This window comes from Dipodomys spectabilis, unplaced genomic scaffold (assembly GCF_019054845.1).
Source record: "Dipodomys spectabilis isolate Male_0828 unplaced genomic scaffold, ASM1905484v1 ptg000173l, whole genome shotgun sequence".
NCBI classification, from domain to species: domain Eukaryota; kingdom Metazoa; phylum Chordata; class Mammalia; order Rodentia; family Heteromyidae; genus Dipodomys; species Dipodomys spectabilis.
Window position 1 is genome coordinate 5,436,823 of NW_024870850.1, and position 72,089 is coordinate 5,508,911.

Sequence of the window (72,089 nt, forward strand, 5' to 3'; positions counted from 1 at the left end):
GCCATGCTGCTGAAAGGGGTTGGGGCATCGTGGGGAAAGAATGGATGTGAAAGTGGGGGGCATGCTACTGGAGGGGTGGAGCATTGAGAACCACATGGATAGCTGAAGAAGTGATTGCAAAGTGGGCAGCTTGGGGTAGGAGCATGAATGGCAGTTAGAATACAGTTAAGGGAAGAACCGTTAGGAAAAGACCGTTAGTTAGTTAGTTGGTTAGTTAGTTAGTTAGTTAGTTAGTTAGTGCAGTGGAAAGAGAGTAGTAGGAGTGAAGGGAGAGACAGCAGGATTGAAAAGCCTGCTGGAACAGAGCAGGGAAGGCCTGTGGAGGACAGGGCAAGCCTTGAGAGGTCCTGGGTTTTTTTTGTTTTTCTTTTGTAAGTTCTTCCCTAATGGTACAAACCCTGTTGTCACTGCATTTGATTCTGGTGCCCTGCATCTTGTATGAACATTTTTTTCTAATTTGAATAGGGGAAGGGAAATAGCAAAATGCTGAAATAAGGATACAGGATGACCCATTGTAACAATGAAATGTACAAGACAGCATGTTGAGAACAAACTTTACAACTTTGTGGGGTAGGGAGGAATTGGGGAGTGGCAAGGAAAGTGATGGTAAGGGAAATATAAAGGAAGGTGTAAAAGCTCAATAGGAAATGAAAACTCATTACCTTGCTCATGTAATTGTAACCCCTCTGTACACTATCTTTACAATGAAATACATATTAAAAATTAAAAAGCATGCCCTCAACAAAAGAATATTACACACAGAATATTTTGCAATTCCTTGTTATATTTTCAATTAAAATTTACAGAGTAGAAAACCGTAGTCAATTATATTGTCATGTTTTTATTGGAAATGTAAATGTGAGAAGAGGTTCGAAGTCAGCCTGAGCAGGAAAGTTAATGAGACTCTTCTTTCCAAGTAAAGACCAAAAAGATAGGAATGGAAGTTCCACTGGTAAAGCAGTATTGAGTGACAAAGGCAACGGGCAGTTTAAGCCCTGACTTGAAGCATGCATAAATAAATTTAATTAATATCAGAAGAAACACGTTATGAACAGTAGAAGACACAGGAAACATGTAAGTTTTGCCCATATGCCTTATGTATGTAAACATGTGAAAATAGTATAGAAGCTAGTACATCAATCTATTTGAAATAATAACTAATGCTTTCCTGATCAAATTAAGAGTTTGAAAAGTGACAGATAAAATGTTGATGAATCAACAGATTGTAAGAAGTGAAAACATTATAAGACATAATATTTGACATTTTAACATTCAAAATTTTATGTATCAAATTAATAAAGAGTGATTAATCAACAATACATTTAAAAGTATATCTAGGCATTGAAGAATAAACTATCATGCATTACACATTTTCATATTAAGAGAAAAGACAAAAAATCTTGTATATTGTAATCTGAAACATAAGCATATTTTTGTAACATATACAATCATTCTTAAAGTTATATGAGGGAAATATGGCAAGAGAGAGAAAGAGTAGAACAAGAGGACATAGAGAAAGACAAAGACAAAGAGACAGACATAGAGATTAGAGGACTTTACAAAATTGTGGTGTATAGAAAGGAAGTGAACATACTTAAAAATTTGGAAAAGTGATTGAAAGACAATAAGGAAGACACTAAGAAGAGGAAATGATAGAATTAAGCTTTGATTAAATTAGAAGAAAAAAATTTAAAAAGAATTCCAATTTTAATAGTGATCAACACTACTTGTGACTACAAATCCTACAAAAATACACAATAGGTACTAACACATTGAAATTAAAAAAATCTATAATATTTATTACAAGAAGGGGAAATTACTGTGGATTTAACAATCAGAGCTTCTAAATAATAATAAAAAATGTGTTTAATCTTAATAATGCTTGTTTCTCCTACCATGTTTTTTATCCCTGAAACCATGCAGAGAATTTCTATTTGGCATTGCCAAGATGATGTAGCACTTTGGAGCAAAAATGCAGCTTAGGAGCCCTGCCCCAGAGGTCAAGATGGAGAAGACCTCCACAGCCACCATGACCTTCCCTTTGGCACTGTGGTATACAGGCAGGAAGGTGATCCACACACTGCAGAACACCAGCATGCTGAAGGTCAGGAACTTGGCTTCATTAAAGGTGTCAGGCAGGTTCCTGGCCAGAAAAGCCACAGTGAAGCTGGCCAAGGCCAGGAATCCCAGGTATCCCAGGACACAGTAGAAGGCAGTGAGGGAGCCCTTGTTGCACAGGATTATGATATGACCATGTTCAGAGTGCACATCTGTGTCAACGAAGGGAGGAGAGGCTCCCAGCCAGAGTCCACAGAGTGTTGCCTGGATGAGGGTGCAGATGGGGATGATGAATTTAGGAGCCCCCGATACAAGCAGCCACCTTATTTTTCTCCCTGGAGAAGTGGCCTTGAAGGCCAGAACCACAGTCACTGTTTTGGCCAACACTGTGGAAACAGCCACAGTGAACACAACCCCAAATGTGATCTGCTGCAGGATGCATGTGACTGCGTTGGGTCGGCCAAGAAAGAGCAAAGAACAGAGGAAACAGAAGATGAGAGAGATGAGCAAGTTGTAGCTGAGAGCCCTGTTATTGGCCTTAACAATGGCACTGTCTTTGTATTTCAAAAACATCCCAAGAACAACAACAGTGAGCATAGAGAAGCAAAGAGCTATGCAGGCCAGAGCCATGCCTAAGGGATCGCCAAAAGCCAGGAAACTTGCAACTCTCAGGAGGCACTTAGTCCTATGTGTGTTGGCATACTGATGATCTTCACACCTTACACAATGCTCCATATCTGTTGAGAAGTGTACACTACGGTTAGTTCTTATTATGAATTTGGTTAGTCCTTGTTATGAATTTCTTTCCTTCACACAATTTAGGAAAATTTTCATTTACAGGTAATTCTAAAATTTCAGCATTTATTATCATAAAATTATTTGCCATAACTAGTATATGTCTAATAGAAGTTGAAAAGATCAAAAGCTATATACATATGACCATATAAGATTATGTAAAGTGAAATAAACCCCAAGACAGGGATACAAGTAGTTTATTCTTCCTTGCTATTGCTTTTAACATATTTATAATGCACTATGTAATTGTTTTTGTTTCTTTTATATTTATGTTCCTGCTCCATGGTATAATCCTTTCTTTTTGCATTATATTTGATTCTGGTGCTCTGCATCTTTTATATACACTTTTCTGATTTGGAGAGGGAAAAGGAAAAAACAAAACACTTAAATAGGGATACAGGTCGACCCATTGTAACAATGAGATGTACAAGACACTATGTTGAAAACGAACTTTACAACTGGTGGGGGTGTGGAGGGGTACAGTGCAGAATTTGGGGAGGTGGGAAGGAAGGAATGAGGAGTCAACAATTCTACATAGGAAATGTACTCATTATCTTACTCATGTAACTATAACCCCTCTGTACAGTATTTTTACAATGAAAAACATATAAAAATAAATGTATATGTTCTTTCTAAACTGTTTCCCATTTCCATGTTCTTCTTCATTTGTGTTTTTTTATTCAACATTTTTCTTCCTTCAGTGACTATCACATGTATTGATAATATGACAGTTGGGATATTGTAATATCAAAGCAACAAGGTTCTACACTTACACTCTTAGTAACAGAATTGTGCACAGTTCTGCAATCCTATTGATAATTGTAATCATATAGGTTACAGTTTTTGCATGTCTCTGTAAAACATTCACTTATCCCCATGGTCCCTTACCCTTGAATTGATCGCATTTTGATTGTGTCACCTGCTCACCTGTTAAACAGTAGGAATGGAGCGACCACTCTTAGACACTCTAAAGTCCTGCTTACTTCTTAAACTAACTCCACCTTTCTGGGCACTTGCCTCATGCCAAGACTAGTTCTGGGCACTGAGAAATAAAGATATGCAAGATCTCTTTTTTTGTGTAGGTAAAATTTAACCTTTAAGATGAACATTGTCCTTAATAAGACGTTTAATTTCAGATTAGAGTTTATACTTGTCCTAATGGTTAGTGATAAGAAGGATTTCTTGATATTACATTCACTGAAATGGACTAGAAAATACTACTGAATATGTAATACAAAGCCATGATTTATTGTATTCCAATTAGTAGTACCACCACTTGTCAAAATGAAATTATGATCAGAGAGAGGGAAAACAGGCATTGTAATCCCAATATACAACATTGGCTGGACTTGTTTGGATTGAGGAAACCTAAGGAGAGATGAACAGTTGCTTCATAATTCATGGACTTACTTGTCTCATTAGCAATCTCATTCTCTGGGCAAGGGGCACAATCAAAGCAACAGGCAGCCTTTCCCTCCTGAGGAGATTTCCTGAATCCAGGATCACAACTCTCACTGCAGACAGAGTGAGGAGTCTGAGGAAAATCAATGATGTGTCAGAAACTGTTCAGACTTACACCTAACATTTCACAAAGTCCATTGTTTTAATTAATGGATTAGTAAACATAATTTTACTATGCAGGTAAGTGCAGTTGATTAAATATATTCTGTTATAGAGACCATATTCCATGATTCACAAAGACATATGGGCTACAACCTTGATTTCTAGCCTGTTGAGTTATTGCAAAGAATGAGATCTTTAAAAGGTGGAAAGTAGTGGTGAGAAAGTAATTTCTAGTGTACAGCCCTATGGAATTTTCCTGAGTTCAGGTCATTATATCTTGTCTCCTATTCATTTGTGACATGTAGAAGAGAAGAAGGAAGACCTCCTTTTTATAGTGTTGTGGGAACCCCAGGCCCATGGTATCTCCCTCTTTGTTTGCCAGTGGCCGTGAGGTGGGAATATTCTCAGAGGTACCTTCAAGGATGATACCTTCATCAAAGATGGGTAAGTAGCAGATCAACTAACCCTTGAATGAACCAACTCAGAAGGGAGCAAAATAAAATTTTAAACCACATATATGACTTCTCAGGTACTTTATCACAAAGCTAGAAACCCACTGAGCAAAATTAAATTTATAGTTTATGACAATATTTGAAATCAACATTGAGAAACCCAATTTATTGTTTTGATTCTGGGGCTTGAACTCAAGATCTGGGCACTGGATTTTGGCTGTTCTTGCTTAAGGTTAGCAATCTACTACTTGAGTCACAGTTATACTCCAGATTTTTTGTGGTTAATTGGAGGTCACATTCCCACAGATTACCCTGGGTAGGCTGACATTTAACCATGATATTCACATCCCAGCTATCTTAGTAGCTATGATTATGGGAGAAAATTGCTGGAACTCAGGCAGGTATACATTTGAAGAGAGACTTTTGCTTATTTGTGTATTATTAAAATTATTAGGATTGGATCCAACCCACCTCTGTACTTTCAATGGCCCACTCTACCATATTTTCAGACAAAGACAGTTGATTGCCATGTGGAGCATAGGGAGAAAACTTTCCTACTTTCACAGCAAGTTCCAGCCCTTCTGGAAAATTCCAAATGTTCAGAATGTCATACTCTGGCTCCAATTTCCTTTTCTCATCCAAAATCACTTGATCTCCACTGGGATTTTGAAACTGGATGCTCTTCAGAAAAGGGTTCAACTAAAAGAGAGACATCATCTTATGGCAAAGTACATCCCAAAGTTAAGAGAGAAAACCTGAAATAAGAAAAGTTACCAATTGGGGAGTTCTGGTAAGATGGCAAAGGGGAAGCTGGAGACTAAACAAGCTTTGGCATAGAAAGCAGTTTTAGTATTCCAGTAAACAATCCTAAGACAGAGAATCACACCAAGTGTGCCATCACAGAACAGAGAGTTAGGCCAGAAAGGGAAAATCCAGGCATGGAGACAGATCTGAGCACTTGCCGCTGCTTTGGTGGTGGTGATGGCGTGGCCATAGCGACCATACCTGCAACACAGAGAGTCCGGGATGAAGGAGACAGATGTGGCGGATGAGCGGATTCTGTTCAACACCAGCAAGAACCGACAAGGAGCAGACATCTTCATCCTGCATTTCACAGACCAGAGATGACCCAGGAACCAAGACTCGCTTTGAGTAGAAGCCAGACCTCTTCACTCCTTCTCAGGGAACAGAGGAGGGAAGGCTACCCCTCCCCCACGACTACCAGAGATCTCCATCTTTGAAGGCCCAACTGAGCTGCTAGCTCCAACTAGGGCCTTGAAGAAAACTAGAGTCATTTAGCAGGTCACAAGAACCTAACCTGACCTGCCAGACTCAGCTCCACTCAGGGAAATGTCACCCAGGTCAGGCCACCAATCCCAGGAGTGGCTTTCTTCACTGGGTAAACAGAGCCAGTGGCTGCCTGTCCCTTTAGCAGCCTTGACAATCAATTGAAATTCTGTAAACAGAAACCCTGAGAATGGATCCAGGCTGGGCTCTGTGATTCTCTCACAATCTAGCCCCTCAGGGAAAAGCTACTGTTTGTTGAAAGGCCTCAACTCTACCCAGAACCTAGCCTCATCACAGCATCTCCAAATTTGAGGAAACAGCCATCTCCCTCTTTTGTGATACTCAAAGCAGATCTCCCTCCCATTGAACTAGCCTGGGAGAAGGATCATAAAATCCTGGGTAAAGAAGAGCATTTTTCTGCCTGCTCAAACAAACTGACTTAAGTAACCAACGAAGCCACAGGAAAATCAAACACCACAATCAGACCAGAGACTCCAACAAGAGGCTGTTTATGGACACAAGGGATATACAGGATCTTCCCACCCCTCCCAAAAAAATTAAAGACCTTATTTTTTGTAACTTTCATAAAAAATTTTTTTCCTAAAACTTTTTGTTAATTTTTAAATTTTACCTTTAAAAAAATGTTTTCTAGTAACTTTTATCTTTCTTCCTCTTATAATTTTTATTTTAGGGGTATATGTGTGTGTACATTTTTCTTTCTTTTTTTAAATTCTTTTATTTTTTAATTTTTTTGTTTTTTTTTTAGCGCTACTGAACTTCTGATCTTTTTTTATCTTTCTTTCTCATTCTTTGCACCTTTTCTTCTCTTTAGTTCTTCTTTGTGTGACTTAATTGCTGTTCTGCACATCCTCAGATATATCCGTAGTCAATTATTAGACCTTATCCCCCATTGTGTACATGCTTAATACAGAGACTTATTACTCAATTCAAAACTTCTTAGACTTAAATTCCTTAATAGCAGTACTACCTCTTTATACCTATATAATATTTTAAGCATTTTTATTTTTTAGTTTTCCATGTATCCTTTATATCCCTCTCCTTCACTCATTATATCCACGCTCTTCTCTGAATATTTCCTTTTCAATCTGCATTATTTTTAAGGATTGCACTTTTTAATTTTTAATTTTTGCTTTTCAATTTTTTCTTGTCTCTTTTTTCTCTTTCTTCTTTTTTTCTCCCTCTCTACTTTCATCTTATCCAACCTATTTCCCACTTTGAGATTAGGACTTAGTTAACTCTCCCTGAGCCTTCCCAAATCTCTCTATTCCTATTTTTACCCAAATCTCTCCCTAAACCTAATAATTTCTGGTTTGCCAAATTCTTCTTTGCAGTTCGTAGCCCATTAATATATAGTTGTTTGACGCTGAATAGATATATCTGTTGAACTATATTGCATCTGCAGACTTTTGACTGTGCAACTACAGACTTTGGTTGATGCTTGCCTTAAGTTAGTGTTCTAGCACAAAACTGGTGTTACTTTCATATCAAATGGGCAAAGTAAGCCGGAAAAACACAAGAAAAATGGCATGTCCGAGTATCTCAACTCTCACTCATGATAATCAGGGGACAGAATAGATAATGAATAATCCAGAGGAGAGTTCCCAAATAGCTCTACAAACACTGCTGGTAAACACGGTAAATGAAAAGATTGAAAACATACAAAGGGCTCTGTATGAGCATGATAGGGAGAGAGAGGAGGCAAACCAAAGTCAATACAGGAAAAGTTTGAAATCCTATGAAGGACTGTGCATGAGCGTGATAGGGAGACAGGAGGCAAACCAAAGTTTAACACAGGAATATAATGAACATGAGGAAGCTACTCAAAAACTGATACAGGAATTGTGTGAGTGGCTTGAGAACACTCAAAGAGAAAGGCAAGAATGGCGTGAGCAGGCTGAGAGCACTCAAAGAGAACTACAGGAATAGCATGAATGTGAGGAAGCTAAGCAAAGAGTAATACAGGAATTGATAGAGCAGGATGAGAATACACAAAGATCACAAAAGGCATTCATGGAATCCATTAACAAAGAGCTGAAGGAAGTCAGGAAGACCACAAAGGGAATGCTGAATGGAACCCAACAGAAGGAATGGGAGTCCAAGGAAACCATAACCAATCAACTAAGTGATTTGAGAATAAACACTGAACACCAAATTAAGGAAGTAAAGAAGTTCATAAAAGATCTAAAACAAAGCTTCAACAAAGAATTTGAAGCCATCAAAGCTGACCAATTAGAAGGAAAAGAAATAAAAACCAAAGTAGAAAGTCTTGACAGCAAGTTAGACTATGCAGAAGATCGAATCTTGAGGATTGAAGACAGCCTAGAGATTATAGAGAAAGTGCATACAACCATCCAAGACAAGTCCAAGAAATGTGATAGATCTATTCAACACTTGGAAGACACCATCAGAAGGCCTAATCTGGGGATAATGGGTATAGAGGAGCACCTAGAAACAGAAGTTAATGGTCTAGGAAATTTAACAGGATCCTAGCAAACAACTTCCCAAACATGCAAAAAGATAGGCCTATTCAGATACAAGAAACTTTTAGAACTCCAAATAGACCAGACCAGAATAGGACATCCCACCATCACATTATAATCCACACCGGATCAATTCAGACCAAGGAAAAGATCCTTAAAGCTGTCCAGGAGAAAAGATTAATCACCTATAAAGGGAAAGCATTTAGAATCATCTCAGATTTCTCAGCAGAGACAATAAAAGCAAGAAGAGCCTGGAATGATGGATGTCATGCCCTAAAGACAAACAACTATCAACCAAGAATACTGTACCCAGCTAAACTCTCCTTCATAACTGAAGGTCAAATAAAAACCTACCATAGCAAGGAAAAATTGAAACAACATATCTCCACCAAACTAGCCCTACAAAAGATTTTTAAAGATGGTCCTACACATAGAAAACCAACAAGGCCACAATAAAGGCCAAGAAACTGCACCCAAACTGAGTATCCAAGAACCTTAGGAAGAACCCAGTTTCGCAGTCCCCAAGAAGGTGGATAGCATTGCAGGAACTCCCAAATACCTCTCAGTCCTATCTCTCAACATTAACGGACTTAACTCTCCAATTAAGTGACATAGACTGTCTAGATGGATTAAAAAGCCAGATCCTTCTATCTGCTGCCTTCAGGAGTCACATCTTGCCCATAAAAACAAACACATTTTCAATGTGAAAGGCTGAAACAAAATCTCCCCAGCAAACGGCCCCCATAAACAGGCAGGAGTTGCAATCATAATATCAGATAAAATAGACTTCATCTTAAAATTTCTGAGAAGAGATAAAGAAGGTGGCTACACACTAATTAAGGGATCTCTCCTTCAGGAGGATATTACAATTCTAAATATCTATTCAACAAACAATGGAGCACCCAAATTTATCCAAGAAATACTACTTTCTCTCAAATACCACAAAGATCCAAAGACATTAATTTTGGGGATTTTAACACACCATATTCCCAACAAGATAGATCAACTCAGCAAAACTCAACAGAGAAACCGCATATCTAAACAACTGCATAGATCAACTAGATGTAACAGTCATCTACCAAATATTTCACCCAGCAGCATCAGAATGCACGTTTTTCTCAGCAGCACATAGAACATTTTCCAAAGTACACCACATTTTAGGTCACAAAGCAAACTTGTCCAAATTCAGAAACATTGAAGTTATACCTTGCATTCTCTCAAACCACAAGGGAATAAAATTAGAACTCAACACCCAAAGCCATCAAAGAAAGTCCGGAAACACATGGAGGCTGAACAAGACACTGCTGAATCACAAGTGGATCATGGAAGAGATTAAAAAGGAAATTCAAATGTTCTTGATATTCAACAAAAATGAGCACACAAATTACCAGCTCCTCTGGGACACAGCAAAGGCAATACTCAGAGGCAAGTTTATAAATATGAGTTCTTACATCAACAAATTGGAGAGATCTGAAACCAACAATTTACAGAGACATCTGAACCTCTTTGAAAAAGACAGCAAGATAAACCCAAATCCAGTAGATGGAAAGAAATAATTAAAATTAAGAGATGAATTAGAATCCAAAAAAAACTATAGAAAAAATCAACAAAACAGAGTTGGTGCGTTGAAAAAAATAACAAAATTGACAGACCTTTAGCAAATCTTATCAGAAAAAGAAGAGAACACACCCAAATACATAAACACAGAGATGAGAATGGAAACATTACCACAGAAACAACCAAAATTCAGATAATTGTAAGGGAATATTCTCAAAACTTTAAGCTAATAAGTTTGAGAACTTGCAGAAATGGAACTTTTCCTAGCAAATATTGACATGCCAAAACTAAACCAAGATGAGTTAAAACAGCTTAACAGGCCCATATCAAGCATTGAAATAGAAACAGCAATAAGAGACTTCCCATCTAAAAAAATCCCAGGACCAGATGGTTTTACAGTGGAATTCTACAAGGACTTCAAAGCAGAGCTCACACCAATACTCCTCCAAATCTTCAATGAAATTGAAAGAGAAAGTTCACTACTGAAAACATTCTATGAAGACATTATAACCCTTCCCAAAACCAGGCAGGGACTCATCAAAGAAAGAGAACTATAGACTCATTTCTTTGATGAATATTGATGCAAAATTTCTCAACAAAATTTTGGCCAATCGACTACAATAATCCATGAAAAAATCATACACCCTGATCAAACAGGATTCATTTCAGGGATGCAAAGCTGGTTCAATATACGGAATTCAATTAATATCATTCATCACATCAATAGGAGCAAAGATAAGAACCACTTGGTTATCTCAATAGATGCAGAAAAAGCATTTGACCAGATCCAACACCCCTTTATGATGAAGGTCTTGGAAAAATTATTAATCCATGGAACATTCCTCAATACAATAAAGGCTGTATATGACAAACCTAGAGTAAGCATTATACTTAATGGTGAAAAACTAAAGCCATTTCCTCTTAACTCAGGAATAAGACAAGGATGTCCACTTTCGTCACTTCTCTTCAATCTAGTATTTAATCTAGTATTCAATCTCCTTAGCTCAGGCCAAAATTTTCTTAATAGAGCCCCAGAAACACAACAAATCAAAGAAAGGTTGGACAAATGGGATTGCATGAAGTTGCAGAGCTTCTGCATGGCAAAGGACATAGTTAGCAAGATCAATAGAAAGCCCATGGATTGGGAGAAGTTCTTCACTAGCCATACAATGGACAAGGGTCTCATATCTAAAATATGCTTGTAACTCAAAAAATTAAATACTCCAAAAACAAATCCTCAAAGAAACAACTGTCCAATAAATAAGTGGGCTAAAGACTTAAAGAGAAACTTCTCTGAAGAGGAAAGAAGGATGGCCAATAGACACATGAAGAAGTGCTCAACCTCCCTAGACATATAAGAAATGCAAATCAAAACAATATTGAGATACCACCTCACTCCAATTAGAATGGCTAAAATCAAGAACTCTAAAACCAACAGATGCTGGAGGGGATATGGACAGAGAGGAATCTTACTGCATTGTTGGTGGGAGTGTAAACTTGTTCAACCACTTTGGAAAGTAGTTTGGAGGTTCGTCAAAAGACTCCACAAAGAGCTCCCCTATGACCCAGCAATCCCACTTTTTGGCTTTTAACCAAATGATCACAAACAAGATAACACTAAAGCTACCAGCACAACTATGTTTATTGCAACATTATTTACCATACCTAAGATATGGAACCAACCCAGATGGCCCTCAGTAGATGAATGGATCAAGAAAATGTGGTATATGTACACAATGGAATTCTATGCCTCCATCAGAAAGAACGACATTGCCCCATTTGTTAGGAAATGTAAAGCCTTGGAAAAAATTATATTAAGTGAAGTAAGCCAGGCCCAAAGAAACATAGGTCCCATGGTTTCCCTTATTTGCAATATCTAGTTATGTCTGAGTCAAGCAGAAAAGTTCAGATAAGGTGATGTTAGGAAAATGAACCCTAAGATATGTAGTCAAATGTTTTTTTTTCTTTCATTCGATTGTTTCTAACTCATCTATACGATTATTTCTTTGTTGCTTTCTATGTCCCTCCCCCAGAGTATAACCCCTGCTTTCATTGTATTTGATGTCAGTACAATTTGTAGAGGGGAAGGGGAAAAACAAGTCGTTTAAATAGGGATACAGGTGGACCCATTGCAACAATGAGATATACAAGTCGTTATGTTGAAAGGGAACTTCACAACTTTGGTGTGGAACAGAGGCGGGGGACGGGGGAGGGGGCGGTGGAAGCAGGGGGCAGGGGGAGCCGGGAAGATTGGGAGGGGGCAGCGGGAGGATGAGAAAGGATGGGAAGGGGAAACAAAGGAAGAGGCTACAATGCTTGTTAAGAAATGTACTCATTATCTTGCCCATGTAATTGTAACCCCTCTCTACAGTATTTTCCCAATAAAGAAAAAGAAAAGCTATCAATTGCCTTTTAATGTCTGATTCTGAATTCAAGAATAACACAGAAGAAAACATATGGAGGAAAAAAAATAATCCTTTTGAAATAACCTTGCTTGATCACTCAGAAAAGGAATAGAAGGACTTTTTCAAGAGAAACCATTTTGCTAAAGCTTGACCCAACAACTACTTTTATGAATATCTATAGTTTTAGGTGGCAAAATTTTTAATACCAAATATTGAATGAATCTATGTCCCTTATGAAAAATATGGATAATTCTGTTTAGTTGATATGACTGAAGAAATTCATAGGGAAAAGCTGAATTTGTAGTTTTCAAAACACTAGCTATTGACCTGTTGAGATTATTGGTAACTAAAGGAATTCATAAGATTTATGCTGGTGGCTCAAGAATGTAGTCTTTGCTAATCAAGGGATACAGATCAGACGATCTCACTACGAAGCCAGCTGGGACAGGAAAGCCCTTGAAAAACTTGTCTCCCTTAAACTATTCAGAAGAAGCTGGAAGCAGTGCTTTGCTTAAATGGTTGAGCAGTAGCCTTGAGCACAAATAGACTCAGGGACATAGCCCAGGTCCTGAGATCAATCCCCTGAATGGACAAAAAAAAAATGTATTGAAATTCAGAATAAATTTTATCCTTGTTACAGACCTGTTGTTTCCATAAGAGCATATACACACAACTATAGAGTTCCTCAAAGACCTATAAACAAAAAGCATTTCTTAGGGTTTTGAAAAGCAACAGAAATATTTAATTTTTAATATTAATCTCTGTTTATTCAATTTTGTGTTTACAGTAGTTTCTGTCAATAAAAAGGATAAAGCTTAACATTTGAGAAAATTGTTTCCAATGCAGACATATATATATATATATATGTATATATATATACATATATATATATATATATATTTATTTCTATTAGCAACCCAGATATGTATGACATGTTTACAAACTCATATATGGTATGTGTGTGTGTGTGTGTGTGTGTGTATATATATATATATATTCTTTTATATACACAAACATTCATGCATACTTACAGGAATATTTAATTTCCTACAGTAAGAAACCCCTCTAGAAGCCGGGTGCTGGTGGCGCACACCTATAATCCTAGCTACTCAGGAGGCTGAGATCTGAGGATCGCAGTTCAAAGTCTACCCAGGCAGGAAAGAACATGAAACTCTTATCTCCAATAAACCACTCAGAAAACCGGAAGTGGTACTGTAGCTCAAGTAGTAGAGTGCTCACCTTGACCTGAAGAGCTGAGGGACAGCACTCAGGCCCAGAGTTCAAGCCCCACAACCGACAAAAAAAAGAAGAAACCACACTAGAAAGAGCTTTTCCTCCGGGTGTGTTCCCTCTAACATAGAAGACATTACCTGTACTGGGGAAGGCACTGTTTCTTTTCTATTTCCCAGTGTTTGAACTTCTGTTTGATGAAGAAGCAGCTCATGGAGAGCCTGGGCCACAGAGTACACAGCATTGTATACATTGTAACTGTCTCCAGACATAGTCATGTCAAAAATATGCCCAGGCAACCAATCCAAAGAAGCATCATGAACACAGTTGTCCCATGTCACACAGTCAGACTCAGAATCTGAGCAATTAAATGACAGAAACCACAGCTTCGCAAGAACAAAGTCTTCAGGGTATTTGGAAGGATGAATTGCTTTGACAAAATCTGTAAACCCAGAAACATCTGCATAATGGTGTGTAAAAATAAGAGGTACATGCAATGAGCCTACCATGAAATACTTCCTTTTCAGGGTGAAATCCCACTGTGAGTTCATGATACAAATTTTGCCTTTTATGAGTATTTGCTCAATACCCAACATTAAAGCTTTCAGTGAATCTTGATCACCATATATAATGACAGCACGTGCTGAAGCTTTATTAATGTCATTGTAATTTCCCATCATATTGTATAAATGTTGCAGGTCTTGGCTTGAGATCACTACCTCATAGGCCACACAAAGTCTGTTCTTGGCCATCTCTTCTTTTAATTCAGCAAGAACTGACACACCATTCTCATTTTGTGAGGTCATCAGTCCCACCCAGTTCCAGCTGAAGTGAAGTAGTAAGGACACCATAGCAGTGGTTATTGAGGTGTCCTTTTTGGCCATCTGATAGAGAGCAGGAAACTTGTTATGGTCACTCAGGGATTGATCAAAGGAACCAATGGTAAACTAAAGGGAAAAAAGTTGAATGCTCCGTGAATGAGAAGATCGCTATGCATCACAATCTCTGAAGTATGTTAAGAACCAGTTGGTGGAAGGTAGATTTTTGTTATAATTTTTGAAAAATAATTTAATTGTTTTTAATAGTTGTGAAACATATGAATTCATTTGTAAAGTGTCTCTTGATCTTTGCTACTATTTCTATCAACTTCACATCTATATCTATCCCTCCCACTCCGTGACTTTCCTAATTCAATTTTCACATGTGTCCATTGACTATATTATGTTTGTTTTCCCACCCATACATTCTGTAATCTGCCTTTTTGTCTTAACACCTACCTCACTAAGTCAAGATAAGCTTCACTTTTCTGGTGCTGTCTGGTGTCACTAGATCAGAAAAATTACAGCATGGAGTTCTACCCCTTTGTATAACTTACTTTACTCTCAGAGATAATATTTTTATGTAAATGGCTATGAGTGTTCCATATTTATTTCATATTCATATTTTCGATCTAATTTTCACAGGTGAGAGAATGCATTGACCCCTTCTCATTGTGAGCAAGACTTACTTCATTCTACATAATATCTTGCGTGCGTGTGTGTGTGTGTGTGTGTGTGTGTGTGTGTGTGTGTGTGTGTGCATGCCAGTTAAAAGGCACCAACCAATGGCCTTTTGCGTTTATTTGGCTTTTACCCTCAAGACTAGTGCTGTATCTCTTGAATCATTCATTTTGTTCTCTTTCTGGTGAATTGGAGATACAAGTTTAATGAGTTGCTAAGATTACAACTGTGGGCCATCAGTACCCTGCTCAACATATCTTCACACTGCAAAGTCATTTTCCATTTTCTGATTTATTAAAGAAAATCATTGATAAAACAATAAATTGTCCATTTGTCTGTTTGAACTCTTCCATTTCATTTTCCAAACAGGGATATAAATAGATATTTAGATAGATATTTAGATGGATAGATAGATTCCCCAATCTTTAAGTAGTTGTTCTTTGATACCATAAAATTTAATAATTAAGTCCAGTCTTTTCCTATAATTTTCTGGTAACACCTGAAATGGCACCAAATTATGCATTTTTATATCCTTCCACACTTTCTACTCTCACCTGTGGAAATCTGTAGAGTCTCAGCAATGTCCCAATCTGGTCAGATGTTATTGTTGATGGTCCTGTAAATACTGCTACAGACCTACTGTCTCTCATACAGGAGTAGTTTGGAATCTTGTAATTCCCAAAGAGCCACGTGAAGGGATTCCTAAGCGCTGTCCAACCTCTGTATTGAGCATCATAGATATCGAATCCCAGAGTCAAGTTGTGTAAAAGAGAAGGGTTTTTGTTGATCTGCTCAATAGCAAAAGCCAAGGCCAAAACAAGCTGATAATCCTTTAAGATTCTGCATAATGAGAATAGAAATTGAGTCACTTTTTCAAAACTTAGCTTTGATGGATTGAATACTGCTTCTGTGCCAGTTAATATATCAAAACACTATCCCCAGTTGGGATGGAATGGGAATGTAATGTCTTATGGTTGTGTATAGAATTAGGTAAGGATATGAAGGCAATTTTTCCATGAATTATATTGAGAAATGCATTTTTAAGCCATGAGAGAGAACTTGCACCCCGTTATCACATGAACCACAGCAAAAACATGTTGTCTGTGGATTAGGTTTTTGTAAGACTGTAAATATTCTGTTGCCTTTATCTTAGGGCAATTAGGTCCACCTGTGTGAAAAATAAATCTTGTGTGTTGAGTCACTAATTTTATATTATGTACTTATGTGGCAGCCGGTATAAAGAATAAATTTAAGAGCAACTTTCAGAAGCAAAGGGCTTTTAGTTGACAATTGTAGGGCTTGAACTCTAGGTGCTGTCCCTCAGCTTTTTAGCTCAAGGCTAGCACTCTACCACTTGGGCCACAGCACCACTTCTGGCTTTTTCTGTTTATGTGTTGCTGAGGAATTGAACCCAGGGCCTCATGCATGCAATGCAAGCACTCTAACACTGACCCACATTCCTAGCCTGCAATGGGTATTTTTATGAAAGAACCTATAGCAGGGTGTGCTAACAGACCCAAACTATTGAGCAGTTCTTCTTGTAATATCAACCAGAAAAAGATCTCAAATATGAGGTGAGGGAGTTTTATTATTATTTATGTAACAAAATAAAGAAAATGTATCCAATTCCAAGTAACTACTTATGGAGAGAGGAACCTCCAACATGGGTGATGAAAAGAGAATTGTAAGCAAGCTTTATATTGAAATCCCAATTCCAAGTCCATCATGGTTCAATGCTATGATCACAACTCTCTTCCCAGAATATTCAGATTGTGATACTGAAAAGGAATAAAGAAAATAATAGAAAGGATCAAAGTATTTTTGTTTCTTTCTCTCTGTCCTGTCTGTGTGCAAGGGTGTGTTTGTGCCTGTACATATTCTAAAGAAATTCATATAGGGGCTGGACGTTTAGCCCAGTGGAAGAGTGCCAGCCCGGTGCACGCAAGGCCCTGGGTTCGGTCCTCAGCCCTGGAAAAAAAGAAATTAATATAATGAAATCAAAAGGCATTGTTATAAAAAGGAAATAATGAAGGCATAATGGAAATACAGAAAAGGATGACTCAATATTTAGTGTGGGTATATGTGAAAGCCTATCATGTTAGTGAAGTCCTCAAAACAGAACATAATAGTGAGGTTGAAGAAAAGTAGATTGAACATGCATCTATAGAGTTTAAAACTGTAACTTAGAATGAGTATATATTAGAGTTTTGGGGATTCAGATGTTTGGGAATGTCAAAAAGTTTAAATGTATGTTCTAAATGCATGTGACAGAATTTAAATTTCCTAATGTAAACAAGGACACAATGTAAGATACCTAACAATGGAAGTATAATCAAAGTTTTGACCATGACATCTACAGTGTTATGAACAAGCTCTCACAAGGGAAATACATATAAATGAAAGATTCTTTAGGCTAAAACAGAAATTGGACCCATAACTTACAGTTGGACCCCTGTTTTCCTAACTGCTGACTCCTCAGTAGAATCCATAGGAGTCAGGAGAACATTTCACGAGACTTTTGCAGTACTGAAGATAAAAATATCTAAATTATACACTAAGACTATTGTATTACCAAGATATCCTTTCGTAATATGGAAGGTATAAATATGTTCTCAGACAAGCCCAATTAAGAGAATGTATCTCCACCATGCCTTTCCTACAAGAAATATCAAAGTAAAATTTCAGTCTATGTACTACATGATTTCTTTTTTTTCTTTTTGATTGTGAAAAAACCTAACGAGGGGTTACAATTATATGGGCAAGGTAATGAGTGCATTTCTTCTTTTGTTTCTGACCTTTGATTTATTCCCTGTTGTCACTGTATTTGATTTTCATACCCTGAGTATTGTATATACATTTATCTGAACTAGAGAAGGGAAGGTGAGCAACAAAATAGTGAGACAAAGGACAAAGGGGGAACCAATGCAACAGCAATACTCATAAGACAATATGTTGGATATAATCAGTACTACTTGGGGGGAGCTTGGAGGAAGCAAGGAGGGAGGGAGATAAATGAGAGAGGAGTTACAAGTTAGACAAGAAATGTAATCACTATCTTACTTATATACCTGTAACCCCTCGATACAGCACCTTGACAATAAAATGTAAAAAAGAGGGACAAAACGATTAATAATCAAGGAAACGATATGAGGAAGTATACTCAACAAGTATACTCAACATGAAAACCCATCATAGAAAATGATAAAATCGTGGAGAGTGAACAATTCAATACTGAGTAATCAGCACATCTTCATAGATATAAGAAAGGAAATTTACTAAGTTCTAGGATTCGATGCAAATGAAGACATGAAATACCAACTCAATGTGGGTACAACAAAGGGAGTGCTCAGATGACAGTCCATATCCATGATTACTTGCATCAACAAATTAGAAAACTATCAAGTCAAGACTTTACTGACACACATCTAAAATAGGCCTGATACTTCTAGAAAGGTGGTGGTGTCATCACTGGTAAATTACCAAGCTATCTCTGACCAAATAGAGGTTTAGGTTCCCAACACACACTCCACTTTATGAGATCCATACCAATCAAAGTTTAAACGACAGAGTCATTATAAGACAGAAGAAGATATCCCACCACAATAATGCCAAAACAGAAAACAGTAAGGCAGCACACACACCCCCGCTGAACTACTGGAATCTAGGCCTTGTTTTGCCCCAGACTATGCAGGGAGACCAAAAGGAGGAGAGAGACACCACACAGTGGGGGCAAGGTGGAGGGGACTGAGAAGAGTAGGGAGTAAATCAAGAAAATGTGTTAGACACTGCCACTTGAGGACACAGAAGTCCCTCACCAAGACTTCGCTGGCCCATATTGGCTCCAGAATCTGTGAGTACACATTGAGGTACTCCAATCTTAGAAGACCAGCTTCTTTGGTGACCCAAAATGCCCTGACTGAGTTCTTTCCCAAGCTGAAGAGGAGGGGAACATATTTGAAGAAAAAAAAACATACAAATTCTTTTCCCACCCCTTCTGCAGCTATAGAGGAAAGTCCCTTGGAATACATCTCTGCCCCTCTGCTAGCAAACTACAACTCCCAACTCAAAACTCCTGCTGACTGACAGCAACAGGGCACATAGCTAGGGAACATCTGGGAAAAAAACACCAGAACCTGTCCCTGTGCCAGCAAAGAACCCAATTCGCCCTAAATCTACCAGGTGTGGTCAGCAACACACCTGGGAACAAATGCAGCCAGGGAGGTGCCTGGGAAAACAACACCAGGACCTGTTCTACACAGGAACTTTCTAAAAATTATTACATCCCCCATTATGTTCTCCATCCCAGCATCTCTGATGGGAATAGCTGCATTTAACTCCAGTAACAAGTAGAATCAAGTTACATCTGGCAACTGAGGATCTTCCTCTAAAGGATCCTAAGTCAGGCTGTTCCTATAGAAATTGCAGTGCAGAACATCTCTGATTTCTGACACACTGAGCTGAGAATCTGCTTTTATCCTCTTTCTCTTCCTCAGTCTTCTGAGAATGTAAATCTCCAAGATAAATATCTGGGTCTACAGATATGATGATTTGAAATATGTGTTCATACAAGATGATTTGTTGTTTGTAAAACAAACACATAAGCTAACCTACTCTTCATTATATAGCCTTTCTCTCTTCTTAAGTAGAGCTGAAATCCAACAGTAGACAGCAATTACCTTACACCTTTTAGAGAAGACAGCATTAGGGCTAAAAGAGCTTATTCCAGAAAATATCTAGACAACAGAGTACATGAATAGGAGCTGAGAATACACTTGAAAAAATACACTAAAAGCATTGCTGATAAACTTCATGAATAACAATTGAAATTGGGCATAAGACAATTTGTGCGTGTGAGATGAGGCTAACCAAAAATTAATGGAAGAATTCATGGAAAACACAAGCAAGAACCTCATACTCTACGCAGGAATAAGCCAAACGTCAAATTAATAGAGAGAATCAGGTAACAAAAATATAGCTTAGAAAGAAGGAACTAATGAGTTCTTGATTTTGCCGTTCTAACTGGAGTGAGGTGATACAGATGCTGGAGGGGATGTGGACAGAAAGGAACCTTATTTCACTGTTGGTGGGAATGTAAACTTGTTCAACCACTTTGGAAAGCAGTATGGAGGTTTCTCAAAAGACTTCACATAGAACTCCCCTATGACCCAGCAATCCCACTTTTGGGCATTTACCCAAATGTTTACAAACAAGACCACACTAAAGCTACCAGCACAACTATGTTTATTGCAGCATTATTTACCATAGCTAATATATGGAACCAACCCAGATGCCCCTCAGTAGATGAATGGATCAAGAAAATGTGGTATATGTACACAATGGAATTCTATGCCTCCATCAGAAAGAATGACATTCCCCCATTTGCTAGGAAATGGAAAGGCTTGGAAAAAATTATATTAAGTGAAGTAAGCCAGGCCCAAAGAAACATAGGTCCCATGGTTTCCCTTATTTGCAATATCTAGTATATGTATGAGTCAAGCGGAAAAGGTCAGATAATGTGATGTTAGGAAAACGATCCCTTAAATATGTATTTTAATGTATTTTTTCTTTCATACATGTGTTTCTAATGCATTTATAAGATTATTTCTTTGTTGCTGTGTATGTCCCTCCCCCACAGTGTAACCCCCGCTTTCACTATATTTGATGTCAGTATAACTTGTGGAGGAGATGGGGACAAACAAGTCGTTTAAGGATTCAGGTGGACCTGTTGCAACAATGAGAAGCACAAAATGTCACGTCAAAAACGAGCTTTACAATGTCGGCGTGGGGGGGGAGGGGGTTGATTGGGTGGGGGGGGAGGGGGGAGGCTGGGAAGGGAGGTGAAGGGTAAACAAAGGAGGAGGCTGCAATGCTTGGTAAGAAATGTATGCATTATCCTGCCCATGTAATTGTAACCCCTCTGTACAGTATGTTCTCAAATACAATAAAATAAAATTAAAAAAAAAGAAAAAAGGAACTAATGAATAAATATGTCATAGAATGGATCAACTAAACAAAAAGTAGTTCTTTGAAAAAATTATCAAACTTGACACTTAGCAAATTCTACTTAGAAAAGAAGTGAACACCTAAATTTACAAAATTAGATGGGAAATTGTGAACATAACAAGAGAAATATTCAAGATTCACAGTATTAGTAGGGGATTCTTCTCAGACCCTTATACCAATAATTTTGAGAACCTAGGAGAAATGGAAGCATCGCTAGAGAAAATTGATATCCCCAAACTGAACAACAAGGTTTAACTCATATAAATAGTCCCAAAACAAGTAAGTAATGAAATTGAAATGGCAATAAAGAACCTCCCATTAAAATAAAGCCCAGGATAAAGTGAATTCACAGCTGAATTATATAAGATCTTCAGAGAAGAACCCATTCCCATACTCCTCACATTCTTCAATGAAATAAAAAAGAAAGATCACTACCAAACTCTTTCTATAAAGTAGCATCATGTTAATCAGAAAACCAGGTAGGAACCCATCAAAAAGGGGAGAAATACAGACTCATCTCTTTGATGAACATTTACCAAAAGTCCTCAACAAAATTCTGGCCAACTGAATTCAACAACTGACCCCAACCCTGCCCCGCCCCCCCAAAATTATACATTATGATCAAATGGATCCATTCCACGGTTGTAAATTTGGTTCCATATATGGAAGCCAATTAATGTAATTCACCACATCAACAGAAGCAAGGAAAAGAACCACATGATCATGTCAAAGGCTCCGAGAAAACATTTGGCAAAATGCAACACCCCTTTACAATAAGCTCTACCGAAGATAAGAATCCAGGGAATGTTTCTCAAGATAATAAAGGCTGTATATGACAAACGTAGATCCAGAAGTAAAAACCATTCTCTATAAAATTGTGAACAAAATATGGATGCATACTATCCACTCTTCTTCAACGAAACATTGGAACTCCTAGCAAGAGCACAAAGGTAGGAGAAGCACATAAAGGGAATCAAAATAGAAGAAGAAATAAAGCTATTCATATTTTTCATATTTGCAGATGTTATGATCCTGTATTTAAAGAATCCTTTAGATTCCCCAGGATTACTACTGAGTTGATTCAAAACTCTGGCAAAATAGCAGGGCATAAAATCAACCCACAAAAGTCAGTAGCCTTCCTGTGTGTCAACAATGAGGTGACTGATGCTGATATCAGAAAAGCCATTCTATTCCCCCCAAAAATAAAATGCTTTGGATTCATCCAAAGATGGGAAGCATGTATATTATGAAAACTTTAAGACTCTGAAAAAGAAAATGAAATAGACTTAATGAAATGGGAAAATATGTCATGCTTTTGGTCTGGGAGAATTAATGTCATTGTTAGATAAATTAAATCACAGCTGAGGAAAGAGAGCAGCATGTGGTATTCAGGCAAAGAAAAGGTTTATTTTCCAGCTCCAGGCTGCCTCTGGTCAAGTTGGAAGCCTGAGCAGCAGGGATAAAATTTAGGCAGGGAGAGAGGCGAAGTGGAGAGGGAGTAGGGGATGTAGTTGAGGAGGTGGGAAGGAAGGGATGGTAGGGGAATAACAAAGGAGGAGGCAACAATGCTGGAAAAGAAATCTACTCATTACCTAGCTCATGTAACTGTAACCTGTCTGTACAGTATTTTCACAATAAAAAAAACTTATTTACAAAAAGGGTCAAACCACACCCTCACCATGACTTATCAAGCCTAGGGGCAGAAGAAAGTGTGACCACACCAGATGCTGATGTGACCTCAGGGAGGGAAGAAGGTGACTGCCTCCAAGTGTGCCATTTATCTAGGTGAGGCAGGTACTGAGGGAAGACAACCAAGAGGAAGGTGGAGTCTGTTCCACATTCCCAGGGTGACCTTACAGTCAGGAAAATGGCAATTCTGCTTAGAGCAATATACTAATTCAATGTAATATCCATCAAAATCACAATGACTGTCTTCAAAGAAATAGAGTAATCATTCCAAATATTCATATGGAATAAAAGATTGAGAATAAGAAAAATCCTTAGCAGGAAGAACAGTGTTGGAGAAATATCAACAGCAATCTTCAAGCTATATTACAAACCCAGAGCAATACACAAATCTTGGTGTTGACACAAGAATTCGTCTCAGCATTCCTGGAACAGAAGACAAGACAGAAATAGGCCCACAAACATATAGCCATCTAATATTTAAGAAGGTGCCAAAACACATCTTGGAAGAAAGTTAGCCTTTGTATGAATGTCTATGGAATTATTCAGTGTCTATAGTAAAATAACTGAAACTAGATACCCATAGAACCCTTTGCACCAGAATCATGTCTAAATGGATCAAAGACCTCAATGTAAAGCCAGACACTGTGCAAGTGTTACAGGAAAGGGTAGGGGAGATGCACGACTTTTAAGCATGGGGCCAAATTCTCAAAGCAAACATTTAGAATCAGAACAAATCATAGAATGGCTAGATAAATAGGATTTTACCAAAGAGAACAGTGTCTGGTAGAAAGGAATAAAGAGAATAAGATAAATAGAAAGCCCACAGAATGGGAGAAAATCTTAACTGGCTATACATTAGACAAAGGTCTTATATCCAGAATACACATAGAGATAAAAAATTAAACCCTCCAAAATAAGGTCCCCCAAACTCAACAGCCCAATCTATAAATGGGATAAAGATTGAAAGAGACACTTCATACAGGAAAAAAAAAGAATGGCCAATAAACACATGAATAACTGTTCAACATGTCTGGCCAAAAAAGGAATGTAAATCAAAATAACATTGAGATTCCACTTCACATTAGTTAGAACTGCCTTTATCAGCAAAACTAACAATAACAAATGATGGTAGGAATGTGGCCCAAAAGCCACCCTATTAAACTGTTGGTGGGAATGTAAACTTGTTCAACCACTATTGAAAACAATATGGAGGTTCCTTCCTTAAAAGACTAAGTATAGAGCTTCCCTATGACCCAGCAATTCCACTCCTGGGCATTTAACCAATGGACCACAAACCAGGTCAAACTAACACCATAAGAACAACTATATTTATGGGAGAATTTATAGCCAAGATATGGAATCAACCTAGATGTCCCTTGGTGGAAAAAAGAACAAGAAAATTTGGGAAACATGCACAATGGAATTCTACTCATCCATCAGAAAGAATGATACTGTACCATTTGTAGGAAATAGAAAGTTTCAGAAAATTAAAGTAAGTAAAGTAAGTCAGAGCAAAAGAAATATAGGCTGCATGTTTTTCCTCATTTTTGGTGAGTAGAACATGTCTACAAATCTAAAAATAAGCACACTAAGTCACTTAAATAGATAAATAAATGTGCACATGCTGGGAGATGATTAATTATTTAGGGCCCTATACATTAACATACAGAGGCCAAAGGAGGATATGCACAGGAATGATGGACATATTCCTCATAGCTATGTACAAATGACTATATAAATAATACAGCTTGAAGTGAACTGTAAGGAAAGGAAATAGAATGTATTTTTACTTGACATTGTGTCTGCCTTTTATTCTCTTTACCTTTTGTCTTATTTTTTGTTTGTATTTGGGAGAGTAAGAGAGAGCTCATAAAAGCTGGAACAGATGAGAGGTGTGAGTGGCTCATGCCTTTAATCCTATTTACTCAGAACGCTGATATCTTGGGATTGTTGTTCAAAGCCAGCCCAGGCAGGAAAGGCTGTGAGATTCTTATCTCCAGTAAACCAGGAGAAAACCAGAAGTGGTGCTGTGGCCCAAGTAGTCAAGCACTATCCTTGAGCTGAAGAGCTGAGGGGCAGCACACATGTCCAGTGTTCAAGCCCTATGACCAACAAAAAGAGAGGAACAGGATGAACAAGTACAACATTGATTCTCACTAGACATGATGTGGAAAATGAACTGGCCGTTTGTGGTTGTAGTCAGAAGAGAAAGAGTGAGACAGTGATGGGAAGGGAGACATGGCTCAACTGAATTGTACTCATTACTGATTACCTAACTCAGGTAACTGTAACCCTTTTCTATATCAACTCTACAGAAACATTAAAAATAAAAAAACTAATAAATAAAATAAAATAAATAAACAGACCCATCACAAGCAATGTTATTGAATTAAAAATAAGAGACCTCCTTTCCAGAAGCCCAGGACCAGATGGCTTTATATCTGAATCCTAAAAGACCTTTAAAGGAGAATTATCACCAATACTTCTCAAAGTCTTCAAGGAAATTACTCATTTTGTGAAGCCAGCAATATTGTAATTTCCAAACCTGATAAGATCACACCGAGAAAAGAGAACTTCAGACTTACCTCCTTGATGAACATTGATGCAACAGTTCTCAAATCAATACTAGTAAATGGAATCCAAAAACTGATGAAAAATTCATAGACTAAGATCAAAGTGCATTTATCCCAGGGATGCAAAGCTGGTGTAACACAGGTAAGTCAATTAACGAATTAAAACACATCAACCGAAGCAAGGGCAAGAAGCACATAAGCATCTCGATCGAGGGAGAAAAAGCCTTTGATAAGATCCAACATCCATTTGTGATAAACACTCGGGAGAAGCATGGAATCCTTGGAACAGTCCTCACTAATAAAGGCTGTATAAGAGAAACCTATACCAGCATTATGCTCAATGTTGAACAACTACAGCCATTTCCTCTAAAATCATGAACAAGACAAGGATATCCATTATCTCCATTTCTTTTCAACATAGTATTGGAATTCTTAGGAAGAGCAGTATGCAAGATACAAACAGGATACCAAAAGGGTAGCAAGAAGTAAATCTATCCCTTCTCACAGATGATCTCGTACAGTACATAATGGACTCCAAAATCTCCTACCCAAAGGTAGTAGATTTGAACTAGAACTTTCACACAAGAGCCAGGTATGAAGTCAACCCCAAAATATTGTCTTTCTTTCTTTATGTTACTGTCAAGAGGATCAAGGCTGAAATTCAAAAAGCAACCTGCTTTGTAATTTCCTCAAATTAACCAATAGGTGAAGGACCTCTATACTGAAAACTTTAAAAATTTGAAAAAGAAAATCTAAAACGACTTAAGCAGATGGACAAGATCTGTTGCACTCATCGATTGAAAGAGGTAGCATGAAAAAAATCACAATAATGCCCAAAGCAATTTATAAATGCAATGCAATATCCATCCAAATTCCAACAAAATTATTCAAAGAGAGAGAGAAAGCAATCCAGAAATTTATGGAAAATAAAAAATGACAATGAATATCAAAGCAATTCTTAGCAGTCAGAACAGTGCTGGAAGAATAACATTACCAAAGTTTAAACTCTATTATAGAGCCATAGTAATGAAAAAAAGCTTAGTGCTGGCAAAAATAGACACCGGAGAATCAATGGAACAGAATAGAAGACCCAGAAATGAACTCAAAGACCTGTATCCATCAGATATTTGATAAAGGAGCCCAAATTATAGGCTGAACAAATGATGCTGGAAAAATTGAACATCCATGTGCAGAAAACTGAAACTAGATATCCATACATCACCTTATACAAACATCAATTCAAACTGGATGAAAGACTTCACTGTAAGGGCAGAAATTGTGAGTGTTTTATAGGAAAGGGTAGGGGACATGTAGGGCTCTTGGGAACAAATAAAATCTTTCTGAGGAAAATTCCAGAATCAGAACCAAAAAAGAACGGATTAAAGGATCAACATCAAACTTAAAAGTTTCTGGACGGCAAAGGGCATAGTTAACAAGCTACATAGAAAAAAAATCATAAATTGTGAGGTTTTGTTTACCATCTATCCCCAGAGAAAGGCTTTATATCCAATATATACTTTGAGATCTAAACATTGAATCATCAATGGAACAGCAACCCAAGTAATAAAAGAGAATTAGAAAAGATTATGAAAGACAATATAAATAGAAAAATCACGGAATGGGAGATTTTTTTCCAGCTATCCATTATGAAAGGCTTCATATCCAAAATATACTTAGAGCTCAAAACATAGTTAAAACTCAAAAAGTATACTTATCCCTAAAAGAAACAGCAACCTGAGTAATAAATGAGCTAAAGAATTTAAGAGAGACTTCTTATCTCATTATTGCAAGAGTCCACCTGTATCCCTGTTTAAACAATTTGTTTTTTCCCTTCCCCTTCCCAAATAATACCAACATCAAATACAGTGAAAACCGGGATCATACAGGGGTAGGGTGGGAGGGGGCGGGCCTTGGGGACTGGGGGCACTTGAGGGGGGGCAGATGGAAAGGGATGGTAAGGGGAAACAAAGGAGGAGGCAACAATGTTTGATAAGAAATGTACTCATACCTTGCTCATGTAATTGTAACCCCTCTGTATGGTATTGTCACTATAAATAATATATTGAAATACAAAAAAAGAGGCTTCTCAGAGGAAGAAATAAGAATGGCTATTAGCCAAATGAAAAAAATGTTCCTCATCCCTGGTCATAAAGGAAATGTGAATCAAAACAACACTGCCATTGCACCTCACTCTAGTTAGAATGCAAACTTTAACGAACACAATAACCAATGTGGGCAAGGATGTGGCCAAAAGGGAACTCTATTACATTGTTGGTGGAAATGTGAATTTGTTCAACCAGTCTGAAAAGCAGTATGGAGGGTCTTCAAAAAAACTAAACATAGAACAGCCCTAGAATCCAGGATCTCCTCTTCTGGGCATTTATCCTATAGAGCACAAAACAAGGATACAATAATGCTATTAGCACAATCATGTTTATTGCAGCTTTCTTTACAATAGTCATGATAGGAAAGCAGCCAAGATGTCCCTCAATGGACAAATGGATAAAGAAATTGTGGTCTCTTTACACAATGCAATTGCTCTTCAATTACAAAGAATGGCTTTAAACACTTAGAGATATTTAGAGAAGATTTTGTTAAGTGAAGTAAACCAGACCCAGGTTGCATGATTTCCCTCATTAGTGGGAACTAGAATAATACTGGGTAGCACCAAAGCATCTATCCATGGGTTAATTGAGATATAATGGAATCGATTAAGAACAAAAATAATGTAGTTCTTTAGAAAGTAAGAGTCAAAACCCACAATAGGAGTAATGGAATACTTGTGTGGTGTATACACATAAATAAACATAAAGTATACATCAATTGTTAGATGGCAAAAATTCTATACATTATCTAAAAGCATGAAAAGTGAAGGAAATTGTGTGGTAGCAGGTGTGAGTAAGAATGTTAATAGTGCTGGGCACTGGTGGCGCATTCCTGTAATCCTAGCTACTCAGGAGGCTGAGAATCTGAGGATTGTGGTTCAAAGCCAGCCTGGGCAAGAAAGTCCATGAGACTCTTATCTCCAATAAACCACCAGAAAATGGGAAGTGGCACTGTGGCTCAGGTGGTAGAGCACTCACCTGAGCTGAAGAGCTCAGGAAAAGCACCAAGGCCCAGAGTTCAATGCCTACAACCTACAAAAAAATGTTAGCAGGGGTGGCATTGATCAAGGCGCACAGTATAAAGAGGCTCCGTTAAATGGCAACTCTTTTGTACAACTACCTAAAGAAAATAAAATTTAGAAAAATGTATGGAATTTACTAGTAAGTGTGATGCTACATTTGAGCTGAAAATGTTCTAACATTGTAAATATACTAGAGAAATCATGCATGTAAGTTTTATGAAGAGGGAAAAGTTTTAATATATCTAGTTATTACTATAATACACAGATATTCAATATTTCAAATGATAGAAAGAATACAAAGCAGTGACAATTTTGATTTGTATTTCTTGAATATTTTAATCTTAATATAGTAAATGAAAAATTTTCACAAACATTTAAATAAAAAAGCTTCATTAGAGCATTTCTGTAATTCACTTACGGATTTGATCATTACCCTCCACTACTTGTCTGTGTATTTCCACTTCTTTCATTCTCATCATCATGGATAATTGTCTTCAGTCCAAAATAGTTTGTTTAACCTATATTAATCTCCCTAAGTACCACAGAATGTATAACAGACAAATGAAAACTTGTAATTCAAAAGTCAAAACACACTACTATTGAACTCACTAAACACTGACTGAAGTCTAAAAGGAGAGAAAGGGTAGAAGAAGCTTCAATTAACCTGGAGTACTTACCTAATGGCAGTAGTGAGAAGTGGTTTGTCAATAATGACTGGGTATGGAAATGTAGGAAACTCTACCAATAAGAGTTAGAATGGCTGAATAAATGAAACCTTCAGTCCAATGATAGATGGATTCCAAGAAACTCAATTCACTATCAATGGCCCTCAATGACTGTAAGAAAGGAATGTAAGCCAGACCCAGAGAAACATAAGTTACATGGTTCTCTGAGTGCAGTGGTATAATGTACCTATAAAATCTACAAGTAAATAAAATCAATGGTGAAAGACAAACCATTTGGACATGATAAGTTACACAGTCTCTAGGCATTCCTCACAGTGAGAACAAAAGAGAATAATCTCAGAAAAGGAATATGAAGGCAAGGTGCAATACCTATGTGCAACTGATGATATAAAACAAGATTTGTCTAAATCCACTGCAGGAAACAGAGAACAGGTTTTAATTGTATATTGCTGTTTTGGTTTACCATTTCCTTGTTCACTCATGTGTCTTAGGGTGGGCATGAAGCCACAGAAATGGTGGAATAATGGGTAAACAAAAGAAATGGTTGGACGAAAGTTAATTGTGTGGAATATAAACTGTAGAACAGGTAGGTGCAGATGGGAGGGAAAATAGTGAAGAAATATATTCTTTGGTGCTGGGAAGATGGTTCAGTGGTAGAGTGCTTGCCTTGCATGCATGAGGCCCTGGGTTCGATTCCTCAGCACCACATAAGCAGAAAAAAAGCCAGAAGTGGCACTGTGTCTCAGGTGGTAGAGTGTTAGCCTTGAGCTGAAGAGCTGAGGGACAGTGCCCAGGCCCAGGGTTCAGGCCCCATAACCAGAACTCCCCCAAAATAAGAAACATATTCTTCATCTTACTTATGAAACTATAACCCCTCTGTAAATCATTTTTATAAAAGCAATAAACAACATATGGAATGGAAAACAATGAGTGGAATAAGGCAGTCCATGGAAATGAAAGCCAAAGGAACACAAAAGTATCCACAATGTATCACACGAAATAGTTTTAATCAAAACAACCAAATGTGATAAATTTCTAATGCAGTGATGATGGGATCAAATCAACAAGATGTCATAACCATTGCGAATATCTAAACACTTAACTCTCTTTAAGCCAATTTTGAGATAGTACTAATACAATAATGGCTGAGGATTTTCTAAAGATCATACAGACAAAATCAACAGTGAGTTATAAGAATTAAATTTTATCCTTGATTTGATGAGCTTCATGCACATCTACAGAACATTGTCCCCGATGTCTAAATAAGTCATTTTTCATCAACATACTGACCATTCTCCAGAAGAGATTATGGGATAGGAAATAAAAGAAAGCAGATTTTTAAAATTCTGAAAGTATATCACGCACTCAAACAGATAACACTGTAATTAGACTAGAAATTAACATGGAAAATATGCACACAACATGAAAATGAAGTGAGTTATTTTTCAACCATAAATAAATAATTTAATGTAATCAAAAGCATTCAAGTTAAGTGGTTAATGCATGATTAATAAGCTGCTTTGCAAGGAAAATTTCAAGAAATAAACTGATCATTTAAATAAATAAAAATCAAAACAGTATTGGGAATTCTATAGATATAGAGGAGAAATAAAATGAAGCTGTAACAACCTTTGTGAAATCATGAGTACAGATATTTTACTAAGGAACCTATGCTGCATCTACAGGAACTAAAAAAAGAAACTCAAACTTAGTGGAAGGAAGGAAAGAATTAAGTAGGAGAAAAAGAATTAGAGTATAAAAACACAATAGCAATAATCAATAAAGAAAGAGTAGATTCTACAAAAACAACAGAGTGATAAGACTGAACTAGAAATCGTGAACCATCTAGGGGGAAAAATACACATGTCTGCACATAACTCCATGCCAGAATCAGTATGGTGAAAATAGCTACATGATTGAAAAGGCATCTACAGTTTCAGTTCACTTTCTATCAAAATTCCTATCACTTTCTTCACAAAAACAGAAGTGGCAAAATGAAATTTCATGAAAAAGGAAATCCTCAATTATCCGGAGCTATCTTCAGACACAAGAGTAATTCTGAATAACCTTATACCTATTTTACACTTCTACTGCCATGACAGAATCACCAAAAAATTCTGATAAAAACAGACACATAGATCAAAGAAACATAAGACAAAGAAGTAATTGTAAACAACAACAGTATCTGATTCTTGGAGAAGTTGCCAAATAATATATAGCCTAAACATGGCATCCTTAGCAAAAGGCATTGTGAAATAAGTATTCAGTGAAACACTGAAACTAGACCCTGCATATTTTTAACTCAAAATTAATTAGTTCATAAGAGAGACTGGAACTTTGCAAGTAATAGAGAAAAATGCAGTTAAACATACATACTGAAGTATCTAAAAAAGAACTCAAATAGCAATAAAAGAACAGCAAGGATTAAACTCTAATTTCACTAACTGATAGAATCCTTTGTCTCATTTGCAAGGCCCTAAATTCCACTCTGAGTACTGAAAATGTAAAATAGCTGTGGTTGTTTCCAGTTGAAAATCTTCAGAACAAAGAAAAAATCTGTAGGACAGAGAAATGAATAGTTAAAAATGTTGCTCTTATTCACCTCACAGAAGATTAATAGCAAGTGTCAACTGACTCAAAAACTTAAATATCAATAGGAACAAAATCCAAACAAAGAACAGACCCTTAAGAAATTAAAAAGTACAAATAAAAAATCAATAGTGAAAGAAGTATTCCACCATTTGAGCAACTCCTCAGTTACACATCAACCCTGACAAAATTTGCATGTTCATTGATAATATATAACAGTTACAAATTGGAGATTCCTGAAGAAATTAAAACTGCTTCTACTGTTGGCTTATGCCTGCAGAAAAGCAGAGAAACAAGGATACTAATCAAAGCAAGGTGGGGCAGACACTCTTTCTCTCCAGTCAACTAAGAAAAAGCTAGAAGTGGAGGGCTAGCTCAAGTGGTAGAGTATCAGCTGTGAGGGCAAAAACCAAGCAAGAGTACAAAGCAAGCCAATCACTAGTGCCTTGTTCCTAATTACCTCCGAAAGAAATTAGAGATATGGGAGAGAAAGAAGGATGTCAGACAAGATATAAAAAAGAGTGGGTGAATGACATCAAAGTATATGACATGAAGTGTGGAAACACAACTGGAACCAGTTATTTGGGACAAGCAACATATTATATCCAAATTAGTAAATATCACCTTAACGTCATAGGGCACAGATTTGAAGCACATCTCTCACTACTTATGTCTAATTGCAAGGCTCTATTTATGTACAAGAAAGACTTATTGGATAAATCTTGCTGTCTGTAATCAATACCATGCATAAAATGTTACTGAATCTGACCACACTTTACTTCATATATGTGGGTAGCTAAGAAAACTCCACTGGCTGAACCATAATACCTAATTGGACTATATTAGCATGCTCACAAAAGTACTCAAATATAGTTTTTGGTATTAAGAGAATGAACATCAGCTGAACATGAGTAAAGAGTGGGGAATAAAAATGATGAGCTAAACTAAGCACTAGTGGCTCATGAGTGTAGTCTTAACTATTTAGGAGACTGAGATCTGAGGATAGTGTATTGAAGCCAGCTTGGGCAGGAATTTAACTACCCAAAATGCCAGATGTGAATCTGTGGCTTAAGTGATAGAGCACTACCTTTAAGCAAAACTGTTCAGGGATGATGCCAAGAATCTGAGCTGCCAGGAGTAGCACAAAAGTAAGATAAACATACCAGTGACATATAAAGTAAGAACTTATACCATCTATAGCATAGAAGAGAGTAATTCCTATCTTGTGATCTCTGCTCTCAAATGTGGGCAGCTCTCTCAGGCTATACCTGTCACACCAGTTCTTGAAAAGGAGTGCCCATGACAGAGACAATGACATTTGTCTTGAATAGAAATCAGCTTGCTAAAATTTCTAGAAGTTCTTTACAGTCATTCTTCTTTTCTTACTATTTTTTGGTATAGCTATTTCTAGTGATACTGAGTGTTAGAGACCAAATTCCTGATTATGCATGTGCACAAGTAAAGCATATCTCATTCTGGGCAGTTAAAACTAACCCTCAAGGATTCTTTGATAATGCTGAGCTGCCTGGTTAATGCGTGGTTTGTGGAGCCTAGCTGACATATAATAATGATACAAGGCTTATTTTGGAAGAGAAACTACTTGTCTATAGTAAGAATGTGTATGTGTGTTTGTGTTTATGGAAATCCTGTGGTATGAAATTAGTGCCTGGACAATGTCTTTGAGATTTTTCGCTCCAGGTTTACACTCTGACAATCCACAGCTTCACTTCCAGCTTTTGGCTGGTTAATTGGAGATAAAAGTCTCACAGATTTTGCTGCCTGGCCTGGCTTCAAATCTTGATATTCAGATATCAGTGCCATGAGTAGTTAGGATCATAGTCATGAGCATCCAACTTACAATACGAAATTTTATCAATGTTCTCAAAATATAGGTGTTACTAAAGCAAAGTTCTCATAGTACTAGCATGGGAGGGGGAAATATAGGCTCAGCCTTTCAGTAAAGAAGTCATGCCAGTGACTCCAGTTGAGTGTGATAACATCACTTCACTTTATGCAATCACAGCTGAAATGAAGGATAAACAGGGATGCTTAAGTAATAAAGTGAAGAATATATAGACCTGGAAAGAAGAAGTTGTATGGAATGAAAGAGAATCCTCTCCTAGTAGCAGGCAGAACATCAGTACATGTTAAACAAAACAGTGAAACTAAGCTATTCCTAGAACAATAGGGATGAAGAGCAGTGTGAATGGAGAACATTAATGTGTGCACCCAGAGTTCTCTCAACCATTGTACATCTTCAGATAAAATGATGAGTTACTTACGGTGTAAGGTCACCTTGTCTGGAATCTTCACTGTTACCACGATTAAATTGCAAAATGTAGAGAGGGAAAAACCCAGCGATCATCACATCTCCATCCATGTGTGCTCGTTGCTTTATTGTGGAAAAGCAGCTAGTGCCAGCCAAGGACCTAACAAGGAGGGGAAGCTGGAGAAGAAGGAGGGTGATAGTCATAAGGAACATCCCTGAGTCCTCTGCCAAGCAAAAATTCTGGCTGGAAGTGAGACCCAAAGTTTTAGATACATATCTTCATAAATCATTTTATTTGTTCCTATGTGTCTTTTTTGGACAGAGATCTACATTATAGCTCACTGTCCATCAAAGATTCTTGTGCATCCCCTGAAGTAATTTGTAAAATTATTCCCTGCAGCTCTTCACCTGTGGCCTTCATCCAGGAGAAAAACATGAGCTGGAAGCATGTTTACAGGTTAGCCTTCTTCACTCCAGATGCTATGATTTCCTTCAAGCTCATAGATAGTGAGACCCCAGAGATTGAGTTATCTTTGAAGTTTAGTTTTGTCCAACATCTGTGTCAAGACACTATTTGCCTGCAAGCCATCTGGGATGATGCAACTGGATTTCCTCAGAGTATGCAATGTGCTGTGCATGGTGAAATGTCCAGAAAAAATCTATGCCTGTGAGATGTCAACTAAAGTTATGAGGGCATCATCCTATTCACACACAATGTTGATGACAGCCACAGAATATCGGTGGTCGATAAAAACCACTTTCAATAAGTATTCCATGTGTAGTAGACCCCACAAATGCCCCCCCATTTAATGTTAACTGAGGATGCAATGATGTTGCAGAAACCAACCGTACATATAATTTAGTACAGAAATGCAATCGTTCAAAACCGCATGATTGTCTTGACTGATGAAAAAAAAACAGGCTTCTATCTGTAACTGTAGATACTCAGGAAGCTGGGATGTGAGAATTGTGGTTCGATAACATCCCAGGGGGTAATATCTTTGAGTGGGTTAACTTCAATTAACTACCAAAAATAGTCTGAAACAGTGCTGTGGCTCACCTGGAGAGCATTGTCCCTGAGCACAAAAACCCAAGGACAGTGTCTGGTCCCTAAGTTCTAGCCCCAGGACTGGCACATATGTACACATATGTTTATGTGTGTCTGTGTGCATACTGCCCCCCCCAACACCACACATAGATATGGACCCAAATATCACATCTTTGCAAATGATACCCTATAGTTTAAACAGCCGAAAGATTCTAACAGAAGACTTTACCTCAAGATAAACTCACTGATGAATCAGAGGTCCATGTAATATGCCATCTGCCACAGCCTCCACAGACAAGTACTGGAAACTTTAGCTAATACACTGAATTCCTTTGCCAGTCTTGAAAACCAAAGTGTATAGAAGAAAGAACCAGAGAAGATAATATAGGATGACAGAACTCCCCTTTTCTTGGATGAGAATAACAAAAAAATCAACAAAAATGAATGGTGGGAACAAAACACACGTCATGCCTTCAGTTGGAGGCAATGGGTTAATGGAGATTGCTAATATCTTCACCACAATCAAAGTATTGATATACATTTTTGAAAATAGGATCATGAAACTTGTAGAAATTATATTAAGGAAAAGGGGGTATTTGGAATGTATCTAAAAAGAGATCTTATATATATGGAACATCAAAATACATTAAAATGTCTTTAAATTCTTCTGTTTTTTACTTTTTTAAATTTTAACTTATCTTGAAGTCACTATACAATGGAGTTGCCTTTGAACAAAGCAGTATTGAGATCTTATATATATATATATATGGAACATCAAAATACATTAAAATGTCTTTAAATTCTTCTGTTTTTTACTTTTTTAAATTTTAACTTATCTTGAAGTCACTATACAATGGAGTTGCCTTTGAACAAAGCAGTATTAACTCATCCCTCTCTTACCCCCCTCTTCCTTCATCTTCATTTTGTGGAATCCACATTGGATATATGTCTACATTCTCACTTTCTCTTCATTTGTCCAACACTTTCCCCTGACTTAACCCTACAACTTTTAAGTACTTGCTTCCTGGTATTTTATTTTGCAAAACTTTGACTTTGTCATTATAAGGAATTACAGTATGTGAGTTCTTCCTTATATCAACATTATTTCAGTTAATACATTTGAATACACTTGCATACTATCCAACACACTTATTTTATAAGCTAATTCTACCTTCCATGTATACTTTATTTCTCTGCACTTGACTGACTTCACTTAATATAATTTTATCATGTCTTTCCATTTCATTACAAATGGTATATCATCCATTCTAATGATGATGAATGAAATTCCCATTGTGTATATAGAACACATTTTCATGATCCATACTTGCATTGAACTGCATCTGAGTGGAATATATAACTTGGCTATTGTGAATAGTACTTCAATAAACATAGTTGTGCTGATAGATTTAATGTATTCATGTTTGTAATCTATTGGGTACATGCCCAGGAGTGGAATTGGTGGATCATAGGGTAAATCTATGTAGAATTATTTTTCTGTTTATCTTTGTGGGCTTTCCACTCAGGGTCTGATCTCTTATTCTCACAGATTGTGCCCTACCAACTGCCAGTGCAGTTCCTCTTCTGGTTTTCTGGTGGTTTCTTGCAGATAAAAATCTTTTCACTTTCCTGGCAGGGCTGGCTTTAAACTTCCATCCTTACATCTCAGCCTCCATAATAGCTGGGATTGCAGGTGTGAGCCTCTGATGACCAGCTATGTTTAAGTGTTTGAGGAAAGACAATGATTGAGGAATAATTATGTTTGAGAATCTCAGAAATCATTATAAATTTTTTACTCTGAAACTGTCAGTTCACTTTCCTACTACAACAAGGCAAAGAATTTCTTTCTTCCACTCACCATCACTTTGTGTCTTATGCCAGCCCTTCTTACACTTTTTTCTTCATTTTATCCTCTCTTGTTGAGATGAAAACTCTATGTGGTTTGATTTGCATTTCATTAATATTTGAAGTTGAACATATTTCCCATCAATTTGGCCATTTAAACCTCTTGGAAACTGTGCATAGATTTATCACATATTGACAGAGTAAGCTATTTTATTTTGTCGGTCCTGGGGCCTTTATTCTGGGCCTGCGTGCTCTCCCTCAGCTTTTCAGCTCTAGGCTACCACTCTACCACTTGAGCCAAGCACCACTTCCAGCTTTTTCTGTTTATGTGGTGCTGAGGAATCGAACCCAGGGCCTCATGCATGCAAAGCAAGCACTCTAACACTGAGCTGCCTTCCCAGCCCAGAGTAAGCTATTTTTAAAGTTTTTTCCTTGAGTTCTTGAAGCTCTATTTATGTAATTTGGATATCAACTTCATATATTGAAAATGTTCTTTCGCATTCTGTACATTTTTCTCTGCACATTGTTCAGTGTTTCTTTAGGAGAGTAGATTTTGATTTGGGGGTAATTGCCTGTTTCTATTCTCATTTCCTGTGATTTTGAGGTTTTTCTCAAGATAATTCCTTCACGATTCCAATATTGAGCTTTTCCCTTGAGGTTTCCTCCAGTAGTTTCAAAATTCTAGGTCTCAAATAGGAGCATTTCATCCATTTTGGCTGATAGTAACGAACAGGAGGTGGAAGTAGGATGATGCTTCATTGTTCCTTTCCTAGATATCTAATTTTTAGACTCCATTTCTGGAACAAAACTTTGAAACTGCCTTCTTTCCAATGCTTTTGCTTATCTTGGCAAAGATAAGGTTATAGAACTCTGTATTATGTGAATGCTATAGTGATTCTTAATTTTTTATCTTTTTTCTTATTACACGGTTGATGTGCAAAGGGTTTCCAATTACATGAGTTAGGTGATGGGTGCATTTTCTTTTATATAGTGTGCTCTGTTCCCTCAATCTCTCTCAGACCCTCCCTCTTATCTCCAATCACAAATTGTGCAGTTCAGCTTCATCAGTGTCCTGTGAGCTCCTCTACTATACTTTGTCACTCTTTTTCTCTCAAAATCTTTGCTCTCTCCTCCTCCCTCTGGAAGATAATCACATGAGCACACCATACATATGGGAAAGAAGACAGAATTATCACAAACTAAGAACTAAAACAAAATATGGCATGTGTTTCCATATCTTGAAGTTTGTATCAGTATCTATATTATTTTAAATAATTAGGAAAAGGCACTTAGGCATTGTGCCTTGGTGATTCTCTCCTAGAAGTTTCCTCTTTTGTTCTCATTGTATGAGAGTATTTAGAATCCTGTATAATTTGTCACATTCCAGTGCATTTTACATCTAGCTTACAAATATCAGAGAGAACATGAACCATGTGTTTTTCTTAGCTTGGCAACCACACTTAACATGATCTGTTCTAGTTCCATCCAATTCCCTACAAATTGACATTATTTTACTCTACCTAATGGCTGTGTAAAATTCCACTATATCTAAGTATCACATTGCTTTGGATCCACTCATCTATTGCAGGGTATCTGGGATGTTTCCCTATCTTGCCTATTTTGAATACTGCGATGATGAACATCGATGTGTAGGTGTCCTTATCATATCCTGGCTCATGATGTTCAGGATATAGATCCCTAGGATTGGTATCACTGGGTTTTTGTGAAAGGCTATGATTAGTGTTATGAGGAATCTCCAGGCTGCTTTTTAGAATGGTTGTATTTATGATCACAACAACAGTGCAGTACATTTCTTTTTTCCCTATATTCCAACCAACATTTGCTATTTAATTTCACAAATGTTGGCCAGTTGTACCAGGGTGAGATAGAATCTCATAGTTGTTTTGATTTTAATTTGCTAAACAAGACTGTGCTAAAGCTACCAGAACAAAAATATTTATTGCAGCATTATGTACCATAGCTAAGATATGGAACCAATCCAGATGCCCCTCAGTAGATGAATGGATCAAGAAAATGTGGTATATATACACAATGGAATTCTATGCCTCCATCAGAAGGAATGACCATTGCCCCATTTGTTAGGAAATGGAAAGGCTTGGAAATAATTATATTAAGTGAAGTAAGCCAAGCCCAAAGAAACATGGGTCCCATGGTTTCCCTTATTTGCAATAACTAGTATATGTCTGAGTCAAGCAGAAAAGGTCAGATAAGGTGATGTTAGGAAAATGAACCCTATGATTTTTATTCAAATGTTTTTTTCTTTCATGCATTTGTTTCTAACACATTTATAAGATTATTCCTTTGTTGCTTTGTCCCTCCCCCTCAGTATAACCCCTGCTTTCACTGTATTTGATGGTAGTATAATTTGTAGAGGGGAAGGGGAAAAACAAGTCGTTTAAATAAGGATGCAGTTTGACCCATTGCAACAATGAGAAGTGCAAGTTGTCATGTCGAAAATGAACTTTACATCTTTGGTGGCGGGGGGAGGATTGGGTTTGGGAGGGGGAAGAGGATGGGAAGGGATGGGAAGGGGAAACAAAGGAGTAGGCTACAATGCTTGATAAGAAATGTACTCATTATCTTGCCCATGTAATTGTAACCCCTCTGTACAGTATTTTCACAATAAAAAAATAAATAAAAATTAAAAAAAAACTTATTGGTGAGACTGACTATACAAGTGAGCTGAGAAACTCTAACATTGTAAATATTGTAGACAAATCTTACATATAATTTTTATTAAGAAAAATTATTAACATATCTAGTAATTGCCATAGAAAATGTAAAATTAAATATTCAGTGATAGGAAATACAAATAAAAATATGAAATACAAATTATTGGAGGAATACAATATAGTTGCCATTTATCTTTGTATGACTTTAATAGTTTATCTCAAAATATTTGATTTTGATATTTTTGACAATGTGATGTACAGAGGGAGTACAGTTACATTAGTAAGATAGTAAGTACTTGTCTTGTCAAACTTGTTCCCCATCTTACCTTAAAGTATTAAACTAAAAGTTTCATTAAAGGTGAAAAAATGATTTCATTATAACATATCTCTACATTCACTTATGAATATGATCAGAGCCCTCTACTCTTTTTGTGTTTATGTTTTCTTTTTCTTTTATCATCATTATCACAGGTAGTTGTCATCATTCAAAACTAGCTTCTTGTCACCTATTTTAAGCCCCATAAGTACCTCTAAATCTGTAGCAGACAAATGAAAACTCATAATCTTAAAGTCAAAATTCACTACTACTGAACTCACTTAATAAACACCAAAGACTCTAAAGGAGATGAAAGAAAGGAGAAGTTACAATAAACCAGGAGAAATAGGTACATAAAGGCAATGTTGGCAAGTAATCTGTCAATAATGACTGGGAATGCAAACTCTACAAATAAGAATTAGAATGCCTGAATGAATAAATCCCTCAGTCCAAAGGAAAGTTTGATTCCCAGAAAGTCAGTTCACCATCGATGGCCATCAATCAATCATAGGTTATATGGTTTCTCTGAATATAGAACACACCTATGATCTGAATATAAAATGTACCTATAAATCTACAAATAAGCAAATCAAATGGTAAAAAAAAACACAAAAAACAAAAAACAGGGGCTGGGAAGGTGCTTTGCATGCATGAGGTTGGGCTCGATTCTGCCTATGCACAACATAGTCAGAAAAAGCTGGTTGTGGCACTGTGGTTCAAGTGATAGAATGCTAGCCTTGAGCTGAAGAGCTGAGGGACAGTGCCCAGGCCCAAAGTTCAGACTCCATGACCAAGCAAAAAAAAAAAAGGGCCCAAAAATTTTTGAACATGATAAATTATGCAGGTCTTTAGGCATTCCCCTCAGTGAGAACAAAGAAGAGTATACTCAGGAGAGGAAAACAAAGGTGTAATTTCAATATCCATCTGAGCATATAAAATAATATTTGTTAAAACAACTCCAGGAAATGGGAACAAGAGGGTGTTTTTTCTTTGCTGCTGTTTTTGTGAGCAAGGAGTCACAGAAAAGGTGGAATAAAGGATGAACAAATGCAGCACTGCTACTCACTAGACACTATGTTGAAAATAAACTATAGACCTGGAGGGTGCAGATGGGAGGGAAATATTGCAAAGGAAGGAGTGACATTGTTGGAAAAGAAATGTTTTCTTCATCTTACTTACACAACTGCATTGTGAAACTGGGCATTCATGTGTGAAAAATTCAATCTGGATCTTATATTTTTAATCACAAAGTGGTTCTTTATAAAGACTTGATTTTTGCAAGTAACTGAAAATGAGGGAAATATAAATACAAGTCAATAGCTCATAAAACAATAGGAATAATTATTCTCTGGGTTTGATTAAATGACAGAATCCTTTATCTCATTGACAAGGCCGTAACTCCACTCCAAACACTGGAAATGTAACGATACTGTGCTTGCATCCAATTGAAAAGCTTCAGCACAATGAAAGCAATGGTGAGACAGGCAAATGAACAGGTAAAACATTTGCTAAGTATACATCTCACGGAGGATGAATCACATCATGGAAAACAATTCTAAATTAAATACCAGAGAGAAAAAATCCAATCATGGAAAAGAAAGTTAAAAATTAGAAACAGAAAATCACAACAGAAACATGATATTCAATCATTTAGGCAATCGTGACACCATTAACTATTCATTAGCCCAAAGAAAAATTGCAGTTTGGGTAATAACATATAAAAATTAAAGTTTGTCAATTCTTAGAATTTAAAACTCTCTCTATTGGTGGCTTATAGCTGTAGTCCTAGCTAAGTGAGAAAATAAGGATGCTTTCAAATCAAGCTGTCACAGAAAAATCCATGGCACATTTTATCCCCAGTCAACCAACAAGAAGCTAGAATTAGAGGAGGCCCCTCAAGTTGTAGAGTATCAGCTTTGAGATAAAAATGGATATAAGAGCCAAAAGTAAGCCAGGCAGCAGTGGCTTATTGCTAGCTACCTCAGAAAAGTAAAAATGAATAGAAGAAATTAGAGATATGGGAAACAAAAATGATGTATGACACGATATGAAAATGGTTATAAATGAGAGAGTGAATATAATCAAAGTATGTGACATGCAATGTGGTACTACAACCTGGACCAGATTCTTGGCACCAGCAACATATTTGATCAATATTGGCAAGCATCAGCTAACCTCACTGGCCGTAGACATGAATGAAAACTCTCATCTACTGATGTCTAACTGCAGTGCTCTATTTGTCGGCAAGAAAACCTTAGTCAATAAGTATTTCTATCTGTAGTCGATAGCATGCATTGTACCAACCCAGACCAGACTTTTCTTTGTATCTGGGCATAGCAAAGAAACATCCATCAGCTGAAACCATTCTGCTCAACATGTCCATATTAGCACCATTAAAAAAGTACTCAAATACATTTTGAGAATTTAAGAAAATGAAAATCAGCTAAACATGGTTAAATAGTGTGGAATATAAAGAATAAGCTAAGCCAGACATTATTGTCTCACACATTTAGTCTTAACTACTTGGGATCATGTTTTCAAGACAGCTTGGGCATGGATGTTTGTGAGACTCTAATGTCCATTTAACTACCAAAACATGCCAGAAGTAAAGCTATGGCTCAAGTGCTGGAGCACTAGCATTGAGAAAAAATGTTCAGGGACAGTGCACAGGCTCTGAGTTCCGAGGACCAGCAAGCCAGAAATAAAAATGTGCCAGTGACATAAAAAATAAGGACACGTATCTTCTATAGCACAGTAGAAAGATCTCTGCTCTCAATTGTGTGCATCTGCCTCTGGCTACAGTTTTCATACTAACATTTAAAAAGGAGTGCCAATGATAGAGAAAATGACATTTTGTTTGGCAATAGAAATCAGATAGTTTGCTAGAATTTCTTGAATTTCTGCATGTCAATTTTCTTTTCTCTTTCTTTTACTATAGTCAGTTGTTACTGAGACTGTGTTACAGATTAAACTTCAAGAATATGCATGTGCACAAGAAAAGAAGATCTCATCATTGGCTCATAAAATTGTTCCCCAAGGAATCTTTCATAATGTGGAGCGGACTGGTAACACCTGGGTTGTGGAACCTATCTGACATGAAACAATGCCACGAGGCTTAATTTGGAAGAGTAACTGCTTGTGTACACTAAGAGTGTGTGTGTGTGTGTGTGTGTGTGTGTGTGTGTGTGTGTGTGTTTGTGTGTGTGTGTGTGTGCATGACAATCCTAGGGCATATACCTTGACATTGTTCTTGAGCTTTTTGTCTCATGGCTCACAAACTGCCTCTTCAGCCACATCTTCATTTCCAGCTTAATAAAAGCCTCACATATTTTCCTGCCTGGGTTGGTTTCAAACTTCCATCCTCATAAATGCACCCCAGGATTAGTTAGGCTTACAGTCATGAGTCACCCTAAGAAAATTTATCAAGGTTTGGAAAATATAGGTGTTACTACACAACGTTCTCAGACTACTGGCCCAGGGGCTAAGGAAATATAGTTGCAAACTTTTATATTTTATTTTTTTATTAATAAGTTTTTATTGTGAAAATACTGTACATAGGGGTTACAATTACATTAGCGAGGTTATGAGTACATTTCTTATCAAGCATTTTTGCCTCCTCCTTTGTTTCTCAGTTGCATCCTTTTAATACAGAACTCATTCCAGTAACTCATGTTGATTTTAGGAACAGCACTCATTTTCCACTGTGACAGCTGAAATGGAAGAGACACAGGCATGCACGAGTAAAGTGAAGAACTTGTAGATCAGGAAAGAGGAATTACATAGAAATAAATAGAGTCCTCTTGTGCTAGCAGACAGAAAATCACTTAAAAGGAGATGTAAAACAACATTAGGAGACTTAGCTGCTCTGGAAGCAATAGTGATGGAGGTCACTGTAGAGAGACAGAGATCATTGATGTGTACACCTAGAGTTCCCTCACTCATCAAACCTCTTGAAAATAAAATTGTAAATGGAAATAAAATATTGAATTACTTATATCTTGTTCTCTTCTTGTCTGGAAGCTTGGATGTTACTGTGATCTTTCCCAAAGTGTAGAGAGGGAAAAACCCAGTGATCATCACATCTCTGTCCATGTGTGCTAGATGCTTTATTGTTGAAAAGCAGCTATTACCAGCCAAGGACCTGATAGGGAGAGGAAGAAGGAGAAAGAGGAGTGTGAAAGCCAAAGGGCACATCCCCGAAGGATCTGCCAAGCAAAAATGCTGGCAGGAAGTGAGGCCTACAGGTACAATTATGTATATGTGCATTTGTGTCTTTTCATTGACAAAGATCCTCACTCTTGATCACCTTTAATGAAATAGTCTTGTGAGTCCTCAGAAGTAATATGTAAGACTATTCCCAGGGGCTCTGCATTTGTAGCCATTCCTCAGGAAGAAAAACATAAGTTAGAAAAGATGTTTGCAGATTTGCCTTCTTCACCGTGCTGGAATTTCATCCAGGACCACAGATAATGAGGACCCAGAGGTGGAGTTATCCTGGTTAAATTAGTCCAAACTCTATTTCAAGAAACTGCTTGCATGAAAGTCATTTGGGATGATGCCACTGGATTGTATGAGATGTTACCATGTCAAGGAATGGTGAAATGGCGAGAAAATGTCTGTACCTCTAAGTCGTCTAATAAAGTTATGAGGGCTTCTACTTAGAGGGTCAATTCACACACACATACCCAGGTAAACATCTTCTCTTTGTAAGTGATATCTCATAGTTTCAATGCCATAAAGATGCCAGCAGAAGGCTTAAAGCAGATTCCAGATCTTGCTTAGAGTGAATATGGTTGTGCAGGTAGCATAATTATATCTCACTTTGTAATCTTTTGGGTAAATGCCCAGGAGTGGAATTGCTAAATAATAGGGTAGTACTTTGTTGCATTTTTGTTGTTGTTCATGGGGTTTCAACTCAGGGACAGAGAAGTCAGTGTCCCTGAACATTTTTGCTCAAAGTTTATGCTGTAGCAACTTTGAGCCAAAGTGCCACTTCTGGTTTTCTAGTGATTCATTGGAGATAAGGGGCTCTTAGACTTTCCTTCCTGTGCTGGCTTGGAAGAACCATCCCCAGATCTCAGCCTCATGAGTAGCTAGGGTTTCAAGTGTGTGCCACAAAATGCATGGCTATGTTTAATTTTTTGAGGAATGATAAAAATTGAGGAATAATGGTTTTTAAAGAACTCAAAATTATTATAATTTTGCTGCTGTTGTTGTTTTTACTTTGGATATGACCATTTTCTTTCCTCCCACCAGAGGCCGGACATTTGCTTTCTTCCATTCATCAGACCTTTCTATTCTATGCTATCCCTTCAGGGAGAACTATTTGTAGTTTTTGAGGAATCTGAATACTGCTTTCCAGGGTGTTATTACAAGTTTACATTGCCACTAGCAGGGTAGTAGTGTTTGCTTTTGGCCACATCTCCTCCAGCATCTGCTGTTAATAGATTCCTTGATTATAACCATTCTAACTTGGGTGAGGTTGAATCTCAGTGATGTTTTGATTTGTATTTCTTTATGGCTAGAAAATTTGAGCATTTCTTCATATGTATATTGGCCATTCTATTTTTTTAATATATTTTTATTGTGAGAATACCATGCAGAGGAGTTACAATTACATGGGCAAGATAATGAGTACATTTCTTATCAAGCATTGTTGTCTCCTCTTTGTTTTTCCTTCCCATCCTTTCCAAATCTCCCCCTCTTCCCCTACCCAATCCCCCCCACCAAAGTTGTAAAGTTTGTTTTTCGACATAAAGATTTGTACATCTCATTGTTGCAATGGGTCCACCTGTATCCCTAGTTAAACGATTATTTTACCCTTCCCCTCCACAAATTATTATTTCCTCTTCAGAGTAGTCTCTCTTTAAGTCTTTAGCGCATTTATACATCAGGTGATTGTTTCTTTGAGAATTTGTTTTTGGGGGATTTAATTTTCTGAGTTCTAAGAATATTTTAAATATGAGGCCCCTGCCTGTTGTATGGCTAGTGAAGATCTTCACGTAATCTGTGGGCTTTCTATTGATCTAGCTAGCTTTATCCTTTCCCATGAAGAAATTCTGCAGTTTAATACAATCCCTTTTTTTCCAACATTTCTTTGACTTGTTTCAATAGGTCAGCCAGTGTCAGCATCTATATTCACCCTCCTTCCTCCATCTAGTGCCTTCTAATGACAGCCTCTCAGTTACTCTGATATTATTCATTTGATGTATATAATAATTCTCCAAGGAACCCTCATTGTGATCGTCATTCATGCATATATTATACTTCCACTGCACTCATACATTACTCTTTCCTCATCTTGTCTACACTCTAACTTTTACTGTGTTAGTCCATATTCATGCATATATATTATATAGTTTGATATTATTCACCTTTTACACTTTTATTTTTTTTCTCTCTCCCATATTTTCTTCAAATGATCTCTTTGATTACAAGCAAGTTTTGTGCATGCACAGTATGTATTTATGTGTATGGCCTAGCTTTCCAACATTACAAAAAAGAAAACCTATTACTTTGTACGTCTGAGTTTGTCCCTGACTAGAAATGAGGATTTGCAAATCCACCAATTTCCCTTCACATGACAAAATTTCATTTTTCCTTGAGGCTAAGTGTAAGCGGTACCCTGATCAGGATATACATAAATAGACATATTTAATTGAATCAAATTCTACAATTATTTTTTGTTTTATTGTAAATAAGCTATGCAATGAGTTAGTGACATGAGTAAGGTAATGAGTATATTTCTTGTCGAACACAGTTACCCATTTCTTCATTTTTCTTCCATTATCCTTCCTCCACCCTTCCTCCAGCCATCCCTCCCAAAGTGGTAAACTTCATTTCTAACTTAGTGTCTTGTGAGTATCATTGTTGAATTAGATCACCCTTTGTTCTTGTTTCAGCATTTTGTTATTCCCCTTACCTTCCCCAAATCAGATAAATGTATATAGAACACACAGGGTATCAGAATCAAACAGAGGGACTGAGTAATTGTCTGTTCTTCCTCTATAATGTCTAGGCTATGTTCACTCCCAGAGTTTCAATCTTCTGGATGGGGTAGCCTAGATTCAAGGTTTTCTACTTTGGTTTTTATTTCCCTTCCTTCTAATGGGTCTGTTTTGATATCCTAAAGTTCTTTGTTGTAGCTTTGATTGAGATCTTTTATGGAGTTATTTATTTTATTTTAATATGTTTTTTATTGTAAAAATTCTGTACAGAGGGATTACAGTTACATCAGCAAGGAAATGTGTACATTTCCTATCAAGCATTGTTGTCTCATACTTTGTTTTTCCCCTACCAATCAGTCCCTCCCACGTCCACAAGAACACCCCTCCCACTCCATATAAATTTTAAGTTTTGTTTTTCAATATAGTGTCTTGGATATCTCATTGTTAAAAGGTATCAAGCTGTATCTCTATTTAAGCATTTGTTATTTCCCTTCCCTCCCAAATTACAGAACTGTATATACAAGATGAAGGGCACTGACATCACATAGAGTGAAAACAGGGTTTATACAATGGGGGAGGAACATAAACAGAAATAAAAATGACAGGGTATATTATAAATATGTTAGAAACAATAGCAAAAAAGCAAAAAAAATCATGTGTCCTATCCTGGGATTCATTTTGCTTAACATCATCTTATCTGGTCATAAGTACATAGCTTTTGATCTTTTCTGCTTTTCCAAGACATATACTAGTTATTACAAATAAGAGAAAACATGGGACCAATGTTTGGGCCTGCCTTACTTCACTTAATATAATTTTTTCCAAGTCTTTCCATTTCCTAACAAATGGGGCAATGTCATTTTTTCTGATGAAGGCATAGAATTCCATTGTGTATATATACCACATTTTCTTGATCCATTCATCTACTGAGGGACATCTGGGTTGGTTCCATATCTTAGCTGTAGTAAGTAATGCTGCAATAAGCATAGTTGTGCTGGTAGCTTTTGTATGATCTTGTTTATGATCCTTTTGGTAAATGCCCAAAAGTGGGATGGCTCGGTCATAGGGGAGCTCTAAGTGGAATCTTTTGAGGAACTGCCATACTGCTTTCCAAAATGGTGGAAACAGTTTACACTCCTTCCAACAATGCAGTAGGGTTCCCTTCTGGCCACATCCCCTCCAGCATCTGTTGTTCTTACAGTTCTTGATTGTGGAATCTCAATGTTGTTTTGATTTGCGTTTCTTTTATGGCTGGAGATGTTGAGAATTTCTTCTTATGTCTATTGGCCATTCTTATTTCATCTTCAGCGAAGTTTCTCATTTACTATTTACGGTCTTTTATTTTTTCAGATGAATTTTGGATTGCTTCTTCTAGTTCTTTGAAGAATTTGGGGGGAATATTGCTAGGCATCAAACCAAGCCTCCGGAATCCAAACACCACAAGTGAACGAGAGACTGCACCAAGAGACTGTTTACACATAAGGAAGATACAAGATCTTCTCTCCCCCCCCCCCAAAATCAAATAACTCATCCTTCAACCTAATTTTTTTAATTAAAAAATTGTTTTCAAAAGAACAGATATCAGGACCAATGGAATAGAATTGAAAACCCAGAAATGAACCCACAGACCCATAGCCATCTAATTTTTGATAAGGGAGATAAAAACATACAATGGAAGAAAGACAACTTCTTCAGTAAATGGTGCTGGCAAAATTGGTTAACTACTTGTAGAAAACTAAAGCTAGATCCTTATATATCACCCTGCACCAGAATCAACTCCAAAGGGATGAAAGACCTCAGAGTCAAAGCAGACACTCTGAAAACATTACAGGATGGAATAGGAGAAACCCTAGGTCTCCTTGGCACAGACCGAAATTTTCTTAATAGAGACCCAGAAACACAACAAATCAAAGAAAGGTTGAACAAATGGGATTGCATGAAATTGTAGAGCTTCTGCATGGCAAAGGACACAGCTAGCAAGATCAATAGAAAGCAAACGGATTGGGAGAAGATCTTCACTAGCCATAAAACAGACAAGGGTCTCATATCTAAAATATACTTGGAACTCAAAAATTTAAATTCCCCAAAAACAAATCTTCAAAGAAACAACTGCCCAATAAATAAGCGGGCTAAAGACTTAAAAAGAAACTTCTCTGAAGAGGAAAGAAGGATGGCCAATAGACACATGAAGAAATGCTCAACCTCTCTAGCCATAAAATAAATGCAAATCAAAACATCATTGAGATACCACCTCACCCCAGTTAGAATGCCTATAGACAAGAACTCTAATAACAACAGATGCTGGAGGGGATATGGCCAGAAGGGAACATAACTGCATTGTTGTTGGGAGTGTAAACTTGTTCAACCACTTTGGAAAGTTGTATGGAGGTTCCTCAAAGACTTCACATAGAGCTCCCTTATGACCCAGCAATCCCACTTTTGGGCATTTACCCAAATGGTCACAAATAAGGTCGTACTAAAGCTACCAGCACAGCTATGTTTATTGCAGCATTATTTACAATAGCTAAGATATGGAATCAACCTAGATGGCCCTCAGTAGATGAATGGATTAAGAAAATGTGGTATATATACACAATGGAATTCTATGCCTCCATCAGAAAGAATGACAATGCCCCATTTATTAGGAAATGGAAAGACTTGGAAAAAATTATATTAAGTGAAGTAAGCCAGGCCCAAAGAAACATAGATCCCACGATTTCCCTTATTTGCAATAACTAGTATATGTCTGAGTCAAGCAGAAATGGTCAAAGAAGTTGATGTTAGGGAAATGAACCCTAAAATATTTATTCAAATGTTTTTTTCATGCGATTGTTTCTAACACATGTATAAGATGAATTCTTTGTTGCTTTATATGTCCCTCTCCCACAGTATAACCCCTGCTTTCCCACTATTTGATTTTGGTATAATTTGTGGAGGTAAGGGAAGAAACAAATCGTTTAAATAGGGATACAGTTGGATCCATTGCAACAATGAGACGTACAACTCGTTAGGTCAAAACCGAACTTTAGAACTTTGGTGGGGGATGAGGTGGGGAGGAAGATTGGGTAACGGGGTGGGGTGAAGAATAGGAAGTGATGCGAAGCAGAAACAAAGGAGGAGTCTACAATGCTTGATAAGAAATGTACTCATTATCTTGCCCATGCAATTGTAACCTTCTGTACAGTATTTTCACAATTAAAAAAAAAAAAACTTGGAACAAATTATATTTCGTTAAGTAAGGCAGGCCCAAAGAAACATAGGTCCCATGGTTTCCCTTATTTGCAACAACTAGTTTATGTCTGAGTCAAACAGAAAAGGTCAGATAAGTTGATGTTAGGGAAATGACCCTAAGATATGTATTCAAATGTTTTTCTTTTCTCTTTCATGCGATTGTTTCTAACACATTTATAAGATTATTTCCTTTTTGCTTTGTATGTCCGTCCCCCATGGTATAACCCCTGGTTCACTGTATTTGATGTTGGTATAATTTGTGGAGGGAAAGGGAAAAAAATCGTTAAAACAGGGATACAGGTGGACACATTGCAACAATGATATGTACAAGTCATTATGTCGAAAAATGAAATTTACAACTTTGGTGGGGGCGGAAGGGGCAGGAGGAATCGGTGGGGAGGTCTGGGGGGAAGATGGGAAGGGATGGGAAGGGGAAACAAAGGAGGAGGCTACAATGCTTGTTAAGAAATGTACTCAATATCTTGCCCATGTAATTGTAACCCCTCTGTACAGTATTTTCACAATAAAAAATTGTTTTGTATTTTTTTCTTTCATAATTTTTATATTATCTGTGTGTGTGTGTGTTTGTGTGTGTGTGTTTGTGTGTGTTCTTCTTTTTTATATCTTTTAACATTTTGGTCCTTTTTTGTGTGTGACTAATTGTTGTTCTGCCCATCCCCAAATATATACACATTGTCGAATTCTAGACCTTCTCTTTCAATTTGTACATAGTGAATTCAGAAATTGATTACTCAATTCACATCCTCTTAGCCTTAACATCTTTAACAGTAGTATTATTTCTTTATACCTATATAATTTTTAAGTATTCCATTTAAAAATTTTTTATTTTTTATTTTTTCATTTCCTTTTTCTCTCTCTCTTCCTCTCATATTATCCTCTTCTATCAGTATTATTTATTTATACTTACATAATTTAAGTGTTTCATTTTTTAAATTTAATTTTTTTCCTTTTTTTCTTGTTTCTTTATATCTCTCTTTTCATTCTGTTCTAACCATTTCCTTTCTGAGATCAGGACTTGATTAAATCCAAACATTCCATTTACCTCTACACATCCCTCTAATCTTGTTTTTCCCAAAATTCTCCCTATCTCTAACAATTTCTGATCTACTGAATCCCTTTTTATGTTCTTAGCCCATTAATCCATAGTTGTTTGATATTAAATAGATTGTGTTTATCTAGATTATACCTGCAGCCATTTTGACTGTGCAGCTACCACACTCTGGTTGATGCTTGTCTTAAAAGAGTGTTCTAGCATGAAATTGTGTTACTTTCATACCAAATGGGCAGAACAAGCCAGAAAAATGGCAAGTCCAGGCATCACAAATCCTACTCATGACAATCAGGCAACAGAACATTTAATGAATAATTCAGAGGAGAGTTCCCAAAAAGTTCTACAAACATTACTGGTAAACATGGTGACTGAATAGATTGAAAGCCTGCAAAGGACTCAGTATGAGTGTGATATAGGGAGCTAACCAAATATTAATACATGAACTTCACGAGCATGATAAGGGTAACCAAAAATTAATACAGGAATTGCATGAGTGTAAGGAAGCTAATGAAAGAGTAATACAAAAATTGTGTGAGCTGGATGAGAATAGACAAAGATCAATAGAAGCATTCATGGAATCCATAAACAGAGAGTTGAAAGAATCCAGGGAGACCTTGAAAGGAATGCACAATGAAGCCCAACAGAAGGAAAAGGAGTCCAGTGAAACCATAACAAATCAACTAAGGGATTTGAGAATAAACAATGAACACCAAATTAAGGAAGTAAAGGAGTCCATACAAGATCTAAAACAAAGCACCAGCAAAGAATTTGAGGCCATCAAAGCTGACCAATTAGAAGGAAAGGAATTAAAAAACAGAGTAAAAGTCTGGACAGTAGATTAGACCATGCAGAAAATTGAATCTTGAGAATTGAAGACAGCCTAGATCTTAGAGAGGAAGAACTGACAACTGTCCAAAACAAATCCCAGAAATATGATGGATCTCTTCAACATTTAGAATACACCATCAGAAGGCCTAATCTGAGGATAATGGGTATAGAGGTTCACCTAGAGACAGAAGTTAATTGTATAGGAATTTATTTAACAGGATCTTAGCAGAGAACTTCCCAAACATGCAAAAAGACAGACCTATTCCTATACAAGAAGCTTTTAGAATCCCAAATAGACCAGAACAGAACAGAACATCCCACAATCACATTATAATCCACACAGAATAAATTCAGTCCAAGGAAAGGATCCTTAAATCTGTCAAAGAGAAAAGATCAATCACTTATAAAGGGAAACCAATTAGAATCACCTCAGATTTCTCAGCAGAGACGATTAAAGCAAGAAGAGCCTCGAATGATGTATGTCAGGCCCAAAGACAAATATCAACCAAGAATTCTGTACCCAGCTAAACTCTCATACATAAGGGAAGGCCAAATGAAAACCTTCCATAGCAGAGAATCTGAAACAATATATCTCCACCAAGGCAGCCCTACAAAAGATACTTAAAGATGTCCTACACATACAAAACCAGCAAGACCACAATAAAGGCCAAGAAACAGCACCCAAACAGAGAAACCAAGAACCAGTGGAAGAACCCAGTTGTCACAGCCCATAAGAACGTGGATAACATGGCAGGAACTAGCAAACACCTCTCAATCTTAATGACTTAACTCTGCAATTAAGCGACATAGACTGTCTAGTTGGATTAAAAAGCAAGATCTTTATATCTGCAGCCTTCAGGAATCACACCTTGCCCATAAAAAAATGTTGAAAGTGAAAGGCTGGAATAAAATGTACAAAGCAAATCCCTCCCCCAAAACCGGTGGGAGTTGCAAGCCTAATTAATATCAGATAAAATATAATTCAAATTAAAATTAGTGAGAAGAGATAAAGAAGGTCATTATATACTAACTAATGGACCTCTCCTTCAGGAGGATATTATAAATCTAAATATTTATTCAGCAAACAAGGGAGCACCCAAATTTATCCAAGAAACACTACTTTCCCTCAAATCTCACATAGATACAAAGACATTAATTGTTGTGGATTTTAACACACTACTATCCCCACTAGATAGATCAACAGGGCAAAAACTCAACAGAGATAATGCAGATATAAACAACTGCATAGTCAACTAGATTTATCAGAATACAGGTTTTTCTCAGCAACAATGGAACATTTTCCAAAATACACCACATTTTAGGCCACAAAGCAAACTTTTCCAAATTCACAAACATTAAAATTATGCCCTGCATTTTCTCAGACCACAAGGGAATAAAATTAGAACTCAACACCAAAAGGCACCAAAGAAAATCCTGTAATGCATGGAGGCTGAACAACCCACTGTTGAATCACCAGTGGGTCATAGAAGAGAATGGAAAGGAAATTCAAATGTTCATGTTCATGATATTCAAGAAAAATGAGCACACAAATTACCAGCTCCTCTGGGACACGGCAAAGGCAGTACTCAGAGGCAAGTTTATACTTCTGAGCTCCTACATTAACAAATTGGAGAGATCTGAAAGCAACAATTTAATGAGACATCTGAAGCTCCTTGAAAAAAAGCAGCAGCAGACAGAAAGAAATAATTAAATTTAAATCAGAATTAAAAAGTTAGAATCCAAAAAAATACAATCAACAAAACTGAAAGTTGGTTCTTTGAAAAAATAACAAAATTAACATACCCTTAGCAAATCTTATCACATAAACAAACTCAAAGATGAGAATGGAAGCATCACCACAGAAACAAGCAAGTTACAGAACAATATTAGGGAATACTTCTCACACCTTTATGCTAATAGGTTTTAGAATCGACAAATTCCTAGTAAATATTGATTGTCCAAACTAAACCAAGATGAGTTATACTAACTTAACAGACCCATATCAAGGACTGAAATAGAAACAGCAATAAGCCCAGGACTAGATGGATTTACAGTGGAATTCTACAAAGCCTTCAAAGCAGAACTCACAGCCATACTCCTCTTCTTCCAATGAAATTGAAAGCAAAAGTTCACTACCAAACTCTTTCTATGAAAACATCATAACCCCCATCACAAAACCAGGCAGGGACTTATCAAAGAACGAAAACTGTAGACCTATTTCTTTGATGATCATCAATGCAAGATTTCTTAACAAAATTTTGGCCAATCCACCTCAAAATTCATAAAAAAAACATGCATCCTTATCAAACAGGATTCATTTAAAGGATGCAAAACTGGTTCAATATAAGCAAATCAATTAATATAATTCATCAGACCACATGGTTATCTCAAAAGATGCAGAAAAAGCATTTGACAAAATCCAACACCCCTTTATGATGAAGGCTCTGGAAAAATTAGGAATCCATGGAACCTTCCTCAATACAATGAAGATTGTATATGAAAAACCTACAAACAGCATTATGCTTATTGGCAAGAAACTAAAGCCATTTCCTCTATACTCAGGAATGAGACAAGGATGTCCCACACAAGATACAGTTAAGGAGAAAGCCCAGTAATTACCATAGGCTGTGTATCCGGGAATGAACAGTAGAGCAATTAGGAAGAAAATAAAAAAATGGGGTTGCATAAAAAGAAAACATGCCAGGTGCTGGTGGCTCATGCCACCAGTTAGGAGGCTGAGATCTGAGGATCCTGGTTCAAAGCCAGCCCGGGCAGGAAAGTCCCTGAAATTATTATCTCCAAGCAACCACCAGTAAACAGGAAGTGGAACACTGGCTCAAGGGGTAGAGTGCTAGCCTTGAGCTGAAGAACTGAAGGACAGCCCCCAGGTCTGGAGTTCAAGCACCACGAGTGACAAAAAAAAAATTAAAAACATAACATAAGAAACAAAGGAAAACGATGTAACAGAAAGAAAAAAGTTTTAAAAAAGAAGAAAAAGAAATTAAATATATGTATATATAGTATAATAGGGAAGAAAGAATTCTATTTATTTGGGGGATCTTGTGTCATCCCTATGATCCTCTTTCCAGTGTCTTGATGGTGTCTTTGGTTTGCTTACATTAGTTGGTTTTTCTTGTAGCTTGGTTGGTTCCCCAAATCAGATTGTTAGAGTGTTAGGTTTATGAGATTGGGTCTTTGGGACCTTCTTTCCAGATTACTTCAGTGGCCACAAGATCTGCTTTATATGTAATGCGGAGAGGAGGTGGCTAGCTTCTATGGTTTGTTGCTGAGAGTGACCTTGATGTGGATGGGTTTGGGGCTTGGTTAGAATCTGTGGCTTTATATGAAGCGGGGTAGCACCTTTTTGGCTAGACCCTAGTTTGGCCCATCCTGGAGCCACTCTAGGCTTTTATAGCCTGTACACCTTTTTAAAAAAGTGGTTTGTAGTGAAATTTTACAGATTTTTGGCTTTGTAATTCCTGTACCTATCTAAGCTACAGGTTTGGCTGCTCACTGCAGGGGGGCAGGGCTGCCTCTCCGAGCTCACCAGGTAGAGAAAGTTGTTCAGCCCTGGCCCTGTGAGAAATTTCCTTCTCCTGGGCACAGGAACCTTCCCTGGGGTGAAGCTGAACCTCACAGGTCCAATTTCTTTGCCCTGTTGAAAAATGGTTGCCACAGTTGCTGTTCCTCAGCTTGAGCTATCCGGTAGCTAGCTGTTATGGCAGGATCTATGCCAGTATCAAATACGGCGTTCTTCTCAGATGGCAGTAGGGAGAGGGCTACCTTCCTATAGCCCGTTCTGTGGGAAGGAGTGGGGTGTCATTTGTGGGATGCTCATGGTTTCCCTTGGCTTTTTAGACTGTCCTCATCCACATCCCTCAGTGGCCAGCAGGATGCTCAATTCCACTCCTATTCATCCAGTTCCCACTAGAGATGAGGGAAGAGGTGAGCACTCTCTGTCTCTGGCGCCTTTGAAGCAGCTTTGTCTGGCTACTGCTGCCGTTGCCACTGGCAACAGTTTGCACTCAAATCTGTCTTCTCACACAGATTGCCTGACTTTTTCCTCACTGGGAAGATTCTCTGTACTACTACGTGTCACTTGGTGTGATTTTCCAGTGTGGATTTTGCGCTGATGTGTGAAAACTAGTTTCTTGGAGAAAGCTCAATTAGGTCCCAGCTACACCTCTGCCATCTTCCTGCTGGCTCTTGTAGTTATTTAATATAACAAAAATCAAGTAAGTGTAATAAAATCTTTGTTTCATTTTGAAGTTACGTTAATTGAGGCTGAAAGAAACAATGACCTATGTTTCATTTTCTGCAAGTACCTATCCAGTTTTTGGACTTTTATCCAGTGATACAACATGAGTGTGTATGTGTGTGTATTTGTGTATGTGTGTGGCAGGTTCCACTGTCAAACTCATTTTGAGGTCATATGATCTCTTCTGTTGGTCTTCATGTCTTTGTGCAAGTACAAGGCTGGCTTTAATACTAGGGCTCTGTGATATAATTTGAAGTCTGGTGTTGTAATAACGCCTGCATTACTCTTTATGCTTAAGATTGCTTTGGCTTGGGGAGTCTGTTGTGTTTCTGTGTGTATTTTAGGATTGAATTTTCTATTTCTATGATAAATGACTTTGGTATGTTTATAAGGATGTCTTGAATATATGTATATATATATATATATATATATATATATATATATACTTTTGAGTGATGCAGATGTTCAAAAATTAGTGCTTTCCCTAATTTATGCTCAATAGAGAATTTTTCTTCTTATGTCTTGTCCTTTGTGCATAAAACTATGGTTGTATATCTTCCACTTCCTTGGTTGCATTTATTGCTAGGTATTTAAGATACTTTGTATTAGGTGCTATTTGGAATTGGATGGTTTTTCTGACATATTTCTCAGTCTGGTGATTGCTAGTATATTGACTGCTTTGTGGCTGGTGATTGCTAGTATATTGACTGCTTTGCTGAATGGGTTTAACTTAATCTGTGATTATTTGTCACATTTCTAATTTCATTTCTTGGGAATGACATTTTTAACTTAGTAGGTGGCATTTGAGAGATGTCACTCTAGAATTGATTCTATTAAGTAACCATTTTCCAGCATAGGAGCTCAATGTAATTTTCAGTAAAATTATTAGGGGTCTGAGCATTTAGCCCTCCAGCTTTACATAGTTTTTACTAAGCCTGTGTCTTTCATTTCCTTCACCCAAATCAACCACCATCAAACAATTTATTCTGCTCTGGCCCATTTTTTCCCTCCTTGGAAGCTGCTGAGCTGTGGTTTTACACACAGCTAAAAGGAAAGGTTAGAGATCTAGCTGGCCCCAATGTCATGTCATTCTGAGGACTCTCACCTTTGTGTCACTAACAAATTTTTTGTAGTTGTGTTCATTGTTTCTCTGCTAAGGTCAAATATTTCCATGGTTTTGTGCTGAAGTCTGTTCATATCTGGGATTTCAGAGGACGCAACAACTGTGATGGTCATTGTATTTACCCTACCAAAAATCCACCGGGGCTATTGATTGAATTCAAGCTACTTTGCTTCCCACCCTCAATTTCTTAGCCCTTCTGCTTTAAGTCATGTGTGAGACTGACTATTTTACTACATGATTCCCACAATGAAGAATAAAAAGTAATGTTACCCCATCCGAATACTGCAAAGTGTCTTCTAGTCTGTGACTTAGGAGGTTTTTGTTCTTGTTTTGTTTTTAACCTTGGTACTGATTCCTGGGCACTAAGTGTCGGCACACTGTTCTTGAGGTGTTTGGTCTTTGCTTGTAAATTGCCATTTTTAAGCCAAAGTGCTATTTCCAGCTTTTTTGGTAGTTAATTGTAGGTAAGTTGCTCAACATCTTTCCTGTCAAGGTTGCCTTTAAACTGCATTGCTCAGATCTCTGCTTAGTGAATAACTGGTATTATAGACATGAGTCACCAACACCCAGCTCCCTCTGTGTAATTTTGTGATGTTTTCACTTCATGGCTGTGCAAACAAATGGATCTCAATGCTTTTTTATGTTTCCATCACAGCTGTGATTATAGGCATGCACCACTGTTGTGAGTAACATCCACATAGGACTGCAGTGAACTCTTATTTCCTCAACCTTCACCTCTTACAGAGCTGTGATGTGATCACAGATATCTGCCACTCCACCCAGCCAAGACATCCCAGAACCTTTTTTGCCCCACCTGGTTTCACAGAAGAATATTCTTTTTTTTTTTGTAGGTCCTTGGGCTTGAACTCTGGGCCTGGGCACTGTCCCTCAGCTCTCCAGCTCAAGGTGAGTGCTCTACCACTTGAGCCACAGTGCCACTTCTGGTTTTCTAGTGGTTTATTGGAGATAAGAGTCTCACGGAGATTTCTGCTGGGGCTGGCTTTGAACTGTGATCCTCATATCTCAGCCTCCTGAGTAGATAAGATTATAGGCATGTGCCACCAGTGCCCGGCCAGAGAAGAATCTTCTTAGTCTTCACCAGGGTTATCAGAATTTCCCATTGGTTTTGGATTAGTATTAATTTTTATACTTTTACAAAAATACACTGAAATTTTCAGTGCAATAACATTAATTACATTTTCATTTGTTAAATATCATGCCCTCAACAAAAGAGTAAGTACACAATATATTTGGCCAAACATTATTATATTGACAACTAAAAATTTAATTTATAGAAAGTTATGGTAAGTTACATAGCCAGGTATCTTTTAGAAATGTAAATGTGAGAAGATGTTTGAAATCAGCCTGGTGAGATAAGTGGACAAGACACTTATTTACAATAAGATATCAAACAGCTTGGAACTGTGATTCAAATGGTAAAAAACCTTGAGTGAAAAATGTAAAGGACAGTATATGCCTGAGTACAAGTATGTATAAATGAATAAAATTATTACCAGAGAAAATATGTAAAGAACTCTTGAACAGACAAGGAAAGAGTGCAATTGTGACTAGACCTATTAAATATGTGATTCTGGGAATATAGAGTAGAGCCCACTAAACTAAGTTTATTTGAAACAATAAGTAGAGCTTTACTTACCAAGATTTTGAAATGTGGCAAATAAAAATTTTCCTGTGTGCCAAATGGTAGGAAATGATATTACAAGAAATAACATTATATATTTAATATTCAAAATTCTTCATTTCAAAGTAATAAGAAATGATTATCAACCATCAAATAAAGAGTATATCCAGGCAAAAAGGGGCTTACTATTATGCATGACAGACTTAATCTTAGGAGAAAATTCAAAAAACTTTATGCATTGTAATCTTAAATCAAAGTTCATTTTTTGTAATATATATATGTCATTCCTAAGGTATATGAGGGAAGCAGTGTGAAAGGGAAGGGGAAGACAAGGAAGGAAATGAAGAGAGACAAAGAGAAAGAGAGATTGGGACAGAAAGAAAACTCATACAAAAGAGACTCAGGATAATTTGGAAGGGTGAATGTGTGAGTAGAAATATACAAGTATTGAAAAAACAATATCTAAGGACAATCTTAAAAAATGTAAATTTGTGAAGAGGAAAATATTATTGAAATGCATTTGAGGACTCTGCAACATGGTGGTGTGCAGACAGGAAGTTAATATACTGAAATATTTAGAGGAATAATTGAGAAAGACAATAGATAATCTTTCCAGTCAGGCAGAAAAGGTCAAAAATTATGTCCATAAGACTTTGTAAGATGATGCTAAGCAAAATGATCCCCAAGAAGTTTTTTTCTTGTTGGCTCTTTTTTCATATGTACTATGTGATTTTTTTGTTTCTTTTGTATATTCTTTTTCCATGATACAATTCCTGTTTTTATTGGAGCCGTGAATCTTGTATATACATATTTCTAATTTGGTGAGGGGAAGAGAAATAACGAAATGCTGAAATAAGGATAGAGGTTGAGACATTGTAACAATGAGATGTACAAGACAATATGTTGAAAATGAACTTTACAACTTGGGGGGGGAGGGGAGGAGTATTTAGGGTGGTGTGGGGCAAATAGCTGGTAGGGGAAAGGAGGGGGTAACAATGGTCAATAGGAAATATACTCATTACCTTACTCATGTAACCACTTTGTACAGCATTTGTACAATAAAAAATACATATATAAAAACAATAGAGAAAAGAATTTAGGAAGAAGGGATAATATAATTAAGTGCAGATTAAATAGGAAGAACCAAGATATAGAAGCAAAACTATAGTATAAATTGTGATTACTATCAATTGTCACTACCAATGCTGGGAAATGCACACTAATCCTTACTCTTTGAAGTAAAAATTATATGACATAAACTATGACAAGAAGAGATAATTACTATTGCTACAGATTTTGATCAGAACTTCTGTATACTAATCAAACTTATGTGCTTAAGCTTAAGAATGCTTTTTCTATGTCGTTTATCCCTGAAGCCAAGCAGAGAATTTCTGTTTGGCATCAACAAGATAATATAACACTTTGGGGCAAAAATGCTGCCTAGGAGCCCTTGCACTAGAGGTCAAGATGGGGAAGACCTCCACAGCCAACATGACCTTCCTTTGGCACTGTGGTAGACAGGCAGGAAGGTGAGCCACACACTTCAGAATAACAGCATGCTGAAGGTCAGGAACATGGCTTCATTGAACGTGTCAGGCAGGTTCCTGGCCAGAAAAGCCATACTGAAGCTGGCCAGGGCCAGGGCGTCCAGATATCCCAGGACATAGTAGAAGGCAGTGGGGGAGCCCTTGTTGCACAGAATGATGACATGGCCATGTTCAGAGTTTGCATCTGTGTCCACAAAGGGAGGAGATGTTGCCAGCCAGAGTCCACAGTCACCTGGATCAAAGTACAGATGGGGAAGATGAAGTTAGGAACCCCTGATACCAGCAGCCACCTCATCCTTCTTTCTGGGGAAGTGGCCTTAAAGGCCAGAACCACAGTCACTGTTTTGGCCAACACTGTGGAAACAACCACAGTGAATATAACCCCAAATGTGATCTGCTGCAGGATGCAGGTGGCTGTGTTGGGACGACCAAGAAAGAGCAAGGAACAGAGGAAACAGAACATGAGAGAAATGAGCAAGATGTAGCTGAGAGCCCTGTTACTGGCCTTAACAATGGCAGTGTCTTGGTGTTTCACAAACATTCCAAGAACAGCAACAGTTAGCATAAAGAAACTTAGAGCCATGCAGGCTAGATCCATGCCCAAGGGAATCTCCAAAAGCCAGGAACCTTGCAGCTCTCCAGAAGCACTGCGTCCTCTGTGTGTTGGCATACTGATAATCTGGACACTTAACACATTGTTCCATATCTGGTGATACATGTATGTTATCATTACTTCTTTTTATTAACCTTGTTTTCTTCACAAATTTAGGAATTTTTTCACTTAGTTGAAATCCTCATATATCAGCATTTACTATCATAAAAGTGTTTTATGTTTTTTTGTTTTATTTCCCCCCAAGCCATAACAGCTTCCCAGTTTTATTTTCTTCTTGACTCAGGCTTTTTTATTCAATACTTTTTGCTCAATGATTGTCACATGTATTGATAATGTAACAGTTGGGATAATGCCGTACTTTTTAAATTTTTTTTATGTTTTTCATGCTCATTAAGAGATCTGCGATCGTATTAAAATTGGAATTATACTGCTTATATTTCCGTATATGTTTCTGTAAGACATTAATTATCCATGTATACCACTATTACTTTTTGTTATGAACCACATTTTCCATAAAGAATTTAGGAAATTGTTCACATAGGTGAAATCCTCACATGTCAGCATTTACTACCATAACCGTGTTTTTGTGTTTTTTTCCCAAGCCATAACCTCCTCGCTTTTTTATCTTCTTCTTTTATTGGGTGGGGGGGTCCAGTCGTGGGGCCTGAACTCTGGGCCTGGGCAATGTCCCTCAGCTCTTCAGCTCAAGGCTAGTGCTCTACCTCTTGAGCCACTGCGCCACTTCCGGCTTTTTTCTTTTTGCTTATGTGGTGCTGAGGAATCGAACCCAGTGCCTCATGCATGCAAGGCAAGCGCCCTACCACTGAGCCACCTTTCCAGCCCCTTTTTTTATCTTTTTTATTCAGACTTTCTTGTTTAATATTTTTTGCTCCATGACTATCACATGTATTGATAATGCAACAGTTGGGGTATGGCTATATGTTATTAATTTTTTTATATTTTTTCTGACTCATTAAGAGTCCTGCAATCATATTAAAATTGGAAATATACCACTTACACTTCCCTATATGTTTCTGTAAGACATAAATATTACCCTTTGATATATTATCATTGATTTTTATCTCGTTATGCTTGTTCCGCCTGCTCACCTGTGAGGTTGTAGAAATAGACTGATTAACCTTTTTTAAAATTTAAATATATTTTTTATTGTAAAGATACTCTACAGAGGGATTACAGTTAAATGAGCAAGGTAATGTGTCCATTTTCTATCGAGCACTGTTGCACCCTCCTTTATATTTCCCCTTCAATTTCTTTCTCCCCACCACCTCCCTTCTCCCACTAACCAGTCCCCCAAATGGTAAAGTTCGTTTGCAATGTACTCTCCTGTACACCTCATTGTTACAATGTCTCATCCTGTACCCTTACTTCAGAATTTTATTATTTCTCTTACCCTCAGTAAAATATAAAAATGTATATACAAAATGCAGGGTATAAGAATCAAATTCAGTGACAACAGATGTTGTACCATGGGGAAAGAACATAGAAAAGCAAAAAAATCACATAGTACACTATAAGTACATTAAGAAGAACATCAACAAAGATAAAACCTCCTGTGTACCTATCTTGGCATTAATTTCCCTTAGCATCAGGTTATATGGTCACATGTATATAGGTTTTGACTTCTGCCTGTTGTAGACACATACGAATTATTGCAGATAAGGGAAACCATGGGACATATGTTTCAGTCTGGCTTACTTCACTTAATATAATTTATTCAGGGCGTCTGCTTTGACTTTGAGGTCTTTGATACATTTGGAGTTGATTCTGGCACAAGGTGATATATAAAGATCTAACTTTAGTTTTCTACAGGTATTTAACCAATTTTGCCTGCACCATTTACTGAAGAGGCTGTCTTTCTTCCATTCTATTTTTTTACTCCATTACCAGAGATTAGGTAGCTATAGGTCTGTGGGTTCATTTCTGTGATTTCAATTCTATTCCATTGGTTCTCAGGTCTGCTCTTGTACCAGTACCAAACTGTTTTGATTACTATGGCCTTGTGGTAGAGTTTGAAATTTGGTATTGATATTCCTCCAGCACTGTTCTTTCTGTTGAGGATTGTTTTTGCTATTTGGGGTCCTTTACTGTTCCATATGAATTTTTGGATTGCTTCTTCTATTTCATTGAAGAATGAGGTTGGGATATTGATAGGTATCGCATTGAATTTGTAGATGGCCTTGGGAAGAATTGCCATGTTCACGATGTTAATCTTCCCAATCCAGGAGCATGGGAGGTTTTTCCACTTCCTTAATTCTGCTTTAATCTCCTTTTTTAGCATTTTAATGCTTTCATCATAGAGGTCATTCACTTGTTTAGTTAGCTCCTAGGCATTTTATATTTTTGTGGGGCTATTACAAAAGGAGTTGCTTGTCTGATTTCAGCCGTGCAATTCTCATTATTGGCATACAGGAAATCCATTGCTTTTTGAGTGTTAATTTTGTATCTTGCTACTTTGCCAAAATCTCAAATCACCTCCAGCAACTTGGGAGTAGAGTCCATTGGGTTCTTTAAATACAAGATCGTGTCATCTGCAAAGAGGGAGAGTTTTACTAATTTCCTTATTTGGATCCCCTTTATGTTTGCAACTTGTCTGATTGATCTTGGGAGGCATTCTAACACTGAATTGAGGAGAAATGGAGAGAGTGGACATCCTTGTTTCATTCCTTAATTTAGATGAAATGGCTTTAGCTTTTCCCCCTTAAGTATAATCCTGGCTGAAGGTTTGTCATATATAGCCTTTATTATGTTGAGGAATGTTGCATGGATTCCTAGTTTTTCCAGAGCTTTCATCATAAAAGGTGGTGGATCTTGTCAAATGCTTTTTTTGCATCTATTAGATAATCATATGGTGCTCTTCTTGATGTGATGAATTACATTAATTGATTTGTGTATGTTGAACCAGCTTTGTATTCCTGAAATTAATCCTGTTTGATCATGGTTTATGATGCTTTTTGATGAGTTGTTGAAGTAAATTGGCCAACTTTGTTGAGAAGGTTTGCATCAATGTTCATCAAAGAAATGGGTCTAGAGTTCTATTTTTTTGATGACTGCCTGCCTCATTTGGGATGACGGTTATGCTGACTTCATAGAAAGAGTTTGGTAGTGAACTTTCACTTTCAATTTCATTGAATATTTGGAGGAGTATTGGCATGAGTTCTGTTTTGAAGGCCTTGTAGAATTCAGCTGTAAATCCATCTGGTCCTGGGCTTTTCTTGAGTGAAAGGTCTCTTATTTTTGTTTATATTTCGATGCTTGATATGGGACTAATAAGTTGCTTTGACTCATCTTGATTTAGTTTGGGCATGTCAGTATTTGCTAGGAATTCATCCATTTCTTTGAGATTCTCAAGCTTATTAAGGTAATGGTTTGAGAAGTATTCCCTTATAATGTTCTAAATCTTGGCTGTTTCTGTGGTGATGCTAGCATTCTCATCTCTGAGCTTGTTTGTATGGGTGTGTTCTCTTTTTCAAATAAGATTGGCTATGAGTCTATCAATTTTGTTAATTTTTTCGAAGAAACAACTCTTTGTTTTGTTGATTCTATGGTGTTTTTAGACTCCAGTTCATGTAATTTTGGTTTAATTTTAATTATTTGCTTCCATCTACTGGATTGAGGTTTAGATTGTTGTTCATTTTAAAGGAGCTTCAAGTGCCTTGTTAAATTGTTGGCTTCAGATCTCTCCAATTTATTGATATAGGAACTCAGAGCTATAAACTTGCCTCTGAGTACTGCCTTTGCTGTGTCCCAGAGGTCCTGGTGATTTGTGTGCTCATTTTTGATAAATATTATGAACATTTGAATTTCTTTCCTAATCTCTTCTATGACCCACTGCTGGTTCAATAGTGTATTGTTGAGCCTCCATGCATTACATGATTTTCTTTGGTTGCTTTTGGTGTTTGTCTAATTTTATTCCCTTGTGGTCTGAGAGAAGGAAGGACATGATTTCAATATTTCTGAATTTGGACAAATTTGCTTTGTGACCTAAAATGTGGTCAATTTTGGAAAATATTCCAGGTGCTGAGAAGAACATGTATTCTGAGGCTGCTAGGTGAAATATTCGGTAGATGTCTGTTAAGTCCAGTTGATCAATGCAGTTGTTTAGGCCTGAGATTTCCTTGTTGGGTTTTTGCAAGATTGAGGTATCCAGTGGGGATAATGATATGTTAAAATAGCCAACAATATCTTTGTATGTATGTGTGATTTGAGGGAAAGTAGACTTTCTTGGATAAATTTGGTGAACAGATATTTAGAATGGTAATATTTTACTGAAGGAGAGAGCCCTTAATTAGTATACAATGACCTTCTTCATCTCTTTTCACCAATTTTAATTTGAAATCTATTTGATCTGATATTAGGTTTGCAACTCCTACCTGTCTATGGGGACGGTTTGCTTGGTAGCTTTTATTCCAGCCTTTCATTTTCAGAGTACGTTTGTTTTGTGGGCAACATGTGTCTTTTGCAGGAAGCAGATAGAAGGACATTGTTTTTTTGATCCAACTAGACAGTCTATGTCACATACTTGGAGACTGAAGACCATTAATATTGAAAGTTAGAACTGAGAGGTGTTTGGTATTTCCTGTCATGTTAGCTAACTTCTTGGGGGCTGTGCTAACTGGGTTCTACCTATCCTTGTTTGATTCACATATTGATCAATCTTGGACTCTATACTCATGCTCATTTCTTAAAATGAATCTAGCTTAATGAGCCCTTGCCTAGGGCCAAGAGGAGTTCTGGACACTGAGAAATAAAGAAATGCAAGATCCAAATTTTCTGTTTGAGTAAAATGTAAGTTATAAGATTAATACTCTACTTAAAGGACATATGTTTAATTTTATGTTAGAGTTCAGACTGGTCCTAACGATAGTGATAGAAGAATACTGGAGATAACTTCACCTGCAATAAACTAGAAAATCTTTCTAAATATGTAATTCAAAGCCATATTCTACCATATTATCATTAGCAATACCACCAATTGTCAGAATTCAGTTATTAACACAGAGAAGGGGAATGGGCTCTGTAATCATAATACAAAGTTTTTGAACTGATATGTTTGGATTGAGGATAACTTGGGAAATATAAAGGATTTCTTCATAAGTCACGAACTCACCTGTCCCATTAGCAATCTCATTTTCTGGACACGTTGTACAATCAAAACAACAGGCAGTCTTTCCCTTCTGAGGAGATTTCCGGAATCCAGAACCACAATTCTCACTGCAGACAAAGTGAGGAGTCTGAGAAAAGACAGGGATGTGTCAGTAACTGTTCAGACTATTACCAAATACTACAACAATCAATTCTTTTAAGATGTGATGGTTAAGCATAATGTTTTAAGCAGATCAGTACAGATATTTTATTGAATTCTGTTATAGAATCCATATTCCATGATTCCCAAAAGCTATGAAATTCAATCTTGATTTCTAGCCTGTTTAATTACTGAAAGGTATGGGATTTTTAAAACGTGGAAACTAGTGGTGAGAAAGTAATTTCTAGTGCACAGCCCTATGGGATTTCATGTCTATATTAACAGATTAACAACAATACTCAAATATATATTGGGAAACTAAAAGAATAAAAACAACCTAAACATTGGTAAATACTGTCGTATATAAAGAATAATCGAAGTTGGAAAGTAGTGCCTCACATCTTTATTCTGAACTACTCATAAGGTTGACACCTGAGGATCATGATTTCAAGGCCAACTGAGCAAGGGTGTCTGTGAGTCTCTTATCTCCATTTAACCACCAAAAAATGCCAGAAGTGGAGATGTGGCTCAAGTGTTCTAGCATTAGTCAGCAGGAAAAAAATGTTCAGGGACAGCACCCAGACCCTAATATCCTAATACCAGTATGAAAGTAAGAAATATAAACATAACAGTGACATACAAAACAATGCCATGTATATTCTATAGCACAGAAGAGAGTAATTCCTATCCTGGGATCTTTGTTCTCAATTGTGGGCAGCTGCCTCTGGCTATAGTTGTCATACCAGCCCTTAAAAAACAGTGCCAGTGGGGCTGGAAAAGTGGCTCAGTGGTAGAGTGCTTGCCTTGCATGCATGAGGCCCTGGGTTCGATTCCTCAGTACCACGTAAGAAAAAAGAAAAAAGCCAGAAGTGGCGCTGTGGCTCAAGTGGTAGAGCGCTAGCCTTGAGCTGAAGAGCTGAGGGACAGCGCCCAGATCCAGAGTTCAGGCCCCACAGGCGGACCCTCTCCCCCCCAAAAAAAACAGTGCCAGTGATGGAGACAATGACATTTTCTTTTGCAATAGGAATCAGATAGTTTACTAGAATTTCTTGAAGTTCTGTGTAGTCACTTTTCTTTGCTTTTTACCATAGCCACTTATTAATCAGAGACTGTGTTACAGATGAAGCATCAAGAATTGCATGTGCCCAAGTAAAAAGAACTCATCGTACAGTATTTTGACAATAAAAAACTTATTAAAGATAAAAAATAAAGATTAAAAATTTAAAAAAATAAAAAGTTAAAAAAAGAATAACTCATCTTGGGCAAAAGAATTACCCCACAAGGAATTGCTCATAAGATTAATCTGCCTGGTAGCAACTGGGTGTGTAGTCTATCTGACATGAAACAATGCCACAGGATTAATTTGGAACAGTAATTGCTTGTTTACACTAACAATATGTATGTATAATATATACAGGTGCACACAAGTTCTAGGTCAGGAAATCAGTGTCTGGAAGCTCTTTCAGAGCTTTTTGGCTCAAGGCTCGCTGGAACTTGAGTGACAGCTTCATTTCCAGTTTGGGCTGGTTAATTGGAGGTAAAAGTCTCACAGATTTTCATGCCTGGGCTGGCTTCAAACCTCCATCCTCAGATATCAGACCCATGAGTGGCATGAGCCACCATAAGAATTTTTATCAACATTCTCAAAATGTAGGTGCTACTAAAGTTATGTAGATCATAGGTAAGGAAATAAAGTGACAACCATTTAATGCAGAACTCATGCCACTGACTCAGGTTGATTGTATTAACATCACTTCATTTTCCATATTGACAGCTAAAATGGAGTAGATACAGGCATGCTAGAGAAATTTGAAGAACTTATAGACCTGGAAAGTGGAAGCTACATGGAAGGGAATAGAATCCTTTCTTGCTAACAGGAAGAAAATTATGTAAAACATAATGTAAAACATTATATAATACCTTATGATTTTTCATTATATGAAACAACATAATGAAACTGAGCTGCTCCAGATGCAATAAAGATGGAGGTCAGTATAGAGGAGAGAGAGATCATTGATGGGTACATCCAGAGTTCCCTCTCCCATCAGACAGCCCAAAAAACTGGCAAGGAACTGGCAAAAAAGGACCTCTGTTACATTGTTTGTGGGTCTGAAAATTTGTTCAGCCAGTCTGGAAAGCATTATGCAGGATCCTTAAAACAGCAAGCATAGAACTACCTTATGACAAACCAACCCCACTTCTAAGCACATAGCCAATTGATCGTGAACAAGGATATATTAAAGCTACCACCCCAGTTATGTTTTCATTTGTATGACATTAATATTTTATAAAATTTTTATAAAATCTTTTATTTTAATTTTATTGCAAGGGTGATATACAGAAGGGTTAGTTACATAAGTAAGGTAGTAATTACATTTCTTGGAAAATTTGTTATTCCCTCTTATCTTAAAATATTAAACAAAAAGTTTAATTAAATATTAAAGAAAAGGTTTCATTATAACATGTCTCTACATTCACTTATGGATTTGATCAGAACCTTCTACTGTTTGTGTGTGTGTTTGTTCTTTTTCTTTTATCCTCATCATCACAGATAGTTATCATCATTCCACGCTAGCTTCTTGTCATCTATTGTAAGCCCCATAAGTACCATAAATTCTATAGCAGACAAATAAAAACTCATAATCCTAAAGTCAAAGCTCACTACTATTGAACTCACTTAATAAACACTGAAGTTTCTAAAGAAGACGAAAGGAGGAAGATGTTTCAATAAACCAGGATAATGAGGTACATAACGGTAATGTTGAAAATGATTTGTCAATAAAGACTGGGAAGGCAAACTCTACATATAAGAGAATGCTTGAATGAACAAAACCCTCAGTCCAAAGGATAGTTTGATTCCAAACAAGTCGATTCACTATCAATGGCTTTCAATGAAAGGAATGTAAGCCAGATCCACAGAAACATGGGTTGTATGCTTTCTCTGAGTATAGAATGTACCTTTAAATCTACAAGAAAGCAAACCAAATGGAAAAAAACAAAATAACTCTTGAATATGATAAATTGTACAGTTCTCTGTGCATTCCCCACAGGGAGAACAACAATTATACTTAAGAGAGGAATTCAGAGATGTAATACTTATGTCCATCTGATCATTTAAAATAATATTTCTCAAAAAGAACTCAGGAAATGGGAACAAGAGAGTTTTATTCTTTGTTGTTGTTTTGTGAGCCTGGAATCACAGAAATAGTGGAACAAAGGGTGAACAAATGCAACTGTGCTACTCACTGAACACTCTGTAGAACCTAAACTATAGACCTGGTGGGTGCAGATGGTAAGGAAAAATAGAGGGAAGGGGTGACATTATGCGAAATGAAATGTTCGTCTTACTTATGTAACTGTAACCTCTCTGTACATCATCTTTATAATAGCAATAAACAGTACATCAAAGTGGGGGAAAGGAATGGAATAAGACAGTGCAAGCAAATGAAAGGGAAAAGACAGCAGAAATACCGAGAAATCACCACATCAAATACTCCCTAATCAAAGCAATTAAATGTGTTAAGTTTGTAATCCAATGATGAAGCAATCATAAGAAGAAAATGACTTAACAATTGTAAATTAGTATGAGCACACAATCAAAGCACTTACCTCTGTGTAAGCAGACTTTGAAATGATTGGCAACACAATAATAGCTGCAGATTTCCTGGAGATACCCTCCAGACCAAGTAAACAGGGAGGTGTATCACAATTAAATTTCACCCTTGATTAGATGAGCCTCACATACACCTACAGAACATTTCACCCAAAATCTGAATAAACAGTCTTTCACCAACATATTCAGCATTCTCCAGGAGAGACATGGGATAAGATACAAAACATCCAGATTAAAAAAGCCGCATTATTTCCCATAGCTAAGATATGGAATCAACCCAGATGCCTTTCAGTAGATGAATGGATAAAAAATGTGGTATATATACACAATGGAATTCTATGCCTCCATCAGAAAGAATGGCATTGCACATTTGTTAGGAAATGGAAAGACATGGAAAAAATTATATAAAGTGAAGTAAGCCAGGCCCAAAGATGGTTTCCCTTATTTGCAATAACTAGTATATGTCTGAGATAAGCAGAAAATATCAGATAAGTTGATGTTAGGCGAAAATAACCCCAACCTAAGGACTCAAGTGGTTTTTCGTTCTTGCTATTGTTTCTAATATATTTATAAGGTAATTTTTTGTTGCTTTGTATGTCCCTCCCCCATGATATAACCCCTGTTTTCACTGTATTTGATGCTGGTATGATTTGGGGAAACGAATGGAAAAAACAAGTTGTTTAATAGGGATATAGGTGGACCCATTGCAACAATGAAATGTACAAGATGCTATGTCGAAAACGAACTTTACAACTTTGGCTCAGTGGGGAGGATGTAGTCTTGGAGATGGGAGGGCAGGGATGGTAAGGGAAAAACAAAGGAGGAGGCAACAATGCTTGATAAGAAATATCCTCATTTCCTTGCACATGTATTTGTAACCCCTCTGTAAGTTATTTTCACAATAAAAAATTATTAATAAAAAAAGAATGCAAAGTACTTTGTGCACACCTGCAAACCTGTGCACACCCTGTGGTAAGGCCAGAAATTAACAAGAAAAACACCAAAAATATTCACATGACCTCAACACTAAATGAATTCTTTTCCATTAAGAAATAAAGCCTTTAATTTAACTAAAATAGTCAACTGAATTAAATGATTAATACATGATTAAATGACTTGTTTATCAAGACAAATTTGAAGAAGTGGACTGGGGAGGTGGCTCAGTGGTAGAGCGCTTGCCTTGCATGCATGAGGCCCTGGGTTTGATTCCCCAGCACCACATAAGCAAAAAGGAAAAAAGCTGGAAGTAGTGCTGTGGCTCAAGTGGTAGAGTACTAGCCTTGAACTGAAGAACTGAGGGACAGTGCCCAGGCCCAGAGTTCAGGCCCACGACTGGACCCAAAAAAATTTTTTTTGAAGAAGTTTACCAATCTTTGGAACAAATACAAATGAAAACAGAGTATCAGAATGTATACAAAAAGAAAAAGAGCAATGAAATGAAACTCTAACAGCCTTTGATGGGGTCAGGAATAATGATGCTGAATTAAAGAACCTATGCTGCTGTTCAAGGACCTAGAAAAACCAACCTAAAATTAGCAGATGGTATGAAATAATCAAGAAGAAAAAGAATTAGAGACTAAAAAATAGCAATAGCAATAATCAATAAAACCAAATGGAGGCTCTACAAGAACAACATGGTGACAAAACTGAAGTAAAATTTGTTAACAAGAAAATGGGTAAGCCATAAAATTCCATATATGAACCCAGACCTCCCATTATTCTGCATGTCAAAATCAGTATGGTATAAATAGCTGTATTACTGAAAAA

General features: G+C 37.1%; 1 protein-coding gene across 1 annotated transcript; it reads right to left on the minus strand.

The window, feature by feature from the left end:
* Positions 1-1,872: 1,872 nt before the first annotated feature.
* On the minus strand, positions 1,873-34,394 carry LOC122119946 (vomeronasal type-2 receptor 116-like). The gene is made up of 6 exons (XM_042693994.1): positions 34,297-34,394; positions 15,902-16,187; positions 13,989-14,795; positions 5,340-5,567; positions 4,264-4,387; positions 1,873-2,795 (listed from the first exon to the last, which is right to left on the minus strand). Exons 1-6 carry the CDS (start codon positions 34,392-34,394, stop codon positions 1,873-1,875), a joined length of 2,466 nt encoding a protein of 821 aa, XP_042549928.1.
* Positions 34,395-72,089: the final 37,695 nt, after the last annotated feature.

Bases quoted from the DNA above. Each gene is read 5' to 3' on its own strand.
- LOC122119946 (XM_042693994.1), bottom strand. From the start codon at position 34,394: ATGGATGGAGATGTGATGATCGCTGGGTTTTTCCCTCTCTACATTTTG. The intron at 5,568-13,988 runs GTAATGTCTTCT...TCTCTCTTTTAG, and splicing joins CAGTGCCTTCCCCAGTACAG to TTGAACCCTTTTCTGAAGAG. The intron at 2,796-4,263 runs GTAAGTCCATGA...ACTTCTCAACAG, and splicing joins TGAGATTGCTAATGAGACAA to ATATGGAGCATTGTGTAAGG.